Below are 72,089 nucleotides of genomic sequence, written 5' to 3'. Positions count from 1 at the left end.
TAGCCAATCTGATTGTGGATTTCTTCCCCTTGGCACTTCTTACAAGAAATCAAGATTAAAAAAAAAAAAAACTCATTAAAATAGACTACTGATAATCCTAATCCTACAAAATAAAAGATTGGTAATAATTCAGAATAAAAGTTCAAAATGAAACATGAGTTTTGTATAGGAGGAAATACGGTTACCACATGCCCTAGTCTTTTTATATAACTGCCAAAGGATATGATAAATTGACATTTTATGGTTAAATGTAACTTTACATGTATAAGCATCTCGGGGATTTTTGGCACATCTTGAAAGTATTTTTCCTGGAGTTTATTTTCCTAAACTAGTCAGTAAGATTGAAGCAACGCAATTTAACATAATAAATTATTTTTATTTTTCAACTACTAACAAGTGTTACTTTCACTTGGACTCAAAGCCTTGCCCTGGACTTTGCCATTATCTCTATTTTAAACCTTGAAATAACTTTTGTTAATAACCCAGGCTCACATAAAGCTTCTCCTTCCCTTGCTGCAAGTATAACTAGGTTTAGGTCTCACTGTCTTTTGACACTGGAATTTCCATCCAATTTTTCTGTGTCTCCTGTGTTTATATCCTTACCTCTTCAATCTGGAAGTCAGAATTCCCTCACTTTCATCATTTTCTTCTTAGAAACTTGAAACTCTCTGCCCTGTTTTCTGTATAACTCCACCAGTCCTTCGTCTGTCAATAGATTTTTGATTCTACAACTGAGTTTCTAAGTACTAATGAAGAAAATCAGTTGGCTGTGTAGATTGGTGATAATATAACATACCTTATCTTTATCCTCAATAATGCCAGTACATTATTCTGTTTCCATTATCTGTTCCTTCTCCAATTCTTTCCTGCAGTAATTTCAAATTTTACCAATGTCTTCAACTTCCTATACTTGCCTTTCTTCTTTTTTGAGAAAACTAACTTCTATTTCTCATAAAAAACAGACAGCAAGGTAATAATATCTTTTTTTGTCTTATCTGTCCCTGCCCTACCTAAACATGTATTTGTATCCACTATTCTTACATTTTTTCCTTCAATACCATTGGGAAAATATTTCTTCTCTTACCCAAGGCATAGGTGGAATATGTAGCTACTTGTGGTCTGAATGTGTTTTGCTTCTTCATCTTTCTCTATCTTTCCTTTATAATGAAATCCTACTCTCCTTTTCCTGTTTGCCCAACAGCTGTATGTGACCAAGACTCTTCTTTTATAGTCAATCAAGCTAAAACGTTCACCTCCATAAGTCTATATTCAGTGCTTTAGTGGTATTACATTTCTATTTATACTTTAACATTTTTGCTATAAATGCTTAATATATAGCAAAAAGTCTATAAAAAGATTAACACACATTGACAATTTACCTAGCTTAGGATATGGAAAATCACCAAGAAATATGGAGCATCCTGTATGGTACTACAATATCACATTACTTTATATTTCCCAAGAAATAAAAACCATCTTGTACTTTATATGCTTTTTATCGATTTTACCATATATATACACACACACATATATACATATATGTATCTGTTGTATTTTACATAAATTATTCTATATAATGTGCATTGTTACATGATTTGATTTTTTTCAAATTGTTACTTTGAGATCTTTCCCTATTGATATGTGTTGCTTTATTTCTTTTCATAATTGTATAATATTCATTTTATGAAAATGCCCTAAGGTGCAGTGGCTCATACCTGTAATCTCAGCACTTTGGGAGGCCGAGGCAGGTAGATCACCTGAGGTCAGGAGTTCAAGACCAGCCTTACCAACACTGTGAAACCCCGTCTCTTCTAAAATACAAAAAATTTGCCAGGCGTGGTGGCAGATGCCTATAATCCCAGCCACTCAGGAGGCTGAGGCAGGAGAATCGCTTGAACCTGGGAGGTAGAGGTTGCAGTGAGTCTAGATCACACCATTGCACTCCAGCCTGGGCAACAAGAGCAAAACTCCGTCACACACACACACACACACACACACACACACAAAGAAAGAAAGAAAAGAAAATGCCCTAAGGTGTTTATCTGTTCAACCGCTGCTTTTGAGAATGTGGCCTGTTTCTAAACTGTTGTTATAATAAACAATGAAGATATGTATTAATGCCCATGTATCCTGGTAACATTTTTAAGGCTTATATTATCTCTTTTTGTAGTAAATTTTAGTGGATACAATTTTAATTTTAATATGTTTGAAGTTATTACTGTTATAATGCATATTTTGGCTGTTGTCCTACTTAGAGAATTCTTCTCTGCGGAAAGTTGATAAAAATATTTTCCCATATTTTCTGCTAAAAGTTTTAAAATTTTTTTAAGCGTTGAATTTTACATGTAAGCCCTTCATGCAACAGCAATTGTTTTGATAAATGCTGTAGACAGAATTTGAAATGTATTTATTAAAAAATAGATTGCATACTGATCTAAAATGCTGGTTCTATTAAATGTCAGATTCTCAATTAAGGTCTTGGATACACTAGGTTATTTATTTGAAGTTTTTCTGCTTTTTTTTGATGTTGGCACTTATAGTTTTAAACTTCATTCTGAGTATTAATTTCATGGTATCCCATAGGTTTCGGTATGTTTTGTTTCTATTATCATTTGTTTCAATAAATTTTTAAGTTTTCCTTTTTTTAGTTTTTGAGACGGGCTCTCTCTATGTCATCCAGGCTGGAGTGTGCAGTGGCACAATCATAGCTCCCTGCAGCCTACCTCCCAGGCTCAAGCAATCCTCCTACCCCAGCCTCTCAAGTTGCTGGGACTACAGACATGTGACACCATGCCTCGCTATTTTTAAATTTTTTTTGTATAGACAGGGTCTCCCTATGTTGCCTAGGCTGGTCTCAAACTCTTGAGCTCAAGCAATCTACCTGCCTCGGACTCCCAAAGTGTTAGGATTACAGATGTGAACCACCTCACCCAGCCCCCATTTTCTTCCTAATTTACTTATTGATCCACTGGTCATTCAGGGGCATATTGTTTAACTTCCATGTGTTTGTATAGTTTTCAAAATTCCTCTTCTATTGATTTCTAGTTTTAGTTCTTTGTGGTCAAAGGAGATAATTACTGTGATTTCAATTTTTTTTGAATTTTTAAAAGATTTGTTTTTGACATAACAAATGGTCTATCCTTGAGAATAATAAATGTGCTGAGGAGAATAATGTGTGTTCTGCAGCCCTTGGATAAAATGTTCCGTAAATATTAATTAGGCCCATTTGGTATTAGTGCAGATTAAGTTCAATGTTTCTTTGTTGATTTTATTTCTGGATGAACTGTCAGTGCTGAAAGTGGGGTGTTGAAGATTTCAGCTATTATTGTATACTTTAAGTATTGATACCTCTCTCTAGGTTTGGGAAGTTCTGTGTTATTATTTCTTTGAATAAACTTTCTGCATCTCTCTCTCTACTTTCTGTTTAAGGCCAAGAACTTTTAGATTTACCCTTTTGAGGCTATTTTCTAGATATTGTAGGTGTGCTTCGTTTTTTCTTCTTTTTTCTTTTGTTTTCTCTGACTGTGCACTTTTAAATGGCCCATCTTCAAGCTCACTAATTCTTTCTTCTGCTTGATCAATTCTGCTATTATGAGACTCTGATGCATTATTCAATATGTCAGTTGCATTTTTCAACTCCAGAATTTCTGCTTGATTATTTTAATTATTTTAATGTCTTTGTTAAATTTATCTGATAGAATTCTGAATTCCTTCTCTACGTTACCTTGAATTTTGTTGACTTTCCTCAATACAGCTATTTTGAATTCCCTGTCTGAAAAGTCACAAGTTCCTGTCACTCTGAGATTGGACTCTGGTGCCTTATTTAGTTTGTTTTGTGAGGTCATGTTTTCCTAGATGGTTTTGTTACTTGTAGATGTTTGTTGGTGTATTAGTCAGTTCTCACACTGCTAATAAAGACACCCGCAAGACTGGTTGATTTATTTAAAAAAAAAAAAAAGAGATTTAATTGATTCACAGTTCAGCATGGGTGGGGAAGCCTCAGGAAACTTACACTCATGGCAGAAGGGAAAGCAAACATATCTTTCCTCACATGGTGTCAGGTAGAAGAAGAAGAAGAGCCAAGTGAAGGCGGAAGAACCTTATAAAACCCTCAGATCTTGTGAGAACTTCCTATCACGAGAATAGCATGGGGGAAACTGCTCCCATGATTCAATTACCTCCCACCAGGTATCACCCACAACACAGGGGATTATGGGAACTATAATTAAAGATGAGATTTGGATGGGGATACAGTCAAACCTTATCAGTTGGTGTCTGGACTTTGAAGAGTTAAGTATTTATTGTAGTCTTAACAATCCAGCTTTGTTTGTACCTGTCCTTCCTGGGAAGGCTTTCCAGGTATTTGTACCTGTCCTTCCTGGGAAGGCTTTCCAGGTATTCAAAGGGACTTGGGTCTTATGATTTAGACTTTTAATCACTACAGTCGTATCTTAATTAGGGGGCACTCCAATCCAAGTAACACTGTAGCTCTTGCAGACTTGCGGAGGTAGTACCTTGATGGTCGTGAATAAGATATAGAAGAATTCTCTGGAGGCAGAGACACTTGTTCTCTTCCCTTGCTTTTATCCCAAACAAATGAAATCTCTCTATCTGTGCTGAGCTGCCTGGAATTGGAGAAGGTGTACACGAGGATCATTATGGCCACCACCACTTGGACTGTGCTCTGTCTGATCTGAAGCCAGCACAGCACTTTGTCTGCCTAAAGCCTACTAGCCTACTACAACCACTAGCTGGCTACCACCTATGTTCATTAAAGGTTGTAGGTTGCCACATCAGCAGGCAGCAAAGTAAGCCAGGCATGGTTCTTCCCTTCAGGGTGGTGGGTTCTCCCAGGCCCCAAGCAAGTGCAGAGGTGCCATCTGGGAGCCAGGGACTAGAGTCAAATACCTTAGAAGTCTATCCAGTGTTCTGTTGTACTGCAGCTGAGCTGGCATCAAAACCACAAGAAGCAGAATGTTCTACTCTTCCCTCCCCTTTCCAAAGAAAGAGGAGCCTCACCCGTGGCCACCATCACCACAGGCCCATGGGGAGTTCTACCAGGCTGCTACCAAAGAGAGCCTCAGGTCTCTTCAGTCAGATTGTGGTGAGTAGTGCCTGGTGTGGGACTCACCACTTTCCAGGGCAGTAGGCTTCCCTCTGGCCCCAGGCAGGTCCAGAAATATCACCCAAGAGCCAAGGCCTAGAGTTGGGGACTGCAAGAGCCTGTTTGGTGTTCTACCCTCTTGTTGTCAAGCTTGTATCCAAAGTGCAATACAAAGTCCTCTCTACCTTTCCCTCCATTTTGCTCAAGAAAAAAGAGCCTCTCCCTGTAGCCACCAAAGCTGGGGATGTGCTGAGTCTCACCTTAAAGCAGACAGTCTCAGAGACTCAGTCAAATCCCTCAATGTAGTACCTGTGTATTGCTGCTGGTTATTCAGGGCCTAAGGGTTCTTCAGTTAGCAGCTGATGAATTCTTCCAGGACTGGTTCCTTCCCTTCAGGGCAGCTGGTTTCCTTCTGGCCCTGGGTGTGTCTAGAAATGTCATCCAGGAGCTAGGTCCTGGAAAGGGGAACTTACGACTCTGACTGGTGCCCTATCCTGCTGTGGCTGAGCTGGTAACCAAGATGCAAGAAAAAGTCCTCCCCACTCTTCCCTCTCTTCTCTTCAAGTGGAAGAGAAGAATCTGTTTTGGAGCCATGAACTATGTAGTCTGCAGCTAAGGGAGCTGCGTATCGGTGTTCCTTTACCTGCACCAGCTGGTGTATCAGTAGGTTGTGTTCCCCTCAGTCCACTGGCTCTGAGCCCAGTTCAGTACTAGAACTTGCCTAGGATTTGCAGTCCTTGTGGCTAAGATTGCTTCTCAAGTTTATTTAAGGCCCGATAGCGCTTTAGTCTACCGTGGCAAGGCTTGTGGGAACTCAGTTTCCAACCACTGGGCCGGGCAATTCCGCTCTGGCTAGGGCTGGTTTAAATGCTCCCTCCATGGGTAGGTGTCAGCTGAGTTCATTCCGATTTTGTTTTCTGCTGTAATGGGGCAGATTGGTGCTCTACCCTACTGTGGGCGACCTGATACCTAAGCTGATTTTTGGTTCTTATGAAGGTGCTTTGTGTGTGTGTGTGTGTGTGTGTGTGTGTGTGTGTGTGTACATAGTTGTTACATTTGATGTTCTTGTGGGGAGGATGATCAGTGGAGGCTTCCCTTTGGCCATCTTGCTCTGCCTCCTCCTCTGAAGAGAAGAGCTTACATCTAACATGCGGGTAAATTTGTCAAAACTCAGATACAAGGAGGATAGGTAAAAGTAAATTTAAAAAAATAAAATTCAAGTGGATATTAATACATCAAATAATTCAATGAATACTTTCAATATAGCAATCTATTTTCAATATAGCAATTTGTTTTCAATATAGCAATTTGTATTCAATATAGCAATCTATGTAAACATTGAATACCATTAGTTTTTTTTTTTTTTTTGATGGTATGGTGTCAAAATGATCTCAGTAATTATTATTTGGGATTATAAAAGACTTCAAATACGATTGAATACTTGCACATTATTTCTACTTTCAAGGAACTTATACCTATTTTCAAGCTACTTGTACACATTAACTGAATGGTTCAAGGGAAGGATGATTGATACTTTAAATATCGCTATACATAATTTTTAGTTCTTTTCTGAAGTAAATTTTTTGAAGTAAAATTATGTTTTCACTAATGAGATCTAGGGCTATTTTTCTTTAATGTAATATTTTTCTCCATTTATTTAATAGTCTGTATTCTTTCTGAAATTTTCACTTTGTCTTAAACTGTTTTACCTGTAACTCATTAGAATAAATTTACTTATGTCTCTGAAGGAACATATTAATATGATTTTTATGTGAGTTTCAATATTCTCATGAATTTACTTGACCTTGTACTTAAATTTATTGAAAAAATAAAGATAAACATAACTACAAAGCTAGTAAAGAAGCGAATAGCAAAATTTCTCCATTTCTCATGGGATTGCAGCTGTTGCTATAGCTACTGAATTACTTGCCTTCAACATAAGACTTGGCCTTCAGATTGACCTAAGGCTTCAACGTTATGTATGTATACTATAGGATATCTTTTTGTTTATTTGTTTACCAATGCAGATGGAATTCCTGTAGGATAATACACACCTGAAGAATACATACTGATAAATTCCAATTTGCATAGGCCCAACAGTAAGAAAAGCTGCGCATATATGGATTCCTCCAAAATATTTTATTTGCCATACAAGGCTATTAATATCTTTTATCTACCATTGTGTGACATAAGTTTTCACCCTGATATGCACCTTTGATTACTATAAGTTTGAAGCATCTTCAGCTTTGCCCTCTTTACTGAAATTCTTTCTAACTTAAATAAATCTTACCCTAGTAAAATTATAAAACTACCTGTTTATTCACTTCTTTTTTTTATTTGCATGATACACTATTCTTTTATGACATAAAACCCTTGGCTCAATATATCTTTTATCATTTGTTTTTAATTACAAACATTAACTTTTCAGTGACTTGAAAAATAATGTATTCAGAAATCAGTTAAGTTTTGTTACTTTACTGCATGCTACACATGTATTCTGAAGTCACAGGTGTACTGACAATGGCTAATATAAAATAAGAAGAATATTGAAGCAAAAAATTAGTTAATAAGTTTAGAAATTGGAAATAAATCAGAACAATCATATTAGATTATCTTTGAAGATTACTGTTATACAATGTAATGACATACATGTGCAAAGCACATCTCAAAGGAACACCATTTGCAAAGATCACAATAAGAATTTGTTTCCCTGGAGTTTTATGGTGTTGTAGCCTTGAAATCATTTTTATGAGAAGTTTATACAAACAAAAATTCAAAGAAGACAAGGAAAAAGGTAAATATGTAAAAAAAAATGCTTTTCATAAAATCGCATTTGTAAATATGCATTTTTACATTTTTAAAGATCATTGATTGTTATGGGATAATTGCACATGTAGATGTGAAATATATGAGAACAAAAACAGAACAAGTAGGAAAGGGGTAAATGGAATTAAACTACTATGAGATTTTTACATTGTTCATGATATAAAATAATATTATTTGAGGAATACATTAATGGTGAAGAAATTTGCTCTATTGTCTAGAAAGAAAACAGGCAAATATACCTAAGAAGTCAATATATAAGATAAAGTAAAACACTAAAAAAAAAAAATACAAGCTGGATTCACTTAAAAGAAGGCTAAAACTGAGGAATGGAGAATCACAGATCAACAGGTCATGATAAAAATAGTAGACTGTTACCCAATAATGTTAATAATCGCCTTAAATGTAAATGGATGGAATATTCTAATAAAAAGTTAAAAATGGATGCTGAATAAAAATAACAATATTGAATTGTAATTTAAAAAAATACTCACGTTGAAAACAGAGCAACTGGAAGTAAAATGTGGAATAATGGGTATCATGCAAACACATTAAGCATTAGAAGCTTACGTAGATATATTAATGTTAGAAGCTTATGTGCCACATGAAGTTTGTCCACAAACAACTCCTGATTTAGGCATTTTAGGATGCCTTTCCTTAAACAAAGCATCTATAAAAAGGACAAAATCCATTTTGTGCCTAATCAAAATGTCATGCTTCTTCTAGAAATCACTTAGTTTCCTTGGGGAAGGTGGAAGTGTGGTCACCAGATTTGGATTGTGTTTTGTCTCTTGTAAACCCACTGAAAGGTGTCCTATGTGCACTATTTTAACCTGCTTTCTTTTTACAATATTTAGCTTGACCCGTCTTAGCACAGGTGAATCTCCTCTGTTTCACATCTTGCAGTCTTTATCCAATGTTGCAAGATTTCAAGAAGCAACTGTATCATATTCAAGTATTTTGCAGTTATTTAACCATTTTTTACAATTTTCATGTTATAAAACTTCTGGTATAACAGCATAGACCTCTATGGCTTCTCTATTTCATCTCCCCAATAAAGATTTTGAGAACATATACAATGGATGGAGAAGATACAGATTATAAATATTAAAATGGTTAGTAAGGAATGGTGTAGGGAAATAAATTCTGGATTTTTGTTCACACTTCAGCCAGGTATTATTTATAATCAAACTTTAATCATTTCTAAAAGGGAGAAATAACTGGTTATATACCACCTCCTATTTGTTGTAAGAATAAAATAAGGCAACAATGTTCAGGAAAGTTTCTTCAAAAACTTCAAAACATTTTTGCCGGGCGCGGTGGCTTACTCCTTTAATCCCAGCACTTTGGGAGGCTGAGGCGGGCAGATCACGAGGTCAGTTGATCAAGACCATCCTGGCTAACACAGTGAAAACCCGTCTCTACTAAAAAATACAAAAAAATTAGCTGGGTGTGTTGGCGGGCGCCTATAGTCCCAGTTACTCAGGAGGGTGAGGCGGGAGAATGGCGTGAACCCGGGAGCCAGAGCTTGCAGTGAGCCGAGATCGTGCCAATGCACTCCAGCTTGGGCGACAGAGTGAAAATTGGACCTTAGTATCACTAGATAAACTCAGTATTTCAATTGAGTTATGCGGTTTTGATTAACAGCAAACGTATCTCAATGACTTAAATCCCAATATTTCCCTATAAGTAACAATGAAAATATCAGACATGTTATAGATTTCATTTGTTTCAAATATTGGTTAACACACACATAAATCTTTTTAGGATATTATGCATATGTCTTTCTTCAAGGTTTCACTTAATTAAACATAAGAACTCAATTCCTGGATGTAATTGAACTTTTGAAATCTTGGGCATAGGAAAAAAAATATGTTATCCTTAAAGAATGTGAATTTATTAGACATTCTGAAAGGACTCAATTTATCTTTATCTTCAATTTGTTATTATCCTTGTATAATAATATTTTATTAGAATATTGAAACTCAGGGCATATGCCTTGAGGTTGAGCACCTAATAATTAGTGAAAATGTGTATTTCTGTCTACCAGTGGAATTAACATGAATAAGGGATGAATAAATAACTTATTTCAGTCTACAGTGGATATGTTAGCCTTTGGTATTTACATTCACATTGGCATCCTAAGAACTGGAACTAGAATTCAATCTCCATCCCAGGAGCCAACAAGTGAAATTATCCTGTAGTCATTGCTCAAAGTAATGTTCTAGAGTGCATCTTCTAAGTCATATTATATATTCCACACATGCATATATAGAAATATCACTCCTTTTCTGTCTTCATTATCTCTATATTCAGTCTTCTGGTCTAATATTGGAAAATGTGGAACAAGAAACCTCAGAAAATCAGGAAAGAAGCATTCAGAGATTGCAATATCCACCATTAATATACTTAGGACCATTGAATAGGTCAGTTATAAATAGTTGACCACAATGACAAAAATTCTGAAGACCAGTATATTTATTTTTTGTAAAAGGTCAGCATACTCATAGCTTTGCTTTTTCCAAACACCCAAGGAAACAAAAGTGACACTTTCTCATACTTCCCTATTAATTTTTTTTACCAAGATTTTATTTTTCCTGACATTTTTTCTCATGCTTCCCTATTAAAAAAATTTTTTTTACCAATATCTTATTTTTCTTATGTCCATTTCTTTTTAGATTTCAGGCCTTTTAATCTCAATTACTAGCTATAGTCAGAAAGGTAACCCTTCTTCCAAGAGTCTTTGAATTTTAATAGAGATCAGAACCCAGTGATTAAAAAAAAAATTAAAAACCTCAAAATTTTAGAGCCTAGAGATAAAATGATTAATCTCAAGAACCTCCTTTGGACCTATCTGAATTAACACTAAGTATATAACTACTCTGCCTGTGCATAAACTGACTCAGGATATTAAATTTTAATGATATTCTCAGTTTGTTATATTGGCATTAAGAAAAAAAATTGTAACAATATTGATGCAAGATTTTTCTTGGCCCCTTCGCTGGACTCGCGACAGAGGTGGCCTGTTTATTTGGTCTGCCACGCTCAACTCCTAGTGGGAGGGAGCATGTGAGCAAGCCAGTGCAGGATCCAGTCAGTTGCTCTGGGCACCAGCAGGAGCAAGCTCCATGCAGGACCTGTGGCAGCACCCAGGTAGGGGTGCCTGGGACCCTGAAACCCCAGAAGGGATGTTACGATGCTCTCCTAGTTTCACTGTTCCTGGTCAATGGTGTGTTACCAAGTCAGTTGGCCCCTTGCCTAATTATGTAAGGTGGTTGCCCTCCACCAGCACAGGCAAAGGGGTGGGTCCCCAGTCTTTGTCCACCGTCCATGAAGAATGAGGTTGTGTGAACAATTGAAGGATGGTGAAGGCGGAGAATTTTGTTAAGCAAGGAAAACAGCTCTCAGCATAGAGGAGAGCTGGAGAACTGACAGGAAGTGCTGGCCATCTTCCTCTAAAGTCAGGCCTCTCTTCCATAGTCCTGCTGTCTCTTCTTCAAAGTCTCCATTTCCTCCTCGAAGTCTGGTTGTCTCCTTGGAATCCAGCCAACTCCCCTCTACCAGCTGAGTCTGGGGTCTTTGTAGGCACAAGATGGGGACTGCGTGCTGATTGGTTTGTGAGTATGCAAAATAGGTTAAAGCAAAGACACCACTCCAAGGTGGGCATGACAGTGTAGAAAACCAATTTGGAAAGGGTAGGTATATGTAAAATAGGTGAAGGGTGGGATCAATCAGAGGAAAGCGTGCGAAACAAGAAGAAAAGTTCTCAATCCGGTCTGAGGATTTAACCTGTAGCTTGGCTTTCAGGCTTTAAACTGTCTTCAGCTTGGAAGTGGGGTTTCACTAGGTACCTGCCCCTACCTGCTTTGGCATTTGGCTGGCTTCTGCTGCTATCAATATGTTATTTTATTAGTATGAATTAGTTTTATAAAACATAATAGATTTTGTCTTTTATGTATGTGTCACTGAGAAACTCCAGGTTTATTTTGGAGATTCTACAAATAATGCATGTGCAAATAGACTTTTTCAATCCTTTATATGTTATCTAAATATAGATTAGATTTTATGTCTACATGATGAATTAGAAAGATGAAAAAGTATATGTCATTGATGTTGGTTATGCTTTGTAAAACCTATGGCGGAGTTACTTAAAGTAGATTAGAACATTCACTTAAGATTCCAAGCTACAGTAACCAAAACAGCATGGGACTGGTATAAAAACAGACACACAGACAAAGGAACAGAATAGGGAATCCAAAAATAAAGTTGCACACCTACAACCATCTGATCTTCAACAAAGTCAACAAAAATAAGCAATGGAGAAAAGACTCCCTTTTCAATAAATGATGCTGGAATAGCTGGTTAGTCATATGCAGAAGAATGAAACTGGACCTCTACTTTTGACCATATATGAAAATTAACTCAGGATGGGTTAAAGATTTAAATGTAAAACCCGAAACTATAAGGCTCTTAGAAGAAAACCTAGGAAACACCATTCTGAACATTGACCTTGTGAAAGAAGTTATAACTAAGTCCTCAAAAGCAATTGCAATACAAACAAAAATTGACAAGAGAGACTTGATTAAACTAAAGAGCTTCTGCACAGCAAAAGAAACTATCAACATAGTAAACAGACAAACTGTTTCTCACGGGAGAAAATATATATGTGCAAACTTTGCATCTGATAAGGGTCTCATATCCAGAATCTATAAGGAAATTAAATAATTGAACAAGCAAGAACAAATAACCCTATCAAAAACTGGGCAAAAAACATGAACAGATACTTCTCAAAAGAAGACACACAAGCAGCCAACAAACATATACAAAAAGGCTCCACATCACTAATCATCAGAGAAATGCAAATCAAAACCACAATGAGATATCATCTCATACCAGTCAGAATGGCTAAATGGCTATTATTAAAAAGTCAAAAGCAACAAATGCTGGCAAAGATGTTGAGAAAAGGGAATGCTTATTCACTGTTGGTAGAATGCAAATTAGTTCAGCCACTGTGAAAAGCAGTTTTGAGATGTCTCAAATAACTCAGGACTGCCATTCAACCCAGCAATCCCATCATGGGTATAGATCCCAAAGAAAACAAGTCTTCCTACCCAAAAAAGTCACACGCTCTTGCATGTTCCTTGGAGCACTATGCACAATAGCAAAGACATGGAATCAACCCAGGTGCCCATCAATGGTATATTGAACAAAGAAAATGTGGTGCATATATGCCATAGAATATTACAAAGCCATCAAAAAGAAAATTATGTCCTTTCTGCAACATGAATGCAACTGGAGGCCATTATTCTAAGTGAATTAATGCAAAAACAGAAAACCAATACTACATATTCTCACTTATAAGTTGGAGCTTAACATTGAGTACACATGGACATAAAGACGGCAACAATAGAAACTGGGGACCACTGGAGTGGAGAAGGAAGGATAGGGACAGGGCTGAAAAACTTACTGTTGGGTACTACTTAGTATTGAGATCACTTGTTCCCCAAACCTCAGCATCACGGACTATATCTAGGTAACAAACTTCAACATGTATCCCCTCAAGCCAAAATAAAATTTAAAAAAATTCTTTTTTTTTTTTTTCCCCCAAAACATATTTTATTCAGTGCTCAGATGATACAGAAAACATCTAAAAATTTTTTTTCTTGACACAGTTCTTTTTTTTTTTTTAAATAATAATATTTATTTATTTATTTTTTTTTGTAACTTTTTTTTTCTTTTATTATTATTATTATTATCATTATTATACTTTAGGTTTTATGGTACATGTGCGCAATGTGCAGGTAAGTTACATATGTATACCTGTGCCATGCTGGTGCGCTGCACCCACCAACTTGTCATCTAGCATTAGGTATATCTCCCAATGCTATCCCTCCCCCCTCCCCCCACCCCACAACAGTCCCCAAAGTGTGATGTTCCCCTTCCTGTGTCCATGTGTTCTCATTGTTCAATTCCCACCTATGAGTGAGAATATGCGGTGTTTGGTTTTTTGTTCTTGCGATAGTTTACTGAGAATGATGATTTCCAGTTTCATCCATGTCCCTACAAAGGACGTGAACTCATCATTTTTTATGGCTGCATAGTATTCCATGGTGTATATGTGCCACATTTTCTTAATCCAGTCTATCATTGTTGGACATTTGGGTTGGTTCCAAGTCTTTGCTATTGTGAATAATGCGGCAATAAACATACGTGTGCATGTGTCTTTATAGCAGCATGATTTATAGTCCTTTGGGTATATACCCAGTAATGGGATGGCTGGGTCGAATGGAATTTCTAGTTCTAGATCCCTGAGGAATCGCCACACTGACTTCCACAAGGGTTGAACTAGTTTACAGTCCCACCAACAGTGTAAAAGTGTTCCTATTTCTCCACATCCTCTCCAGCACTTGTTGTTTCCTGACTTTTTCATGATTGCCATTCTAACTGGTGTGAGATGGTATCTCATTGTGGTTTTGATTTGCATTTCTCTGATGGCCAGTGATGGTGAGCATTTTTTCATGTGTTTTTTGGCTGCATAAATGTCTTCTTTTGAGAAGTGTCTGTTCATGTCCTTCGCCCACTTGTTGATGGGGTTGTTTGTTTTTTTCTTGTAAATTTGTTGGAGTTCATTGTAGATTCTGGATATTAGCCCTTTGTCAGATGAGTAGGTTGCGAAAATGTTCTCCCATTTTGTAGGTTGCCTGTTCACTCTGATGGTAGTTTCCTTTGCTGTGCAGAAGCTCTTTAGTTTAATTAGATCCCATTTGTCAATTTTGGCTTTTGTTGCCATTGCTTTTGGTGTTTTAGACATGAAGTCCTTGCCCATGCCTATGTCCTGAATGGTAATGCCTAGGTTTTCTTCTAGGGTTTTTATGGTTTTAGGTCTAACATTTAAGTCTTTAATCCATCTTGAATTGATTTTTGTATAAGGTGTAAGGAAGGGATCCAGTTTCAGCTTTCTACATATGGCTAGCCAGTTTTCCCAGCACCATTTATTAAATAGGGAATCCTTTCCCCATTTCTTGTTTTTGTCAGGTTTGTCAAAGATCAGATACTTGTAGATATGTGGCGTTATTTCTGACGGCTCTGTTCTGTTCCATTGATCTATATCTCTGTTTTGGTACCAGTACCATGCTGTTTTGGTTACTGTAGCCTTGTAGTATAGTTTGAAGTCAGGTAGCGTGATGCCTCCAGCTTTGTTCTTTTGGCTTAGGATTGACTTGGCGATGCGGGCTCTTTTTTCGTTCCATATGAACTTTAAAGTAGTTTTTTCCAATTCTGTGAAGAAAGTCATTGGTAGCTTGATGGGGATGGCATTGAATCTGTAAATTACCTTGGGAAGGATGGCCATTTTCATGATATTGATTCTTCCTACCCATGAGCATGGAATGTTCTTCCATTTGTTTGTATCCTCTTTTATTTCCTTGAGCAGTGGTTTGTAGTTCTCCTTGAAGAGGTCTTTCACATCCCTTGTAAGTTGGATTCCTAGGTATTTTATTCTCTTTGAAGCAATTGTGAATGGGAGTTCACTCATGATTTGGCTCTCTGTTTGTCTGTTATTGATGTATAAGAATGCTTGTGATTTTTGCACAGCAAGAGCAAACACATTCAAAAGCTAGCAGAAGGCAAGAAATAACTAAAATCAGAGCAGAACTGAAGGAAATAGAGACACAAAAAACCCTTCAAAAAATAAATGAATCCGGGAGCTGGTTTTTTGAAAGGATCAACAAAATTGATAGACCGCTAGCAAGATTAATAAAGAAAAAAAGAGAGAAGAATCAAATAGATGCAATAAAAAATGATAAAGGGGATATCACCACCGATCCCACAGAAATACAAACTACCATCAGAGAATATTACAAACACCTCTATGCAAATAAACTAGAAAATCTAGAAGAAATGGATAAATTCCTCAACACATACACCCTCCCAAGACTAAACCAGGAAGAAGTTGAATCTCTGAATAGACCAATAACAGGAGCTGAAATTGTGGCAATAATCAATAGCTTACCAACCAAAAAAAGTCCAGGACCAGATGGGTTCACAGCCGAATTCTACCAGAGGTACAAGGAGGAGCTGGTACCATTCCTTCTGAAACTATTCCAATCAATAGAAAAAGAGGGAATCCTCCCTAACTCATTTTATGAGGCCAGCATCATCCTGATACCAAAGCCTGGCAGAGACACAACAAAAAAAGAGAATTTTAGACCAATATCCTTGATGAACATTGATGCAAAAATCCTCAATAAGATACTGGCAAACAGAATCCAGCAGCACATCAAAAAGCTTATCCACCATGATCAAGCGGGCTTCATCCCTGGGATGCAAGGCTGGTTCAATATACGCAAATCAATAAATGTAATCCAGCATATAAACAGAACCAAAGACAAAAACCACATGATTATCTCAATAGATGCAGAAAAGGCCTTTGACAAAATTCAACAACCCTTCATGCTAAAAACTCTCAATAAATTAGGAATTGATGGGAAGTATCTCAAAATAATAAGAGCTATTTATGACAAACCCACAGCCAATATCATACTGAATGGGCAAAAACTGGAAGCATTCCCTTTGAAAACTGGCACAAGACAGGGATGCCCTCTCTCGCCACTTCTATTCAACATAGTGTTGGAAGTTCTGGCCAGGGCAATTAGGCAGGAGAAGGAAATCAAGGGTATTCAATTAGGAAAAGAGGAAGTCAAATTGTCCTTGTTTGCAGATGACATGATTGTATATCTAGAAAACCCCACTGTCTCAGCCCAAAATCTCCTTAAGCTGATAAGCAACTTCAGCAAAGTCTCAGGATACAAAAAATTCTTAATGATAGTTTTCAGCTTGCAAGATACACATTGCTATTTCTAGCCACTTAATCTACTATTCCTGTATTAAATCATCCAATCATCTTGACTTCTGCCTACATTCTCCTGCCATATGTAAAACTGTTACTTCAATATTTATACAAACATTTAGAATTGTTTAAAATCCTATTAAACTTCTTAAAGAAGATTCCAATGATATAAATTTTAAAATTTTGTAAACGATCTTCCAAGTCATGTTATTACGTTTAAAAAAAGATAACTTGAAGGCTTATTTAGGCATAGTCACTTTATAATTGAGAATTTAGAATCATAGCTATGTCTACATTTGTAAGGAGCAGTAGAAAGAATTCTTTAATTTAACTAGATTACTCCCATACACACAACTCTATGTACCCAACACAAAGGAAAGTGAAATACAGTTATAATTTAACTTAAATTAGTGAATATAATTGATGTTTAAAAATTTGTGCTCCAAAGTGTGCCGTTTATATATTCCATAAATTACAAACACGTATTGGTTTTGGTTTCTCAATTATTCAGATTTGATTCTTATACTAATCCTGATAAGCAAATATCTGCCTTGCTGAATGTAGGTGCAAATAATAAACATTTGTAACTATTGTAGGGTTTAAAGCTTTTGGGGGGAGGAAAATTAAATTAGCTTATTGATAGACTTTTATAAATTGCAAAATAGTCAATAGCTATTTCATACTCCAATCTCAGAATACTTTCAAGTAAAGGAAGATAGAGTGTAGAAAAAGGGTGAGCAACAGGAAGAGATTTCAGGTGGTCTGATGGGTGACTGGCAAAATGGAAAGGTTTTGGCCATTTGATTGTTGAAGAGTGTGATGAACATAAAGTAAAATAGCAAAATTGAAAGAATAATGAACTTCTGAAAATACTATTTCAAGTTTTTTACTGTGTTTAACCTATTCTTCAAAAGTTTTTATTCTCTTTCTCTTTTTCTTCTCCAGTTAACAAACAATATTTCTATTTATGGAAAATCTAGAATTTTCTTTGACTACTATTTTTCTGTCTCTTGAATATTCATGAAAATGTTTTCATTTTTCAGTTAAAAGTAGCTCAGGTATATAAACTGCAAATTTCACAGTGCCCTTTAACTGTATCTCTTAATTATGTTGTCTTTGGTATGTATGAATATCTATTCGTTGTATTTTGGGGATAGAGATCATGCTGTTCTTTCAGTTACAGCTATGATAATCTATCACATTTGTTTTTCTTAATAAAAAATAAAAATTTTTAGGATTTAGTCTAATTTATCCAAGCATTTCAGATTGCAGAAAGATACTAAAATATGACTCTTTTTATTCTATGACTTTCCATTTTTCTAATACTATCCTACCTGTATCAGAAATCTCATAATTTTATCACTTATATGCATTTGCTATCACATATTGGTTGGATTAGCTATTTCCACTGGAGCCCTGATTCATTGTCTTATGCTTTTGATCTCCTGAAATATAGTTTTGCAAGTATGTGAAAAAAGTAATATGAATATCTTGTTACAACGCCTTCCTATTTTAATATATTTTTCTGAAAGAGTAAGGCATGCCTAAAAGAAATGAAGATACACATTTTGCAGCATAGGAAGTAGCACAAAATGATGACTAACTCGTTAAAATATTTATTGCAAACTTTATGCCTAAAACATTGCTAGGGCTTACACAATATATATTGTGATACTGAATTAGGTCAAAGTCCCACATGTATTAAAGTATTATTATAATTATGTTAAGGAATAGAAATTGAGTCTTATAGACTTGCAATAACTTAAAAAAAATAGCTATTTTCCAGGTAAATATTAATGTCTGTTATAGATTAAATATACATAGGTTGAAGTGGCTACAGTAGCTGATCAAGAATGTTAAACAATTTTATTTTAAAAACATATATATAAACCAGCATGCCTGAATATGTATAGACTGTATTTATTCCATACACTGTTTAAAGCATCACTTGAAAGGGCAGTCTTGCTCTTTTAAATTTCTCAACCAATTAATCGTAGTACATGTTTGAAAAATATGAGTTTTATGGGGGTGAAGTGGTACATAATATTCTTCATGAAGCTTTTAGTTTTATTATTCCTTAAGATTATCAACATTGCTTAATTCACAATGAGACTTTTGAAAGTATCAGTCAAAAAAGGAAACTTTTATTCACATTTAAATTTAATATGATTTCTCTCCTTTTTTTCCTCTAAATCTTTTTCTGTAGCCATTTTTGGTGAGTTTTTAATGTAGACAATTGTACTTAGTTCTGATGAAATGTCATTCTCTGTCTACCTAGAAATAAGATGCTTCTTGACATTGAGTTTTGTCATTGATTAAATTGTCATAGTCTATTTGAAACCTAAATGCTGCCATTGGTCATTGTTCTTTTTCTTCTTTAGAAAGTGACCTTTGTGAATAATTGGATGCCCTAGATGTGTCAAAATGAAAAGAAAGAAGCATTCCCAACTATGAACATCTTATAAACTATTTGTCTCCACTGTCTTAAACAGCTTTACAGAAATGAAATATTTCAAAAATCCACTGCAGAGTCAAAGAGTTTTTAACAATCTTAGTTACGAAATGAATTTAGTGCAGAATAACATCATATATTAAACTTTTTAATTTTACCAACATAACTTTGTTAAAAATATTATACTACACCCCGAAGAAAAATTATAAAACATTGGTGCTTTAAATATATGTAAAATAAGATATTCTAAAAAGTATGGCATTTAAAAATGTGTTTATTATATCTTGTTTTGAACTCATCAGGAAATTTTAAACATTTACTGATGTCAAAGGAGGAATAAATATTGTCTTCAGGTGCTTTGGAAAAGATCTATATCACTTTTGAGTTAGAGTAATGCTTATATTAATGAAGGTAAAGATCATTGCAAATGAGGTATACATACTCATTAAATATATCAATTTTTAACTAACTAAGTTTATTTTACTACCTACATTTAGAAGTATATATCACTTTCCAACCTTAATCTTTGAAACTGTTTTAAATTTTGTGTTCTTAACGAGCTTGATAAAGAATATAAAAAGTATACATAAACAAGGTATACACAGTCAAGCAATAGTATGCGTGACACAAGATATAATGGACCATGAAATCTAAAGAAGATGCAATACAACATGAAGTAGAAGGAGAAGTAATGGAAATATTAGAGTTTATTTCTAAATAACGTATCTCATATAGGTTTAATAGAAGAGAAGAAAAATATAAGAATTCTGTAGTTGGAGTACTAACACACTGAATGATATAGAGGAGAAAATATGTTTTACTGTTGGTAAAAAAAAGTTAATTTTTAAAAAGACCCAAATTTATCAATTTTTTTAGGGCTTTAGTTTGGGGAGTGTGTGTATGCGCACGTGTGTGTGTGTGTGTGTGTCTCTCTCTCTCTGTGTTATTTAACATAGATTACTGTAAACCATCTGAGTTCTTGTACAGGAGCAAAAATGATGAAAAATGGTTTTTAAAAATATAATCCGGTAGTGGTGGATGGTAGAAAGAATCTGGAGGCAGTGAGCTGGAAAGAAAATATTTATAGTTATTTAAGAGTGAGTTAAAGGATTAGAGTGAGGGCCATGGGAAAAGAAATAGAAAGGAAAATTCTAAGAGAGTTTGTGAAGAAAATACTAAGAACAAACAAAGTGAAAGGAGACAGAACTAAAGAATACTGATTTAAAGAAGACTCCAAGATTTCCAGCCCTGGACATGTCAATAAAAGAAACAGAAAATCTGAAGGGAGAAAGAAAGTTAAGGAAGTTGATTTTTTTTTTTTTCAATCTGGCAAGACTGAGATGAAAGTCTACTATCATGCTGTTCTTCAAGGTCTTAGGATTATGCACACGCAAGTGAAATATCAAAATTAGAAGTGGTTTTCAGTATACATGCAGTAGCTGGAGACATAAGGATAGGTAAATTCACTGAGTTTAGCAAAGTGATGGTAAGAAAGATAAGAAAGAAGGATATAGGACTAGGAGATAAGTTACAATCAATAAATCCAACTGAAAAAAAAGGAAAATTTCAGAAGATAGCTAAAGAATTGAAATTGTGAAGGGATGCAGATGCTAGGGCAATATCCCTCATGCAATAATTTAAAAATCTTAATATATCAAAATATTGAGGTACACACATTTTTTCTGCTACTTCATTATGGTCAAGAGATATAAAACAACCACACTGTGTAAGTAACATTGTATCATTGTATACCTAAGTATAATATAACTAAGAAGAAAATTATATTTTAATTATGATGTAATTAAGCAGAAGCCAAATCTATCCATAATCATCCCACAATTGGATCATACACCTCACCCCTTGCCACTAGTGTATGCAACACATTCATTCAGCATTCAGCTGCATGAGTGCTAGATATCAGGTACTGTGCAGAAATAGAAAGGTGAACTAGGAAAGCAAGGGTGTTACTTCTCTGCCTATACTAGTGGTAGAAATGGACAATAAGCAAAGAAGGGATAAATACAATTATTAAAGACCATGATAAGTGTTATAAAGGAATAACTACATTCCACATTTTGCAATAAAAACTGAACTAATAAAGGCCAGTTTATTTTTTATTATTACTATTGTTTTTTGAGATAGAATCTCGCTCTGTTGCCCAGGCTGGAGTGCAGTGGCATGATCTCAGCTCACTGCAACCTCCGCCTCCCGGGTTCAAGCGATTATCCCACCTCAGCCTCCCGAGTAGCTGGGACTACAGGCACATGCCATCATGCCCGGCTAATTTTTGTATTTTTAGTAGAGATGGGGTTTTCTTCATCTTGGCCAGGCTGGTCTCAAACTCCTGACCTCAGGTGATCCACCTGCCTCCGCCTCCCAAACTGCTGGGATTACAGGCGTGAGCCACGTTGCCCATCCTATGTCTGTTTAAATAAGGAGATACAGAATAGCCTTCACAGGAAAGTAACATTTTCAGCTACATAACTGTGATTAGACACTGCATTTTCATATGAGAGAAATGGGGATACATTGGATAGGTCAAATCAAAAGATGATATTATTTTTGAAAAACATGACATTGGCTGCTGTGTAGGAAATTAATTGGACAGGACAAGAATGGAAGCAGGGAAATCAGTCAGAAGCAGTTTGCAGGAGCTCTTAGAGCAGCTTGGCTGAAATGGTGTCAATGGAAATTCACAATATATCCTTAAGGCTGAATGGATATTTGGAATCATGTGAGGGGTGAGGAAAAAGGAAGGAAACTAACTATGATAGTGTTAATTATTTTGTTTATTGGACATAACACAAATCATAGAAGAGTGAGTTTGTAAGCATATATTTTTATGTATGTATCTATTGACATTTAGACACACGCAGATTCGCACACATCTATTATTTAATTTTGTGATTTAGAACCATAAGAAGCTCAGGTTTCAGCTTTTTCTGTTATTAAGTGAACATTCATATTTATTTCAGACTTGTGGCATTTCTTACCATCCTATAAATATGGCCTAACTAACCTAAGCAAAGAAAGTTCTTTTACTCTTTTATGATTATTTTCTGAGCAAGGAACATCTTGAAACAAGTTTTCCCATACGGAATTTATAAAAGAGGTAGTAAAAAAAATTCTTGAGGATCGCCTCTCAATCTATCTTTGTGTTGTTTTAGCTATGTTTTTGAACTCCTATACAAGATTGGAAGACTGGAGGGATAGTGGATGCACGACGCAGATGTAACTCTCTGTGACCTTGAGGGGACTAGAGTCTTTGTCAGTGGCAAACATTCAGGAACACGTTCCTACTTTACGTACATTTTTGCTTAATGGGAGGTCCTAGGAGTGAAAGAGTAGAAATAAATGTGTTAAGGTTACAAATGACTCTTAATTCCCTTAACTTTTCTTAATAGGAAGGAGATGTGATTTACTCTGAATTTACTCTATGTTGCTGTTGTTATTGTCACTGTATCTCCCTTATCTTTGATTACAGTTTTGAGTTTCAAAAGGAAATTTCCAGAAATAAACGTTCAGCTTTCACCACTTACCCCAATATAGGAGACTCAAGGTGAGTGCACAATAACCATTTAGTGAATAAATGACTTAAAAAAATTAACCATTCAGATGCAAAATATCTCATGTATTGCCAAGTGGAAAAACTAGGCTTAAACTATGTAATATATAATATAAAGTTTGAATTATACACAAATAGGAAAAGCATAGTCTCAAAAATATAAGTTCAAAAACATAAGTACAAAAACCATAATAAACCCAATTATAAATAATTTTATATCATCACTCATTTTACTTTTTTTTTTTTTTTTTTTGAGTTTTGCTCTTGTTGCCAGGCTGGAGTGCAATGGCGCGATCTCAGCTCACCTCAACCTGCGCCTCCTGGGTTCAAGCGGTTCTCCTGCCTCAGCCTCCTGAGTAGCTAGGATTACAGGCATGTGCCCGAACGCCCAGCTAATTTTGTTTTTTTTTTTAGCAGAGACAGGGTTTCTCCATGTTGGTTAGGCTAGTCGCGAACTCTCGACCTCAGGTGATCCACCCGCCTGGGCCTCCTAAAGTGCTGGGATTACAAGCATGAGCCACTGTGCCCGACCCACTCATTTTACATTTTATGTGTTCCTCCTCCTTACTTCTAGTGTGTATAGAGAACATTAACTCCAGCTCTTAGTGTTCAACACTAAGACTCCTTCTATTGGGGAAAAAAAAATCTTCACATAAACTCCAGACTGTGAAAGAGTCTGAAGATTTTCAAGGCCTATGTCAGAAACTGATCATTTAGATTAAATGAGAAAAGTCAGCCAAGTAGTAAAATTTTCTGGCGTTATCAGAGAATGCTAGCAAAAGGTCACTCAGTCCAATTCAACTATGATCTATATAATCTAATTATGCTCATTTCTAAAGTAAATGTGTTATTTGCACTGCATTGGTATGCAGATTACAAAGTGTTATTATAGGATTATAAATGGAATATGCTAGTTTGCACTTTGTAGGAAAAGGACCTGTAAATACCATTTAGCTTCACTTTTATGCAGCTAGGATTTAGTGCACACTAAAAGGCTTAGCCAGTACAATATTACAGCCGCAGATAGAGAAGTCAGCTAACTGAGCACCAATGCTAAATAAAGCTGAGTGAGTGCAGTTTGGGCTTATCTCTTCATTTATTACATTTTCTTTTATCCATTAGAAATGTGAAGTTAATAAATTCCATGTTATGTCTGTCTGAAAATTAAAACAACTTTTGTTTTAGCCTTAGAATAAAATTTATTTTATGAGATATTCAAATTGTTAAAGCCTTTCTTTGAATATTTGGTGTATATGCTTTCATACTGTATTTATTCATAAAGATGGGAGTAAAATGCCTTTCCTTATTTTCTTGAAGGAGTAGTGTAAAACACAGTTTGGGGACTTTGGCAGATTTAATAATATTTGTCTCTGCAGTTAGTACTAGTGCGGTTTAACAGCGCATTAGCAATGATGCTTTAAAATGATTTTCAAGTAATTCATTACTTCCCTTTCTCATGCATTAAATTTAATATAGCTTGCAGGTTCTAATTCATCTTCACGCATACTAATAAATTGTGCACTACAAATAAATTCTACATTAGTTTTAAAGCAATTTCACTTCATCTATATATCAAATATGAAGTTGCCGGTTGATTTTCAGCTAGCTGCAAATAAGTCCAGAATCTTACCTATGTAGTTACATGATCAATGACTATAATAAACATCTTTGTGAAGATGACATATTCCTTTTAATATTTTTTAAAGAAAGACTTAAAAAAAAACTTTCTAAGATGGTGAACACTCTTGAGGACACTACTCTAGAATGTGAATGAAACCAATGGAAAGCATCTTAAAATTCACATTCCACACCACAACGATTTTCTCCTTTTATATCCAAGCTTTATAACTAGAACTGCAGAGGAAAGAAAATTGTCTGTCCTCTCCCCTCTTGGATCCTTCTATCAACTGGTTTAGTACTGGCAGTCATTGCAGCTGCTGAGTGACAGTTTCCTGAGCAGTTTTCACAGCAGCTAAAAACAGAAAGGGCACAGACTATGGCACTGATGGTGGGGAGGAGGGCAGAAAGACATCTCACTGCATAAAATAACAATGTAATGTGCCTATATAGAGCTTCGTCATACAGGAAGCACTTTCATATAGATCATCCCACCTTAATATCAGAAACATGCTTTGATGTATGCAGATTTTATAAGAGAGAAAATGTAAAGTGAGATATCTTATTTTTTCCATGTTGCATGACTTTAATGTTGGAACTTAACAGTCAAGTTTAAATTGTCCGATTCAAAATCATAGTGCTTTTCTTACTGCATCACATTTTATCCTGAGCATCTGTTTGTTTATCCCACAAGGAATGACAACATAGCATATTTTTCCACTCTATTCCCAACTGGGTTCTCCAGGAAAAAATATTTTAGTCATAGTTGTTTAAACTGGAATGTTAGGAGAGAGACTCTTAGAGCCTTCAGTGTGGCCTGTGGACTAGCAGCATTATCATCCCTGAGAGCTTTTTACAAATGCAGAACATCAGACCTCACTTCAGACCTACAATATCCAAATCTCCCTTTTCAGTAAGGTCCTACTTAATTCATACATAGCTTGAAATTTTAGAAACACTATTTTGGGGGAAACAAAAAACAGCTTATAGAAAAAAAGACCTTTCGAGTACCATAGGAAAAAATATTCCCAGTCACATCCAAGTGAAAAGAAAGCATATATGTATTCTTTCCTTTACCAACCATTTGATACATTTTATAACATTTATGATACTTCTTCCACCCACTCATTTTTAGCAGCATTTTTGCTGTCGGCATGAGCAGAGTACGTGAGTGGTGGGGAGCGGTGGAGGAGACTCTATATCTAATGAAGTTTCTGAATCATGAGAAATCGATTAGGGAAAGAAAACTTGAGTAATAGAAATTCTGCTGATGAAATTTATACAGTGAAAGGCAGACTGCTTCAGTAGTTTTAAGATTCTAATTTAAGCAATACATAATGAAACTAAGCATGTTCTTCAATGTGTTCCATGACTAACATATAAAGTGATCGATTCTCAGTGTGGTAGTGTGAACATTTCTTAATATATTAAACTAAATGAAAGTTATTTCAAAATTGATGTGTAATCAGTTTAAGGTAGCACTTTAGTTGAGCTCATAACACAGAGACATGTAACATTTTTCATTATTGCTGAATATAAGTACCAGGAACATAATTGTCATAGCCCCTACCACTAGTCTCTAATTTATCTCCACACAGGTCCAATCATTTGTAAACTTTAAAAAATTTTAAAGGAAGAGGCTTCTTACAAAGTCATTGTTCAGAATGTATGACTAGACTGTGGACTTACAACCACATTGTGTGTGTTGAAGTAACTGACTAGAGGGACAACTTTCTTAACAGAATCAATATCGAGGAATGCAGAATATTTTAGATGACTCTATAGGAGAGCATGTCATTTTCTAAAGGTCCTATTTATTGTGAATTTAAATTCACTGATCATTGTGACTAGAGCTATTTTATTTATTCTTAAAATATAAAGACAAGTTGTATAATGAAAATGAAGCTGAGATTTTTCTTTGCTTTGTATTTGCAGTGTGGGCCACAACAGTGACTCTGTCTCTGAATAATGATCTCCATGACGTCAGTATATATTCACCACACCCACACCATAGTAGGGGGAATTTGTGGGCCTGGTGCTTCTTTTAACTTGGCTCCCATTTGATGAAAAAACTTAGACCAATACGAAGTTGGAATTTTTAGAGAAATTTTTAATTATAACTTTCTGAGCTTTAAAAGTTTTTTTAAATCATATTATACAATAAAACTGAAAAATTATGAAGGATTAATAACCAGGAAAAACTGGCACGTATAAAACTTTCACATATACATTATCCGTTGTTTATAGAATTGTAATATTATCAATGATATTATCAACTAAAAAATGAGGGCAGATAATGATAGATGTACTTCAGATTTTTCAATCTGTGGAGTGACAAACTGCAAATTCAGGGATAAAACTAATTTGTAATAAATGAAGTAATGGAAGAGTATTGTGTAGCTAATAATTGCATATATTTTCCCATCCATTATTTATTTATAAAAGAAAATAACATTAGAAATTTAGGTAGAGGGACTAATTATGTTGGACAGGTGCCTAATCAATCTTGTATTATATAGAATTTCTAAAATACGAAGCAAAAATGTACTTTGTATTCATTCACTTTGGAAAAAGTTTGTAATATTTAATAACTGCTCACAAGAGTAGATATATATTTATCTCTCATGTTCACTGAATGAAACAGGTGAAATTTATTTAATAGATTAATCTTTTTAAAGTAGTTTGAAGTTAAGATGCTTTAGATAGTTGTAAAATCATACCGTACATTCATAAAGCCACAGTCTAACTTTGTCTTGTTCATTACTGTTTAATATGTCCCTGGCATGTAATGGCTAATCAATAAATATATATTGGGTGAATAAATAAATGAATAGAGCTTGAGATTCCAAAATAAAGATAACTCAAATTCAAAAGCTAAAAAACAGTTTTACACTTTAGCATGATACCTCAGCAGTTTCAAATGTAAGCAAACTGTAGTCACTACACAATTACTTTTTCACAATGCACGTGCTAACCATAACAGTTTTCTTCATTTAATTTTAATTTTAGTTGGACAAGGTGCATATTAATTATCTGAAATAAAATGGACCATAAATATATTTTCATATCTTACAAAAACAGGCAATTATATATTTACATCTTTGGATTCTTTAGGTTAATTTCCTTGTCAAATAAATGAATTCAAGGTGTCTGTGCTTTAGACCAAACTCTTTAAAATATGGACGTTGTCTTTTATGTTCAAGAGCCACACTGTTAAAATTAATCTGTGGGAAATATATTAAATATCAGAACAGTAGTGTGATGTGTTATTTTGAGCTTACATAAATATAAGCTAAAAGTCATAATGTGGTTGTTACTGAATTTCATGATTCTAAAAGGATCTTCGTGATTGAAGATTTGATATTTAATTTTGCCCAGAAGCTAAGAAATAATAATGAAAGTGGTAGCCTGGACTACTGGATTTAGAAGTTTAAATTTTAAAATATTTTTCAAGGCAAAAAACTAAATACTAATTTGAAGTTAACTTGGGGTTATTGCAGACACAATATTTTAAGTATCACAAACCTTTCAATAAAACTTATACAGGTAGAAACATATTACACACCAGAAAACTCATATAATTTTCATGTCTTTTAAACAGAACAAATGACTTACATTTGTGGTAAAAAGAGTAGTTTTAAGCTTCAGAAATAAAATGTTAGGAGAAAAACATTTTCAAGCATCCTTCAAATATGGAAATATTCTAGTCATCTCTTGTCTGTTAAAGACAAAATTACTTTGAGAGGTTGTCTCAAGATTGAATTATCCAGTTTGCAGTTTAGAAGGTTTGCAGTGCTTATTCCAGCATCTCTTTCTTCAAATTCCACCTGGGCAAAGGGTCAAGTTCAATAGGCGCAAAGAAGTACTCGGGACAATCAGATCAAGTCTGATCGACTTGCTGGTGGATGTCACTGACAACAGTGTCTTGAACGACCTTTATAATGCTAATAGAAAGCTTTTCTAATTAAATAAAAGTGTTAAAGTGATACTTTCTGGCCACACTGAAATTGTTCTTTGAGTGTCTAACATATTGAAGACTTCTTGCTCTCAGCTTCACTTGATTGGAAAATAATGTATGTGGCTCATTGACATTGATAGTCTATCTGGAGGCAGCTAGAATTCTAAAAAAAAATACTAACGTACTGTATTAAGTTCTACCTGAGGACTAGTGACTACTCTATTATTTGTGTTACTTAAATTGCTTACATGATTTACTTAAATGATATATACTTCAGCATGCTCATTCACGTAATGGGTGTATTAACAATTGTTCTCACTCACATATACCTGGCTAGCTCAAATGAAATTCATTTGTGAATGTAGGATGCATATGCTCTAAAAAAACTGACCACAGGTCATAGATAGTGAAAAAGAAGAGTAATAGATCCACAGCAGTGGTGAAAGTTATTAAGATGGACATAACAAATTCTATAGCAGGGAAAGCAAAACGGAAAAATACAAAAGACCCTGACAATAACTTAACTTTTTGCATTCTCCAGCATTTTCTAGAATTACATTGTATCTATAGCTATATAATTTTTTGCCATCAAATTAAGTTTTCTTGATTTCTCCTCTCTTTTTCTCAAGTGTTTCATAAATGGTATATACTATTGATCTTTAAACTGTTCAAGTGAACACCTGATTTAACAAAGTGTGAATATCATTCCTCTACCAGTGTAACATGAGGACATTTGGGTGACCTCATCATGTCATCACTATTATTACCCTCTTTTTATTTTAGTTGTCTTTTTCCTAACACTCTATTAGTTAATAAAATTATTTGAATTGTTCTTCTAAAAAAATACCCATTCTATTTCCTCACATTTTTACTAGTCTCTGTTAACCACTTATTCTTTTATCCCTATCTCCATTCTGTTTTAAATTCTCTATTTCCTTTGTGAAATACACTAGAATCATGGAAATGAGAAGCAGAAGCCATTTATTCAGAGCTTGCTATTGCAAGTGAGTTGGGTACCACCATTTGTATTAGGCAGAGACTCAAAGGCAGGCTGGAAAGCTTTATAATGGGGAAAAAAAAAGAGAGAGAGAGAGAGAGAGCAAAACGTTAGATGTGCTCTGTTTGGAAGTTTTTGGCATGAGAAAGATGGACATCTTATATGATAGTTTTGGGAAGCATGTTTTGCTTTCTCTGTTATGGACTGAATTAGAAGTCCGAACAAAATACAGAAAAAGATGGTAACTGGTGATTAATTTACCATTCTGGGCAAACTGCTGCAGAAGTTGGGACTGTTTCCTGGACTAGTTGTGCAAAGTTTGTGTGTCAGAGTCCTGTTGTCATATACGGTCTGACCATTGTCCATTTGTATGATCAGTCTTCCACCTTTGAAGCTAAGGATATTGTAATTATTTTCCCAAAATCTTTGAGTGGTAATCTCTCTCATTTATTTCATTTAAGTATATATTTTATGTGTCCTCAGTCTCGAGTAACAATTTTTCTGAGTCTAGAATTCCATTTTGTTGGATTTCTTCTTCACAGTAATTTAAAGATACCAGTCTTGTAAAGGCAGACTTCATTCATATAAGCAAAAAATAGATGTTTTAACAAACGTTATTTCTGATTTCCAGAATATGCTGCCCGCCTCTTTATTAGACTACTTCTCCGTTTAAATTTCAGCTAATTTCTTTCCTAGTCAGAAATTTGCTGACCATCCTGTCAAAAGTAGGTCTCTTACTTGATTACTTCAATTTCTGTTTATGTTTTATTTCTTGTATAATAGCTATTACAGCTTGAAACAATTTTTATTTACCTATTGTATTTTTCTCTAGAATGTAGATTTGATTATATGAAGTGTTATGTGCAATTGTTACTTTTTTTTGTAATTACTATCATCTTGTGTGTTTTCAGTCCTTGGAATCATGTGGTCTGTGTATATTTTCAGATCAAATGTCAGCAAATTAATTACTTGTCAATTAAGAGAATGTATATGTATGCATTATTATTCCTGCTTTTTTTCCAGCAAATATTTAAGAATTTGGTTTGAATTTGTCTATAACTACAGAATAGAAAATATGATAAAATTGTGATTCACTCTTAGAAAGAAAGAACAGCGCTTTACGATATGTAAAACATAGGAAACATTATTTTATGACGAAATGTTGCTTGAGAAAATTTTGTGAGAGAGCATGCATAATAGGATTAATATGCCTAAGTATTTTATAGACACAAACCGATTATAAAGAGACACAGTGTGGCAGTGAAGATAAGATACAGTCATTTAAAAAAAAAAACAAAACTCTCCTTTTCCCAAGTAGGATTTAAGGTAAGAAAAATGACATGAGGCATAAGTCACCTTAAGAGAGGGTTGTAATAGATCACCACGTGTCAGTTTCAGCACAAACAGGAACTTAAGAAAATAAGAATGTTTTATTCTTTGAGAACACCATCACAAAAATAGTCCAAGCCAATTTTACATTTGAGGGATGACTCTTAACGAACATGATTAGTTCTGGATACCTCATTTTAAGATGAGCATCCATAACCAAATTGAATCCAGGGGTTGTAACAGCAGAGCATAAAGATGTCATGAGAAATGAGACGAAAAACTAGAAAATGTTAGCCTGGAAGAGAAAACACTAAGGTATATCAAATTGTGAACTGCATATATATAAAAGTTTATTGAAATGGAAACTTATCTTAGTCTGCCTAAGTGCAGAATTCTTAACTAGAATCAGCAAGGGAATGTGTTTAAGGAAACAGCTATGAAACATATGTCACTAAAAAATAAAATGATGGTGATAATTTGGTGGAATAATAAATAGCTCTTGATAATTGGGTGTTGAAATACATGAAAGTTGACCACTTTCCAGAAATATTATAGCTAAAAACATGTTTTAAATTAGTATTTTAACTATATGAGTTAAGATGTCTTCAAAATGTCCATGATAATCATAGGCACCTTATTCACTAGTCATTATAAAACATATGTGAAAGTGTCTTAAATCTAATTTGCAATTTTATTATATTTGGAAGAGCAAACAAATTACATAATAAATCAAATCTTTATGCAAAAGTTCTACTCAAATCTCCAATCTCTAGATGTATAGGAATTTTTCCTTGTATCCAAGTAGTTATTATTTATAATTTTTCTAGAAAACAAGTCATCAAAACAAGATATTATTTATTAATACCACTGATTTAACTGATCACTACCTCAAATTTTCTTTTATGACCAACAATATCCATCCCAGTAAACCGAGCAGCATCTTTTTCAGTTATTTTCCTTTTGGTTTTAGGATGTTCTATACATCTAACAAAACCATGAAATATATGCAAAGAAAAATTGCAATCTTGCAATAACTACATGATTTCGTGAAGCCAATAAAGGTAAGCAGAATTACTAGAGTTTATCACTAAAAGCCTTTTACAATTGAGAGTATCATAAACTGGTTAAAAATTAAAGAAACATATTGTCAAAGATGTTGATACATTATGTGCTTCAAAAGAGAATGATTTGGATATCAAAGAATTGAAAAAGGTTCTTGGGAAAATTAATGAAGCCCTACAATATTTTGGCAAAAATGACCTTTTTTTCTGATTGTTCTTTTAAAAAATCACAATGTTATGTGCAATTATCAAGTTTTAGCAAAAAATACAAATGCATACAAAAACACAAACTTAAGTTAGTATAATGCACGCTTAAAGTTTTCAGAGAATTAATGCATATTTAAAATAACGATTTAATTCTATTGAAAATAAGGTCAATGTTATATTAAAATGTAAATACGGTCAACGTTATATAAAATGTAAATATGTAAACACTGTAATATGTAAATATGTACATGTAATATGTAAATATAATATGTTAGATGCATTTTCAAGATAAAATCATAATCACATCTTTTTAAAATTATTCTACTATAAAATTGAGGTGAATGTTTTAAGTGAACTTTAAAATAGGTTTTTTTTTAAAGTTCTTTTTAAATAAGAACAAACTATGTTTTACATAGTGGTGATTTCCCATAGGTTCTTCAGGAAGTCTCATAAAATGTCATTTTTGTGTTACTGATAATGAGTGTGATTTTAATTTGCAAATGTGTAAAATGATTGGTAAACACTAAACAGCTATACCACTTGATTGTATTAATATTTTCATTCTCAACACATCAAAATTACAACTAATTTTATAGTCTTAGTCGCATTGAACCTATCTTTTTTAGAAGCTGCAAAAATAACCAAAATATGTTATCCACATTACACATTACCCAGCAAATACTGAATTTTCCATGAAAAATATTAACTTTTTAAAAATCTGAAACAACTCACTTTTTACAATATTTTTGAGTTTGTATTAAACAGATAAGAAAAATATGAAAAATAAGTTGACTTAATAGCTTGTGAGTAAACCTTAAATTATTTAAGAACCTGTTAAATATTATAAGTTACAGAAGGAAAGTGTAATTAACAATGAATCTCTGTGCTTGGCAAGATTACATTCTCCTTGTATTAGGATTTGTGCACGTGTGATACAGCAGGTTGTTAAATTGCTCAGCTATCATAGATAGCAACTGCCATTTGTTCAGATGAGGTAGCTTGCTAGAAACTACATGAATCTGCATGAAAAAGAGCCTACTAATATTTCTTTTCCAAACTTCTGCTATCTTGAAGATGCAATCCTTATTAATAGGTATTTATTTCAAAATATAGAGGTCTTCATAAAATTTACTACGTATTTCTCAAAGTACACTATAAATTCTTGATTACGTTTTACATCTTATTTTGTTTTGCTCCATATTCTTCATATAGTTGGAAAAGTGTTTCTACTTGTAAAATTAATGAAAGATTTATGAGATTATTGAGATAATTCCAAATGGGAGGGGATAGCTCTTTTGCCCCAGTGTGATTTTACATTGTTAGTTAAGAATTTAGTGGGGCAGAAATTCTTCAGAGTTAAATTTTTTATTTTATTAACTGGATTCGTATATGCATATTAATATATATTTTTTCATTTGAAAGCCAATGTGGGTTAGGTTTGTTATTCTAAATATTTTGACCATTTTAAGGACATTCTCTAGTGTAAATGATGGAAGTGTATTAATCACTAACATACTTGAGTTTACTGTGTACTTTCCTAAGTGTTATGCATATGTTTTGCCATTACATCCACAAAAATTCTTATGAGAAAAATTTTATGTTTTTATTTTACAGATAATTGAAAAAAAAACATAAATAACTAGCCTAAGAATTTCCACATAGTAAAGGATAGTTCTAAGATTCTAACAAGAATTTCCACATAGTAAGAAATAGTTCCAAGATTCTACTTGACAGTAGCAGTCTGACTCCTGAGCTTACAAATTTATACAACAAGCTCTTTTTTTCTCCGCTATTATACCTTGTATAAAATATCACATAAGTACGTGCAAAAAATGTATTTCATGACAAAATCTGAAGAAATAATTATTTGGACAAAAATTACTATGATAAAAATATACTATGATAAAAATAATATCTATACACACATATAATCTTTTATTTAATCAGTTATAAATAGAAAATTGAGTAGCATTAGTTCTTTTAATGTTTAAATAATTGTGCTAACCATCACCACTATCAATTTCCAAAAGTTTCATCACTGCAATTAGAAACTCTGTTGCAATCAAGCAATAACTCACAGTTAACCACTACTCTCAGCCCTTGATTACCTCTAATCTACTTTCTGTACCTATGAATTTGCCTATTCTAGATATTTTATGCAAGTAGAATCATATAATATTTATTCCTTTGTGTCTGTCTTATTTCACTAAGCATAATATTTTTAGAGTTCACTCATGTTGTAGCATGTTTCATAGCTTCATTCCTTTTTATGACTGAATGATATTCCACTGTATGTATATACTACATTTTTTAACCCATTCCTTTTTTGATAGACACTTTGATTATTTTTACTTTTGGTATTGTGAATAATGCTGCAACAAATACTGGCCTAGAGGAATCTCAATGAGTTCCTGTTTTCAATTCTTGGGGTGTATACCCAGGAATAGAATTTCTGGGATACATGGCAATTTTATGTTTTGCTTTTTGAATAACACCAAACTGTTTTCCACATCTGTAACATACAATATTTTACATTCCCATCAGCAATATATGTATCCCAATTTCCACATCCTAGCCAACACTTCTTATTTTCCTTTTGTTTTTATAACCTTACTAGTAAGTATGAAGCGGTATTTCATTGTGGTTTCGATTTGCACTTTCCTAATGATTAGCGATGTTGAGCATCTTTACATGTGCTTATTGTTTATTCTTTGGTGAAGTTTGTATTCAAGTATTTTCCTATTTTTGAAATGAGTTGTTTCTTTTTTGTTGTTGGGTTATAGAAGCACTTTATATTCTGGATATAAAACATTTATTAGATATATAATCTGCAAATATTTTCTACCATTGTGTAGTTGTCTTTTCACTTCTTTGATGCATATGAGTTTTTGTTTTGATGAAGTAAAATTAGTATATTTTTTCTTTTGTTGCTGTGATTTTTTTCTTTTGTAGCATCTTTTGATGCTACTTTTGGTTATATATCTAAGTATCCATTGCCAAACCCAAGTTGATGAACATTTAATCCTGTGTTGTCGTCTTAGAGTTTTACAATTTTAGGTCTTATATATAGGTTGATCATCCATTTTGAGTCATTTTTTACATGATATAAGGTAAGAGTCCAGCTTAATTATTTTGCATGTGATAGTCCAGCTGTTCTAGCATCATTTGTTGAAGAAACTTTTATTCTCTATTGAATGGTTTGCCAAAATCCACTGGTCATAAATATATGAGTTTGTTTTTAGACTCTCAATTATATTCTGATAGTATATATGTCTATTCTTATGCCAGTGCAACAGTTTTAATTACTCTAGCTTTGCGTAGTAAGTTTTGAAATTGGGAAATGTGTCTTCCCATTTTGTTCTTATTTTTAAAAAAATATTTTTGCTATTTGAATCTCTTTTTTAAAAATATATTAAGACTCTATCCTGATATAGACATACTATAGAGACCTTGTCTCTAACTGGCCTTGAAGAACTGAGTAGTCATGTTAACAGGTCTACATGGCTAGCAGCTGAGTGTGGCCTCTAAGAGGTGAAGGCAATCCCCAGCTGACAATCAGGAAGTTGATGGGGCTCTGAGTTCTACAACTGCAAGGGAATGAATTTTTCCAGCAACCTGAAGAATCTTGGAAGTAAATTATTCCCCAGTTAAGACTCCAGATGAGCATGTGGTCTTCTGAGATTCTGAAGAGAGGACTCAGCTAAGCCATACTCAGACTCATAATTTACAGAAACTTTGAGGTTTTTTTGTTTGTTTGTTTTGAGACGGAGTCTCACTCTGTCACCCAGGCTAGAGTGCAGTGGTGCGACCTTGGCTCACTACAAGCTCTGCCTTCGGGTTTACACCATTCTCCTGCCTCAGCCTCCTGAGCAGCTGGGACTACAGGTGCCCACCACCACGCCCAGCTAATTTTGTTTTTGTATTTTTAGTAGTAATGGGGTTTCATCGTGTTAGCCAGGATGATCTTGATCTCCTGACCTTGTGATCTGCCCGCTCAGCCTCCCAAAGTGCTGGGGTTACAGGTGTGGGCCACTGTGCCTGGCTTGCTATTTGACTCTTTTAAAATTCCAAATAAGTTTGAGAATTGACTTGTCCATTAAAAAAAAAAAAAAAACCTTGGAATTTTAATATGGATTGTATTGAATCTGTATATTGCTTTGGGTAGGACAATATCAAGTGTTCCTATCCATTAACAAAGATGTCTTTACATTTATTTGCAAACCTTTCACTCTCTTGATTAAATGCACTCATATATACATATATATGTACATACATAAATGTGAGAAACAATCTGGTTATTTCACAAAAGAAAATTGTGAAATTAACTGTAAGTTATTTCATAATGGCATACTTTCAGGACAGCCTTAATATCAAGTTTTTGTAAAAGAATTAAAGTTTTGGGCTAGGTGCAGTGGCTCATGCCTATAATCCCAGCACTTTGGGAGTCTGAGGCAGGAGGAATGCTTGAACCCAGGAGTTCAAGATCAGTCTGGGCAACATAGGGATGCACCATCTCTACAAAAAAATTAATACATTAATTGGTCATGCTGGTACATGTCTGTAGTCCCAGCTGCTTGGGAGGCTGAGGTGGGAGGACAGCTTGAGCCCAGGAGGTCAAGACTATGGTGAGCCATGATCACATCACTGCACTCCAGCCTGGGCAACAGAGCAACACCCAGTCTCAAAATAAATAAATAAATAAATAAATAATAAAAATAAAGAAAGAATTAAAGTTTTAGAAAAATTCATACAATTCATACAATGTAATGTAGAGGGAAAAAAGGATACCACCCAATTAAGAGAATTTGAAAGTTTTAGAAAAATTCATACAATTCATACAATGTAATGTAGAGGGAAAAAAGGATACCACCCAATTAAGAGAATTTGAATGAATATATTTACATTGCTCTATCCTGAAAACCCACTAAGTGACTGTAAAGATTATTAATTAATTTATTTATTTTAGAATAAACACACAGGAAGAAGTACAATGGTAACTGATCCATCATCAACAAACTATTGATGCTGGAAATTAATTGAACTTGTCATAACACTTTTTAGAAAACCTACCCAAATCAAACCTGGCCAGTGGTAAATAAAGCTGATAAATGACCATGTTTGCATGTCAAAATTTTTCCAAAATGCTCAGAATGTAGCAATATAAGATGTCACTGGAAATGGAGAAGAAGAAAAGAATTGAGCCTAAAATAAAGGGAATTAATTAGTAGTTTGTAGTGAATATGTTGCGTGACCTCGTGTTCTATAATTGTTTGGAAAAGCACATAATTGCTATCTTTGAAAAATAATACTGAGAATGATTCTCTGAAGAGGATAAAAAGAGTCTTATTTTGCCTCTCTTAATTTTTTCTAAGTTCTTTTTTTATTACCTTCGTTCTGTCAAACATATTTTTTTTCTTTTTTTAAATTGTTCGTGAACAGTTTTTCTTTAGATGCCTTGTCATCTGTTGCTATATAAAAGATGACGACTAACTGACGGACCAGTTGATTGGCTATGCTGAGTACAGTTCACCATTACTAAGCAATTCTCAAAGCCAGAGTGGCAAAAGTATAAAACAAACACTTAAGAGAAATAAAGCAAGGTATTTCATTCATGAAACAAACAGAATAATGATTATATAGATATATACACACATGCATGCATATACATACGTATATACATATGTATCAGAACAAATGAACATTGTTTCACAATTAGAAATGTAAAGCTTAATAGTATGTTTGAAAGATAAAGCTGAGAAAATTTCACAGAAAGAAGAGAAAACAAACAACAAAAAGACAAACATGAAGGGAAGAATAGAGATGTGTAAGACAATAAAAGACACATCCTATTAATTCAAACATCTAAGTAACAGGAATGTATGAAACAAATCGCATAAAAAGTTAAAAAGATTAAAGTATTAAATAAAAATTTTGAAAATTTTTATATAAATTAAGGACACGCTTTTTCATATTTCAAGAATCCATTATGTGCCCATAGAAAGGGAAAAATTAGAGCAACACCAAGGCACATCATTATAATATTCCAGAATATTGGAAAATAAAAAGATCCTACAATATTACACATCAGAAAAAATGCCTACATGCTGAGATTCAGTCATTAGTATGCTTCAGGCTTTTTGTGATAAACACTAGAAGCTAAAATAAAATGGAAATGCCTTAAAAATTCTGAAGAAAACAGAAATTCATCATAAATCCATAATCAGTCAAAATGTCACTCAACTGTCAATATAATATAGACATTTTTATACATGTGTGAGGATTCAAAAAATTAAAGCATATTACTTAGCTCTCAATAGTGTGTGTATAGTAATTATGAAAGAAATATAAATCTTGATCTAACTCAAGTTATGATAAACCATAATTAGAGAATGGGGTTGTGGGCGGAAAGTGCTGAGTGTGTATTGTAGTTACAGAAAAACACAAACAAATTAAATACTTATTCTTCATTGAGGAAAGATACATAGGAAGTTACACAGAAATAGTAGCTTATTTAAAGATTTAAATCATTTCTAAAATAATTTCTAAAATATGTGAAAGTGGCTATTTCTGTTGCATAGTAAATAAAAGATGAGCTAGAGAAAGATTTTTTAAAACAAATTCTATATAATTGGTTGTTTTTTATATGCTCATATTTACTCACATACTCTTGGGATATAAAATGGAAGTAAATACATTAATATATTAAGACTTGGAGGAATTATGTGTAATGTCAATTGTATGCTTTATGTTTTTTTTCATTTTTAGAAAATGTCTTATAGTGGAACCAAAGAGAGCTGTTTCTAGAGAGGATTCTGTAAAGCCTGGTGCCCATCTAACAGTGAAGAAAATTTTTGTTGGTGGTATTAAAAAAGATACAGAAGAATACAATTTGAAAGACTACTTTGAAAAGTATGGCAAGATTGAAACCATAGAAGTTATAGAAGACAGGCAGAGCGGAAAAAAGAGAGGATTTGCTTTTGTAACTTTTGATGATCATGATATAATTGATAAAATTGTTCTTCAGAAATACCACACTATTAATGGGCATAATTGTGAAGTGAAAAAGGCCCTTTCTAAACAAGAGATGCAGTCTGCTGGATCACAGAGAGGTCGTGGAGGTGGATCTGGCAATTTTATGGGTCACAGAGGAAACTTTGGAGGTGGTGGAGGTAATTTTGGCCTTGGTGGAAACTTTGGTGGAAGAGGAGGCTATGGTGGTGGAGGTAGTGGCAGCAGAGGAAGTTATGGAGGAGGCGATGGTGGATATAATGGATTTGGAGGTGATGGTGGCAACTATGGCGGTGGTCCTGGTTATAGTAGTAGAGGGGGCTATGGTGGTGGTGGAACAGGATATGGAAACCAAGGTGGTGGATATGGTGGAGGTGGTGGAGGATATGATGGTTACAATGAAGGACGAAATTTTGGCGGTGGTAACTATGGTGGTGGTGGGAACTATAATGATTTTGGAAATTATAGTGGACAACAGCAGTCAAATTATGGACCCATGAAAGAGGGCAGTTTTGGTGGAAGAAGCTCGGACAGTCTCTATGGTGGTGGTTATGGATCTGGTGGTGGAAGTGGTGGATATGGTAGCAGAAGGTTCTAAAAACAGCAGAAAAGGGCTACAGTTCTTAGCAGGCGAGAAAGCAAGGAGTTGTCAGGAAAGCTGAAGGTTACTTTGAGAGAGTTGTCCCAAATGCATTAGAGGAACTGTAAAAATCTGCCACAGAAGGAACAATGATCCATAGTCAGAAAATTTACTGCAGCTCAAACAGGAAACCCTTCTTGTTCAGGACTGTCACAGCCACAGTTTGCAAAAAGTGCAGCTATTGAGTAATGCAATGTAGTGTCAATTAGATGTACATTCCTGAGGTCTTTTATCTGTTGTAGCTTTGTCTTTTTATTGTTCTTTTCATTACATCAGGTATATTGCCCTGTAAATTGTGGTAGTGGTACCAGGAATAAAAAATTAAGGAATTTTTAACTTTTCAAAAAAAAAAAAAAAGAAAATGTCTTCAGCTTACTTATTTTTTATAAGCTTAATTAAATGAACATTGAAGGACGAACTTACAGTGGGGTCTTCAGTGTTGGGCATCATATATAGCTAATTGAGCTAGACCAAATTACAAAGGCTTATCTAGGTTCTATGAGTGTTGACAGAAACTAACTCTGACTATAAAGTATGAATAAGCCAGGTTATTCTATGGTAACAAATAACTCTCAACCACAGTGACGTCAAAGATTAAAGATTTGCTTTTACTCACTAAATATGTCCATTTCAGATCATCAGTAGTCTCTGCTTCATGTCGCATTCATTCATGAGCCTGGAAAATTCACACAAGATGTTGTGGCAAAAATAAGAATACATGGGGGATTTATTCTGTTTCAGGAATGCTTTAACTGGAAGCAACACATACCATTTTTCCTCAGTTTTTACTGGCCAAAGTAAATCATATGACAATGATTAAAGTTGAGGAAAGTGAGGTAGCGCAATCTTCCTAAGTACTTATAATGAGAGGAGAACTGGCACCAATCCACAAGGACTCAGCTAAGGTTAATTTGGTTTTCTTTTCAGTTTGATTGTCTCACTGAGTCCGCAGGTTGAAAATCTGGTACCCCTGCTCCCTTGAAGGCCTGGGGAATATACATACTAACAGCTACTCCTATTCCCAGACAGCCGTGTGGCTTACAGTAAAACCTATGCTTTATTCAAAACAAAACAAAACAAACAACAATGAAAAGAATTCTCACACCTATTATCCCAACAATGAAGAGATACTTTATATACATAATATTTTTGACCCTACTATTTATATCTGTGAGATTTTCAGCATATTACTTAATCTTCCTCATCCAGCAAATGAAGATAATAATAGCATTTAACATGTCTAATTTTTGTAATGAAGAAATATGGTAACATATGTAAAGTACTTTTAATAGTTCTTGGAAAATTGTAAGCTTATTAAGTATGTTTTGTTATTACTACTAATAGTGATATTTTACAATTTTGTTTCAGGGTGATTAGACTAGTCAATCATACGCCCAGGGAGAAACTGTCTCTGAAGATAGGAGGGTGTGGACAGCAAATAGAGATCTTCTTGAACCCTAGTATTTGAATTTCAGGAATGACCTAGAATAATTAAAACTACAACTGATTCTTTAAGCATCCCCTCCCTGACTATGTCAAACTGGTTTACCTCTAACTCTAGCTCTCTTACAGAACAAATCACATGGAGTGGGGGTCGGGGAACTACATGAACACAACACACTTAGATGCCTGGTGATAGCATTAGAGTTTCAAAATTCATCTTTGTTAATCTGAACAGGGCACTTGGTACAAATACCTAAAACACCAGAATAAAGAGCTTCCATGAAAGTTTGGTCAATATAAATGAACAACAGAATTTGGGGACCTAAGAAAATTCTATGAAAATAGTCTTATTCGCGCTCTTGGTAGCAACATTAATGGCACAGAATCAACACACTTACACAACACATAGCTATCATATTAACACTGCTACTTCCATATTTCATTAAACCTAAGATTTATCAATTTTATAATACAGTCCAATTTCATAATATAGTCCAATTTCAGAGATGTTGACATGTGAAAAAGTGCGTTTTCATGAAATATGGTACAGCCAATGGTTAACATTGAGTATTCATTATGTATTAGAAATTATGTATAAAATATGTAATTATATATTACATTATTTCTAATATTTACCATAGTTATATCAAGTAGTTTCTGATATTTCTATTCTACATATTCAGAAGTTGATATTCAGTAATATTAAAAATGTATGTTTCTAAAGCCAGGGTTTAATCCCAATTCAATTTTTTTTATTAGTCCACTCTTTTCTCAAAAGTTTTACAAATCCTCTCCCTATAAAATAATGCAACGAGATATTCTAGTACAATATTTCCAGGTCCATTTTATAAAAGTCAGATCTTCAGAAATCGTTTCAGGTCATGGTGATGCGGGGAAACCCCCAAATGGGGTCTTTGCCAGGAAGGGTTCTTGGTTTTGCTCAGGAAAGAATTCAAGAGCAAGCCAATGGTGAAAGAAAGCAAGTTATCAGAGCAACAGTGTACAACAAAATTGTTACTCCATTGACTCAGCAGGGCTACCCCATAAGTGGAGTAGCACTTGAGGATTGCGGCTAGCTATATGTATACCTCCTCCTCATTATATGCTAAATAAGGAGGAGGTTATTCACTAAATTCCCAGAAAAGGGGTGGGGAGCTCCTGGAACCATATCAGGTAATATTCAGGTGTTGCTGTGGCAAGTGTGAACTGTCATTGTGCTGTAGTGTCTTATATGAAGCAAATATAATTCCTAGTTGTAGCTGGTTTTGGTCAGTTTTTTGCTCCTGTTTTGATAGCAGGGCCATGAAAACAGGTCCTGCTGATCTCTTACCTCAATGGTACTAAAATAACTAGTTTGTTAGCATTTTCAACTCCTTGATAAAATCAGTAGATTCAGGAAATGAGCATCAAATGATTTTTAACCTCACAAAAAGACAACTGGACATTACTTATTTGCTAGAAAGTACACAACACCAAAATATGAAGTACACAGAACAAAAACAATCAAATGAAAATCAATCCTTGATATTGAGTAGCAATAAACATTTTCTGTAAAGAGCCAGAGAATAAATATTTTAGGTTTTATAGACTGCATGATGTCTACCACAACTACTCAATTCTACCTTTTTAGGTAAACATAACCATAGAAAATACATAAATGAATAATTTTGGCTGGGTTCTACAAAAGTAGTACTAAACAAAATAAGCTTTGATGGCAGCGATGGCCCATCTGGAGCAGTCACTGAGAAGAGGCCAGCTGCAGCGGCGGAAGCACGGCAGGGACTGCACACTCCATGGAGCTAGCTGGGGCTGGGAATAGGACAGAGCCCCACCCTCTACTGAGTTAGGGTGGGGAGTCCTGCACTCCTGGGGACAGCTGAAGCAGCCCAGCCATCGCTCTGGACCTGAGCATCCCTGCACTCTCAGAGGCCTGGAATCCTCCTTCCTCCACAAGATCAGAAGTGTCTGCCCCCACTCCCTGGCCTCTCCCCATGCCCAGTGCCTGCCCTAGAGGGGAGGAATGTTTTGGCTGAGCCCTGGTGCTGTTGCAACCCAGCCAGGTGTATACCTTCAGGGTGATGCTGACACCCCAGCCCCTTGCTGCCTCGGCCCCCTCCAGACTTGGGCACTAAGGAGCGCAGGAGGGAGGCCGGGATGGAGCTGAGGTGCCTCTCAGCACGAACAGGCTGGGTGCCATAGTCCGCATGTTGATGGCGGGAGGCAGGTTCCTGGGTGAAAAGGGGTGGGTCCCCGGTGAAACCCCACCTTCAGGTCAGGAACAGCCTGAAGACTAAGGGTCGGGCTGCCAGTTCTGGTTGAAGTCCAGGGCCTGGAGTGAGGACTTCATCGATGACTGTTTGGCCTATTATATGGTGCTTTTGGGGGGCCAACCAAGGCCACCTATAAAGTAATCAGCACACTCTTCCTCCCTTCTGAGCCCATAAAAAAACCCAGACTCAGCCAGACTTGACTGATGTCAGGACGACCTACCTTTGAAAAGGAGCTCAACCTGCCTGTGAAAAGGAGCTGTCCACTGCGGGTCTCCTCTCTGCTGAAAGCTGGACACTTGTTGGAACGACCTGCTGTAACACAAACGGGGCTGAAACACAGCCCCCTGCTCTCCATGTTACAGCAACAAAAAGGACAGAAGAGCTACAGCCCTTCTGGGAGCCCAGACATAGGGGATCCCCAAGCCAGGGCTGTGACACCCTTTTGGGACTCTGCAATGCCTGGTGTCTTCAAGCTTTCAGGCACCACCATGTTCCCCTTGTCGAGACCCGGGTGCCCACAGCAGAAGATGCATGCAGTACACCTGGTTCAGCCTCACCCTCACACAGACCTGGCACCTGGGCTGGCACCTGGAGCTGCCTGCCCCAAAGCAGCAGCTGGCATGCCTGATTGTACACACTGGCTGGACCCTGTGCTCACTTGCTCACACAACACTTGCTGCTTCGTGCCTGGCTTGCCCTTGGCAGATGTGGGATCTGGGCTGATAATGCTAACTGAGCATGACCTGCCAGGTCAAGTGGACAGACGAGCCCAGAAGGTGCAAGCAATACTCACACAGAAGATGCTGCTGGCTAAAGATGTTTCCAGGTAGTGAAGCAACACCCCAAGGATCCCATGACAGCTTTAGGCTGGATGTGGTCACAGGCTGTAGTTTGACTATCCCTATTCCCATCTCTAACAACCAGCTTCAGGAAATGCAGAGGAGAGAAGAGGATGTTAAACAATGCCATGAGGAGAAAATCAGCATTATCTGGACTCTGGGGAATACTACAGGACAAATAGCATAATGCTTTTCAAAAAATTAAGTGCAAGAAAGAAAAAAATAAAGGGATGCTGGTAACTTACATATTAAAAGACTTAATAGACATAGCAACTGATCTAAATGTAGAGACTTTATTTGGATAGAAATTCAAATAAAGGAATTCTCAAAACATAAGGCAATCTAGAAAACTTTGGATAATTGGTATTTAAATGTAATAATGGTTTTCTAGTTAGTATATATGTATGTATGATTTATTGCATTTGAAGGTATAGATTTAAATAATTTTAGATGAAAAAGCCTGATGGCTGTGATATGATTCAAAAGAAGATAGGGGTGTTGAGTGTGGGAAGCAAGTTTGGATACAGAAGAAAGAAGATGGGCAAGAACTGACAATGCTTAAATTAAGTGATGTGCACGTGAGAGTTCTACTTTGTATATATTTAATATTCTACTTTGTATATTCTTAAGTGTTTCTATAATAAAATGTAAATTTTTTTGTTTAGAGTTGTATACAGCAACACATAATAGGGGTGCCCCCCACTTTGCTAAACGAATACATAGAGAAACATGTTGACTTGAAATGTTGACTTGGCAAAACATCGAAGTCAGCAGTTATGGGGGGCACTGCAATATTCTCTCCTCTTACCAGCTTTCCTACCTGTTCAATGACAATAACTTACTTATTTTTTTCCTTTCCATCTGGACACACCCTACCCGAACAATATAAACCAAACTCTTATAAACAAAACTCTCAAGCTTTTAATTATTAAATTAATCTGATTTTGGGTACCTGCCAGGAAGTTAGGAAAAATTCTGAACTAATGTCACTTGCAGATGGCAGTCTTGACCAAAAATATTTTCCTATGGCTTCTATGCATATCTTTATTAAACCCAGAACACTCTGCCTTGAAAAATATAATTTTTAAAATTTCTGCCAACATTGATATTAGGAGTGAAAGAACAGAAAACTAGTGAGAAAAAGGACTTCCTGTGACCTCTCAAATATCTTTTCCTATAAATTAGTATATGCTCCTTTGAAGACTGTTTGTCCATTCTAAGGAAATGAGTATGTCCATGCTACGGAAGTATATTTAGTATAGATTCATGTGAGTGTTTTATATTCTCACTGTCCCCAAAGGATGAGAAAATCATGAGGCTATTGGTTTGGATAAGTACTGTTCCTGGCTATGAGGATACAAAACTCCCAGAACTATAATGTAATGCTAAATAAAAAAGAAAGGGACAGGGTAGGTAATAACAAAAACTAAACACACAAAAAAATCATAATTTGAAAGAGGACTATTCATTTTGACATAAAAAGATATTGTGTTTCATTTTTGTGATTCATATACCCAGCTTTCTTTTCACTGGTCTTTGTTTTTCTTCACGTAAATGATATGTGAAAACCTAGGCTGTTAGTAAGGTTAAATTAAACTCAGAAAATCCTTGTCATTTGCATTTCTGCAAATTTAACTTAAATTTAGGATTGACTATAAATAGTTATAACTGCTTTTTTTCAGCTACATAGTTGCTAAGCTACTTACTGTTCTTTTATTGCCTCGAATTATTTGTGTACTATTTGATGTTGAACAACTCTAAAACTAGAACAATTAGATGAAGGAAAAATTAGATCTTTCAACCCTTCAAAAAAACTACTACAAATTTAATTGCTATAAGATGCCACAAAGAATCCGTTCATGCCAGAATAGTTCAGCATCTGACAAATGAAGTGGAGATATGGAATTTATTGCAAATCTACAGCTACATTGTGACTTGGTAGGTGGTATTTTTAATGGCCTTGAGAATTACAGTGAAAAACTGGATGAAACCAATATTCAATGGTGGGGCATTACTACTGCAATATGGATAGGAAATAAAAATTCCTCTAGCTCCAAATAGTTAATGAACATCAATATGTGCAAGGCACTGTAAAGAGGGAAGATCATTTTATTTCCTTGGAGCTTAGTTTGGTGCCAGAAAAGGAATTTTATGTGCTGAGTTGACTAGTACAATCTTTCAGGTACGGTACTTTCTGCATACTGTAGAAAAACATCAGAAAATTTATTTTCAGGAAGACTTCCAAATGCTGCAGCATTAGCAAAGATTGAACAAGGGGCAGTGTGATCTTAAGTAAACCTCCCATCTTTCTAAAGATGTTTGTGTTGGGAGAAGTGATCTTTGAAAGTCTTTGCTTGGAAATGTCATGAGCACAGACACAATAACCAGGCATAGTGGCACTGCACATTGGTAAAGGCTCAAAAAATGCAACTGAGCAAACTGAGAAGACAGGATGGCAAGAGTGTTCCTTAATTGTTAACAGAAAACTATTGAGCTCCAGTGAGGGTTATGCTGTCATTTGAATTGACATGATAGCAATTGCTGTTGTAAAAGAGATTAGATTAGATTTTAAGTAAAATATAACATTTGAAATAATCAGAAAAGTATTAGTATCTTAATTTTCTGTGTCAGAGTTTTAAAATGTGGATTTTTTTCCTCTGTATACTTTAGTAAGCAGCTATAGGTCTCTATGTTTCTGTTATTAAGAATTCAGAATTGAAATTTTGGAACTCATGACATATTTTAATTAGTTATTCTCTTAAAAGGGGAAAATAACTAAAGAAAGCATGACCTAAGATTGTTTCCTATTTAGTTTAAATTCTTTGATGGTATGACATGCTATTTACAGTGGTTGGTGTTATTGGATCAAATTAATATTAAATGTAGATCTTTCACAAACAATGTTTCAGTCAGAACATCTTAATAGAGGTTATATTTTTCATTTGTTACTTTACCCAGTTTATTTATTTGTATATTTTCAATTATAATTCCCAGGTTATACTTTGAGAAAAGAATTAAGATATAAGTAAGTGGAAATACTGAAATATTTCAGTAAAATCATGAGTGGCAGAACTTCGAATGAGAACCAACAGTCCTGACTTGAAGTAAGCAATTCATTTTTAAATATTCAGAAGAAAACCATTAATCATTATTACATGTATTATTTGCTGGTTTCTATATAAAAGTTTTCAGTTAGCAGAAACATGTCTTGAGTTCACCTGGCACAGTTACTATTTTGGAAAATTGCAACTCTGTCTTTCTTGTTCTAATTAGTGTTTCTGTATGTATCATTCAGCAAAAAAATTTAATAATCTGTTCTCTGAATATTTAAACACAGTTATCCTCAAAATGGAAAACTATCATTAAAACACAATTAGTGAAGGAGAATCAGGTTTAGTGTAACCATTGTCTAAAATGGTTCAGCAGGCTTTCTTCAGACAAGTAGATATATGTGATTGGTAAAACAATATTAAAGAAACCATACTGGTATTATTATAATTCTGTGCAATCAAAAGGGTTTAGTTATCTACTTACTTTAGTAGATAAGTATATTAATCCAAGCCTTTGTATAGAAATAATAGTGAAACAACTTGCATAAAAATGAAAAGATTATGTATACTTTCATATGAAGAAAAATATTTTAAAATTTTATAAAATTATGATTAAAATATTGTAGAACAACTACAATCCAAAACAGTCTGTTCAAAATATGTCATTATACTCTTTTCAGTAATTTCTTATTACCAGGTCCTTTGGTGTGGCAGCCCTTACTCTGCCACCCAGGATGTCTTGGATACTTGCAAAAGCCAGAATAAGAAGTGCTGTGTGTTAACCTCAGTTGACATGCATATTTAAGTTTAAATACTTTCTGTAACAAAGAATTGAGTTTTTGAAAAGACTGTGGTGGTTTTATGGTGGAGTTCTAGTTATTGACCCTCTTCATCTATAAAATGTCATTTTGAATGCAATGTTTCAACTATATACAAAATTTAAATCCCTTTCAAAATAAATTGCCTATTTTTAAAAAATCTGAAATGATAGTGCAATGTTCTTAAAATATATTATGTAAATGTTAAATGGTAATAGGAATGGGTATTTCTAGTATGTTTAGAGTATTTGGCACATATACACCATGGAATACTATACAGCCATAAAAAATGATGAGTTCATGTCCTTTTCAGGGACATGGATGAAGCTGGAAACCATCATTCTCATCAAACTAACAGGAACAGAAAACCAAACACCTCATCTTCTCACTCATAAGTGGGAGTTGAACAATGAGGACACATGGACACAGGGAAGGGAACGTCACACACTGGGGCTTGTCTGGGGGTAGAGGACTAGGGGAGGGTTAGCATTAGGAGAAATACCTAATGTAGATGAAATGTTGATGGGTACAGCAAACCACCATGGCACGTGTATACCTATGTAGCAAACCTGCACGTTCTGCACATGTACCCTAGAACTTAAGGTTAAAAAAAAAAAAGAAGAGGAATATTAAGAATGACTGTATTTTCCAATTTACTCAAGAAATTGTGATTCTTCACATCTTCTTTAATGACTATTAATGTGGAAAGAAAAGATTACCTATCAGATTGTGCAGATAGGTTACCCACTGAAATGTGTACTATGATATCAAAGGGGAAAACCAGGTAAACACAGTTAAAAATGTAAGTTTACACCACCCTGATTCAGAAAGTAGTTAAGTCATCATACAGAATTGATACAATATGACAAGATAACTTGAAAAAGAACTAAGTTATACAATGAAGGAAGAGCGTCAAGGATGGGTGGGAATTTTAAGTGAAATCAGAGATGAAATGAATGTATTTAATGAATGCCTCAAAATCTTGCAATGCTTCCCAAAGTTTCAGAGATAGTGGAAACTTTTTCTAGGAGCACCACTGAATTTAATCTTCACTATATGGATACAATTTATTATTTGTGGTATACCCCTCAATTTTGTCCACCTATTTGTTTTATTGAAGTAATGTATGCCTTGTGTAAATAATATTAAATAGATAGAAGGATTTTTCAATAAGAATCAAGAATCATTTGCCCTAACTTGCCCTAACTATCCTCAGCCCCATTCCCCAATAATCGGTTTTAACCTTTTTAGGGAAAGTTGAGAGGGGTTTTCTCTTGTGATTTCTTAGCATTTTAACTAACACGTTTAAGTCACTATCTTTTGATCCATCAACCTGAATATTCTGCTGTGTAACATACCATGCAAGATGAGTACTGAACTCAATTACGCATTCAAACTACTGATTTTTCACATAATTTTATTTTTTAATCCTTCAAGTAATTTTTGAAGCTTGATTAACATACTTATAACTCTGTCTCTTATTCTGTCAGATTGTTATAGTATGTCCACACAATAAAAGCTGAATCCAAATTCATTTTGTTACCACTAACAATTTGTTAGTGGCATTATGTGTACTTTTGGATGGCCAAATAAAAATATTAATAATGTAATAAAATTACAATAATGTAATAACAATAACAGTACTGTAATGGTATGGTAATAATATAATAATAATAACAATGAAGTATATAATTTTATTAACCTCTTCTGACTTTGCCTTTACTGCATTCTAAATGTCTAATTAAAAATCAATATATTACTTGAACATTATTTAAATACAATTACAGCAAAAGACAATGAAGATGCAAAAGTCATACCTCCATTCCTCCATGGATTCAATGAAAATAATTTCATGTTATTTAACGGAGAAATATCTCTTAAGGGAAGGCAATTTTATAAGAACATATTATCAGTTTTCCAAAATCACTTGTGCCAAATTTGGGTGACAATTTCTTGTATGAAAATAGTTGCTGTTATGTTTTTTGTTATTTCTTTGTCATTATGTGGTTTATTCAATCTGAAAAAAATATATACTTTATTTTAACAATATATATAAAATCTTCCAGGTTTTTACTCACTTATTTTACTAATTTTAATTTATAACATACTTCGTTTAGAACATTTGTCTTAAAATATGTACATGTTGCAAATAAAAAGTGGTTTAATTTATGGATTTTTTTTTAATATAATAGGGACATACTAATACATTCTCATTATAAAAAAGTAATAAAACAGATAAGGCAAAAACGTACCTGTGATTCCTGATTGCCACAGTTTTGGGTTTTCTCTCTGAAAGTAAACATGTGGTTATCATTAAGGCTTTTAAGTTTCTAGGCTTTTATATACAAATATAAATATATATATGTAAACACATATGTCGTTCATGTGATGGTGGCCCATCCAGAATCTCCCCGTAGGACTACGGCCTTCATAGTCCCAGTTGACTAACAGCTCTCAGCAGGATCTGTCTCCAGTAATTATCTTCTGCTGAACAGAGTCACCTCTTCTAAAGTAGTGTGCCCTTCTTGGATGCAGCCCGTATCTAATGACTATTGTGAAAATATAAAGGTCTTGGCTTGCCTCCATTTGGTACATCTCTGAAGAGCCTTCTCAGGTACAAAGGTACCTGTGGAATTGGCTGAGGCTGTTGATCGACTCCGTGGAAGTTCACTGTCTTCCTGTGCCCAATTGTGTTGTATTTCTTATAGTCATTCACTCACATTTGTTGACCCTGGAAGAACTCCCCCCAGAACTTCTTGTATCAGAGTCTGTCTCTGTGTTCATTTCTTAAGGAACAAAATCTTAAAAAGTCAAAAATAAAAGTAAGCTGAAGAAACAACTGCAAAGCCAGAATTTGGAGCTAGATCATTCAGTGGTGGGCTGGCGATGAGAGCAAAGCACTGGTAGTAGGTGGAACAATAATAATCCTTGGCTTGTGGCAGTAATTTCTAAAATGTTACTCTGTGGAACACTGGAATGGAATACCAGTTGAAAAAAAAATGTGCTAGTGGATAAAAGAAATGTAGAGTTTTTAGAGAAAAACTCTAATTATAAATATCATGGGATTAGATAATAGTTTCCAGAGAAAAGTGATTTATTGAAGAAAGACAATAAAATGTTAAGGATGACTAATCACCAATTAAAGCCTAAGAGTGAAAATGAGAAGAGCTTCTTGATAGCATAAAGAGATTATCATTTCCTACAGCTAGAGGGCAAAAAGTAGCTGATATTCAAGCCTAGGATTTAATTACAAACAGTCCCCAATTTATAATGGTTCAATTTAAGTGTTTTCAACTTTACAATGGTATGGAAGTGATAAGCATTCAGTAGAAGCAATATTTTGAGTACCCTTACAACCTCTGTTTTCCACTCTCAGTACAGTATTCAATAAATTACATGAGCAAATCAATACTTTTTCATAAAATTGGCTTTATGTTAGGTAATTTTGCCCAACTGTAGGCTAACATAAATGTTCTGAGCACATTTTAGGTAGTCTAGGCTAAGCCATGATGTTTGATAGGTTAAATGTGTTAAATGCATTTCAACTTATATTTTCAACTTACGATGGGTTTATTAGTGAGTAACCCCAATGTGAGTCAAGTCCCATCTGTATATGAATTAAGAGATCTGAAGAAATGTGAATTCTCAATCTTGACAAACACCAAGCACTCAGGTCTGATCAGGAAGAGCCAAGACCCTGAGTTTGTAGGCATTAAGAAGGATTGAGACCCTGAGATGTGGGCAATTGCAGGTGTGCATATAAAAATATTGAATCCTCAGATTTATTGTAAATGTGGTGCCTAAAGAAGAGGTTCATTTTCCTAATAGCTTGTACTCCCCTACGAGCTTGAAGACGAAGTAAGGATCTGGCTTACAAGACAACATGTGTTTTCTTCAAGATAAAACCCATCTCCTTTCCTGTCCACCATTATAATTATGTCACATAATTACTCAAGCCAGATCACATAGTATCAGTTCACATCTATAAAAAAAGAAAAGTGAAAGTAAATGTATCCTGGAGGACTTTCAAGACCTAACCACCATGTAACAGCGGGAGCCCAGGGACTATACAAAGCACTGGGTCTGAAGGTACTTGATCAAATGCTTAGAACATAGGGTAATAAGTGAATGTTTATCATTAGTAAATAATTTTCCCATGTTATAGCACTAATTTCTTGACAAGGACTTGTGGATTTAGTGCTACCATACTGTGAGAATGGCTCTTGGAATCTTGGAAAAAGCAATGTTCCACATTAGGTGAAGCAGAAATAGAACAGCCATGGTATATGGTGGTAGAAGGGATTAAGAAAACTCAGGGAAGTTGACATGCTAGATTAGTGAAATTAGAGAGCTCACCAGATAACTGCATTCCATTTGAGGACATTAAAATTAGTCTATTCACAAGAGTGATGAGAAATGCTCTGGTGACAAGGGTGTAAGCATCACTGAGACCTACAGTGGTGCCTGCTTTCTATGTAGATGACTCCAGGGATGGTAGGATGATGTAGTATTAGGCTCACCACTAGCAAAACAAATAGAGAATTACAAAATTATAGAGGTCTACACAGCAGAGCTCACCTGTCAGAAGAAATCCATTACCATAATGAATAATGGCATTGTAACTGTGGCCAGAAACACTTGACCTGAAGAATTTTAGGGAATGGTTATTGCAACATAATTGGGAATACAGATGGCTACCCAACAATGGTGTGTGTCTTAGTCCATTCCTGCAGCTGTAACAAAATACCTTAGACTAGGTAATTTATAAATAATAAAAATTTATTTCTCACAGTTCTGGAGGACAGGAACCCCAAGATCAAGGTGCCAGCATATTTGATATTTGGTGAAGCCTCATCCACTACTCCATAGATGGTACCTTGTTGCTGTGTTCTGACATGGCAGAAAAGACAAACAGCTCCCTCGCACCTCTTTATAAGTAACTAATCCCATTCATAGGGGCTCTGCCCTCATGATTTAATTGCCTCCTAAAGATCCCACCTCTTAATACTAACACACTGGTGATTAAGCTTCAACATATAAATTTTGGGGTGCCACACTCAGATCATAGCATTATAGCAAATAAATAAATAAAATAATTGATAGGTTGAGAAGTAATTACTCAAGCCAAATCATTGACTTGAACCAGCTTTTATAAAAAAAAAAAGAACAATTTAAAGAGAGGTTGGATCCTCAATCTCTAGGCACTAAGGTCCCTGCATCACAATAGTAAGTGTGTGTGATAGTGATTTATCCAATCCTTCCACCAAGAGACCCTACCAGACCATTTACTCAGAAAATGTGTACTGGGGAAAGGGAACCATCTAAATATTTTGGGGATTATTGGACAGATGTTCCAAGTTGCCATTAATATCTAGGGATCTCATTCTCCATCTTTAACTCAAACAAATGATCTCAAAGGCAAAAAAGGGGACAGGGTGGAGATACCTGCTATTAGCTCACCTTACTTCTTTTTGCTCTTTCTGGAATACTTATTCTGTATGTTTTTGTTGTTGTTATATCCACAGAAACATGATGCCTTTAAAATTATGATTTTTACACATGTATTTCATTTTTCAAATGGCTGTTAGTGGAAATTTTGACCTCCTATGACTGGTCACCTCCTAATTAGAGATAGATATTTCTCTTGGATTTATTTTGACTTTGAGCCAAATCAACTATTTTTTAAGCTGAAGGTCCGTCTAGATTTTCACTCTTATTTTACTGGGATACATTATCAAGTATTTTATTCAGAAAAGATCTATCTATCTCTCTATCTTTTTATCTATCTATACCTTTTCTAAAGAAATTACTTTATGTATATGTGAAAATATAAAGGATATATTTCTTACATATATAGTATACATATATAACTATATATGTTTTCTGAAGAAATTACCTGATACATACATATACACATATTATACACAATTTTTTTCTGAAGAAATTACCTAATATGTATATATAGGATATATAAATATAAATATATATACACATATATATATACACTCATATATATTTTCTGAACAAATTACTTGAGAATTTATATACATATAAATACATGTAAATATATTTTTACATATGATGAATCTGTGTTTTAATAAGTGTCTAAAAATGTACTTATTTTTCTATATTTTCAGTTGATATTTCAGCTTGTAAAGATACAACATTCTTCCCTTGTCTGCAGTTTTGCTTTCTATGGCTTCAGTTACATCACAAAATATGTTGAGAGAGAGACTACATTCACATAACCCTTATTATTATACTTTTTCTAGCTTATTATTAGTTGTTGTTGTGTTAATGGAAAAACCAAACTTTGTGAAATATTTTAGAGGTTTATTCTGAGCCAGTATGAGTGACCACAGCTCAGAGAAAACACAAATTCAGGAAGCCTTGAGTAAATGGTTCCAAGGCAGTCAGGTTACAGTTTGGTTTTATGTTTTAGGGAGACAAGAGTTACAGTCAAAGACAAATCAATACATGGAAAGTACACATTGGTTTGGCCTGAAAAGGTGGGATGTAGAAAGCTGGGACTTACAAGTCATAGGTCGACTTTAGGGATTCTTTAGCTGACAATTGGTTGAATGAGTTAAGCTACTGTCTAAAGACGTGAAGTCAGTAGAAAGGAATGCTCCAGTTAAAATAAGGGGGTTGTAGAGGCCAAGGCCCATGATATGTAGATGAAACCTCAGAGGTAAATTTTACAACTCTTAGAAAGAATAGATGGTAAATATCTCTTTTCAGGTTTCTTAAGGTGTCACAGTCTCCTAGATTTAGGAAAGACCTAAATAGGGAAGGGCTGGCTGCATTATTGGAGATTTTTCACAGATGAAAATTTCTCCCAGAAAACATAGCTATGCAGGATCATTTTAATGGTGACAAAGAAACATATTTGGGGATAAAACACTTTTTCTTCAGGGTCTGCTATCTGTCATATCATGTGATGCTTATAAAAGGGTCAAGACTGAAGTAAGCCACATTATACAAGATTAATAAAATACCTATTTAATGAGATTTTATGGTTTATAGGGTACAACTTATATTGGGGGAACCCACCCCCAATATTTCAACATAGGTTCTTTCTATTTTCCATAAGTGTCAGCTGGCTGAGAAATAAAGAGAAAGAGTACAAAGACAGGAATTTTACAGCTGGGCTGCCTGGGGTGACATCACATACTGGTAGGACCATGATGCCCACCTGTGCCGCAAAACCAGCGAGTTTTATTATGGATTTCAAAAGGGGAGGGGGTGCAAGAACAGGGAGTAGGTCACAAGATCACATGCTTCAAAGGGCAAAAAGGAGAATAAAGACCACATGCTTCTAAGGAAACAGGACCAGGGCAAAATCAGAAACTCCTGATAAGGGTCTATGTTCAGCGGTGCACGTATTGTCTTGATAAACATCTTAACAGAAAATAGGGTTCGAGAGCAGAGAACCAGTCTGACCAAAAGTTTACCAGGCTGGAATTTCCCAATCCTAGTAAGCCTGAGGGTACTGCAGGAGACCAGGGCATATTTCAGTCCTTATCTCAACCACATAAGACAGGTACTCCCAGAGCGCCCATTTATAGACCTCCCCCCAGGATTGCAATTCCTTTCCCAGGGTCTTAATATTAATATTCCTTGCTAGGGAAAGAATTTAGCAATATCTCTCCTACTTGCACGTCCATTTATAGGCTCTCTGCAACATGAAAAATATGGCTCTTTTTGCCCAACCCTACAGGCAGTCAGACCTTATGGTTGTCTTCCCTTGTTCCCTAAAATCACTGTTATTCTGTTCTTTTTCAAGGTACACTTATTTCATATTGTTCAAACACACATACAATCAATTTGTATAGTTAACACAATTATAGTGGTCCTGAGGTGACGTACATCCTCAGCTTATGAAGATAACAGGATTAAGACATTAAAGTAAGGCAGGCGTAAGAAATTATAAGAGTATTATTAGGGAAGAGATAAATGTCCATGAAATCTTCACAATTTATGTTCCTCTGCCGCAGCTCCAGCCAGTCCCTCCGTTCGGGGTCCCTGACTTCCCACAACAGACTTAACCATTGCCTTTCATGTCCTTAGATCGTGTTTATAATTTGGTATCTTATTGCTATAAAGAGTCTGCTTTGTCAATCTTTTGATCTTTTATTTTAACCTTAATGCTGGAAGGGAATATAACAAGGGGTGTATGAACCCCTTCCCATCATTGCCAGGAATATAGGTTTTCAGGTTTCTCTAGAGTCTGTTGGCCAAGGGGTGATCCATTCAGTCAGCTGGGAAGCTTAGGATTTTATCTGTGGTTTACAGTTGTTCATCTCTTACTCTATATAATTTATAGATTGAATTTTATAATAGTTATGTATGTATAGGAAAATACCTTGTATATACAGGGTTTGGTATCATCTACAGTTTCAGGAATCCCCTGGGAGTCTTGGAATATATCTTGCATGGATAAGGTGGGATTACTCTCTCACTCTCTCTCTCTCTCCATATATATATTATATATATATAAATAATATATATATAAACATATATATAAATAATATATATATATAAACATATATATCAATATAATTGCATGCCTGTATCTCGGTTGCTCTGGAGATAATTAATAGAATCTATCGATCTATCTATCTATCTAGTCTCAGAACTTAGAATTTATGGCTCTTTTTCTTTTTATTCTATTGTCTACGTATTTAAATCCTATTTCTCATTTATTTTGTATTTTTCATTTTGTATTATTAACTGCTCATTCCCACTGCAAAATTTTAAGACTAATTTTAGTTTTCTTTTTATTTACACTGTTTTATTTTCAATGGATCTTTTGTTTCTGAAAATGTAGGAGGATCTGAAAATGTAGAATAAACCTTTGTTTATTCTTGTCTTGATAGGTTCCACCTCCATTTTCTTTCTCATTAATTGCATTCATATTAGATGAGTGTTGTATGTCCTGAATAGTTTTTATATTTCTAAGTTTATCTCATATATTGCAACTATTTGTGATTTGCTCTGTGATTTGAGAAATATCAAATTTAATCTCCAACAGAGATTGAATTTTTGTTATTTCTAAACATTAAAACAAATTCTCAAGGGCATTTTCTTATTATTAGTTCTTCTTAATTTGATAGACAGCGATTTGCTCTTGATTTTCAGAATTACCTCAAAATTTTTCCTTTGAGATTTATTTTATTATTAATTTTATGTTATTAAATTTATTTTTTATTTCATGAATTTCCTTCATATGCATATTAATCCTGGGTTGTCTATTGTTTTATGTGGTAAAAATTTGGTCTGATTTCTCTGCTGTATAAATGGATCTTATGTACAGTCAGCATTTTAACAAAATGAGAAGAATGACAGAGACCTAAATGTGCCTGGGGCTTGTTGGTTACCTGATAAGTTTCTAACTTAGATTTTAAGAGAAGCTTTTCCTACAAGGTATACAGAGGGGCCTCTCAAAGTTCAGAAACAGGAAGTTATTTTTCTTTAGGGAGTCTACTTTCCACTGATAGTTATTTGTTTAATAGTTTGTTTGTTTTCCCCATGATACATTTTCAATTCATTTAGTGATCATTCTATTAACTTTGGTTTGATGTAAATGTTAACCTTAGATGTTTTATAATTGCCATTTCCTACTGTCCACCTTTAGTATCTCCTGACTGTAAACTTAACTTTGCAACAATTCCTTCCATAGACCATGTCAAATACTTTTCAGATACTATCTTATTTAAGCCTCAAATTAATTATCAATCTGATATTTGGGTGAAAGAACTGAGGCTTAATATGTTGACTACCTAAGTTTGGATTTGAATATAGGTATTATGATTCCAAAATCTGCACTTTTTACCACTAGAATATAGCATCATCCATTTTCCATTGTAGTGCTTTCCTGCTTTTCATGACAGCTACTTCCACACTTATTTATTTATTATTATGTTTTTCTTCCAAACAAGTTATGCTTATATTTTATTTTGATATGACTTTATTTGAAGATTGGCACTATTACTATTGGCTGAAAAAAATTATACAAAAATATTTTTGTTCATGTTACATACAGTTAAGCAATATGCATACTTAATAGCTTAGTGTGTCTACTGATAATTATTATTTTATCATTGTTATTATTAAAATATTATTATTTTGAGACATAGGGTCATCCTCTGTTACCCATGCAGTGGTGTTATCATAATGCACTGTAATCTCAAACTCCCAGGCTTAAGTGATCCTCCAGCTCAGCCTCCTAAGTAACTGGGATACAGGCATGCAATACCAGGTGATAATATTTTTTTTTAAATGCAAATCTTATGTTTACATGCAGACATTCCTTGACAACTCAGAATAGAGATAATGTGGGAAATATGCATGGTATTGTTAAAGGAGTCATTAAGCAATCATTTTAGGCTGATAGAGAGGAAAAGGGGTCCTTAGGAAGTTTGTTTCTTTTATTGGAGCTCCAGGAAGGTTTCTTGTCTAGCAGGAAAGCCTGGTTCTTAGAGTCAGGCCCGCAAGCCTTGATATGCAAATATAGGCCATTAGAGACTGGGTCCACCAAAACATGGCAATTCTCACCATCTTCTTGCCCCCACATGTGCCTGACAACATGGCCGTCCCCACATATTCCTAGGTTTGTAGAATTTCAGGGCACCCTGTATTTGCATATTAAAGGCCAAGGTGGGAGGGCCAGTTTTTTCACGGGCTACGTGAATGACATGCCTGGTCAAACCAATCCCCTGAGCCCTATGCAAATCAGACACCTCCTCCTCCAGCCTCCTCATGTGACTGGCTGTCTTCCCTGCCTTCAGGGTTTCCTCTCTCCGCTTGGAGCCCCTCTCCCTCCGTCTATGTATGGGGCAGCGACTTCCTTCTTTCTTGCCTATTAAACTCTCTGGTCCTTACAATCACTCCACGTGTGTCCATTTCGTTTTACCTAAATTGGTGCGAGACTAAGGACCCTGGTGTTCCTCCAGTCATGGGAGCCGTATCAGTGTTTTATCCTGTGCTCTTTCTAGCCTTTTCAGTTTTTATAAAAGCATCCTTAACTTTATACAACCAGCATATCTAGTCAGGAACATGAGGCAGATTTCAACAAACAGCAGAAGAGAGCTGCACTCCAGGCATTAGCCAGGGGGGATAATTTCAAGCTTACAACCATTCAGTGTTTATCAAAAGCTTAGTTCAAAGAAACAATATGTGTGGAGCATTGCCTGAAGGATGTAAAAATCATGTATTCCTCTGGTTTCTATGAAATGTACCTCTAGGTTTTCCCACCTTCAGAGTGGTGTATCATATTGTTCTTATAGCAGATAGCATTTGATCAAATTATGCTTTCATGAGATGTCATCGACCCATGTGGAGGAACTCTCTAAGAACTTGTATTAAGAAATCGTACTATATTTTTAGTAAAGATTATGTTCATTACAGCATAGAATGTTCTGTTTTTTGTATTTTTAAGATTTCTTTTTTTGAAGACCAAGAATGGTTATGTCATACCTTTGAAAGTTATACTGTGTTCAAACTTTTAAACTACTTTTCTAAATGTTGGCTGATAGAATATCAACTTTTTAAAAGAGGTACAATGTGGCTAGGAATAACAACAATATATTCAGATACTAATACCCTTGCCACACCCTGCCCCATATATTTGTTCATAATACAATACAGTAATTTACTTATGTTATTTCACTTATATCCCTAAGAGGATTATGCAAACAGAATTTTTTTTTTTTTTTTTTTTTTTTTGCGCAAAGATACTCTTTCGAAAAGATTTATTAAACTTGGTGGATAAATTCAAACCAAATAAGTAAGAAACTCTGTTTCGAGCGTAGCTAAACATTATGCTGGATATATAGCAAGCTCATTCAGTGCTCATTGATTGTTATTTAAATAATTCTTAGAGTTAATTTAAAAATATTAAAAATAGCTTGCTTTTTAAAAAAAATTTTGGTGGATAATAAGCCATTGCTAATTAATGGGCTATTTATATCATGACACTACACAATGCTATCACTAATATATATGCAATGTTTTCCAATTTATATTCTTAATAGATTTTTTATTGCTCACTTTTCCCTAATTAATAGAGCAATGCATGCAATCTTCTTTCTTGCTTCTGAATGTGCCAGTTGTGGAGCAATGGAAAGAGAAAATGAAGGTATGTACCAAAATTGGTGCCTTAATGTATCTTAGTCAAATTTAGAAAACTAGTCCTCTGTGAATAAATTAGTTTTAATATAATTTTATGCATATTTGCTAAACATGCTTAATATTAAAGCCACTTATTGAATGCTTTTCACAATTACTAATGTAGTACAATTTTATTGAACATTGCACACATTTTTCTAATGGTGCTTAGATAAGGAAAATCTGCAACTTTAATCTTAGGATAAAGCAAAGAAAGGAATAAAGAGCCAAGAATTTTTCTCATATATTTAGATTGTGTGCTTTAAAGAATTGAAGAAAAACACTGGCTGACTTTTTTTAAGCTCTACTTTTAGTGTATGACTTTATTAATATTTATAACTTGAATTAGTTCTCTTTTTAAGATAAAAAAATGAAACAGCTTTGAAAACCTACATTGAACCAACTCTTCCACAATACTTCTTTCTAAGACTAGGCAAATGTTGTAATGGCTTGAGATGTAAATATTTACGTAAATTGCATACCTTTTTTCTCTTAATATATTTGTTGACAATTAAATTATTGAATTAAAAAAGCAAACAAAACCATATAGAAGCATAAAAAATCCTATATTGACTGTTTTATGGCTTTTTGAAGATGTATGCTATATTTTTACAGGAGAAATTTTAAAAAACATTTCATCCAAATCTTGGGAAAGGAGACATGACAAAACTATTCAGCTGCATGTATAGAATCAAGTTCAAGTCTGTAGACTGAACTAATCACTATGTAGGATCAATGACTACATTCTGTACCAGAGATAAGCAACATATTATAATAATTTCATGTAAATATAGAGTCAAACCATCTAATAAATTGCTTCACTAGGCATCATATTCAGTTTTATTAGAAACCCTGGTTCAGCATAGTGCATCTGTTTTACACTAAACATATAAACTATATAACATAGTTATATATATAATTATATTATAATCAGATGTTGGTGTCAAAATATATGGTACTGTCTATATTTCAGCTAAGAATGTATTTTTTTCTTGCCATGAGATTTCTTTACATTCCCAATTAACAAAACTTCAGTTTTTCTATCTGGATGTTATGTAACAAAAGTAACAAAAGGAGGTCTCGTAACATAAGCCATGAAAACTTACATTTAAAAATAAAAAATATGTATATATTCAAAAAGGTAAAGCCAAACGTTACACAGGGAGAAGTAGCAACATTTTTTAAATGGATTAAAAAATATAGAGAAAATTCAGTAAATGGTTAAAAGAAATAACAGAAGAATTATATATAAATACAATTCATTTGTTAGAATAATACTATGTACTAATAACAACTCTCATACAATTGCTAGAAATCATTGTAGAACCCTAGCGTTAGAGCACATTGCTACAAAATAATTCCAAATTTCAGGTGAAAATGTATTAATCTCTATCTCTATGAATTATAAGATGTCTATCTGGTTTTGGAAACGTCTTTTGTGTTTATCTACAGAGGCCCAAAGAAATTACATGGAGGGTTGAATTAAATGATTATATATTACCAAGACTAAGTAAAAATATACCAAAATATGTGTAAAACTTACAGTAAATTTATTGCCTAGGCAGAAGATTAGACATACTAATGAATTATTAAGGAAAATGTGACCATCTATCTTACCACAGAGTCTTAATCTAGTGATAATTTACTTTGTTTCTGTTTTTGGAAAAAGTATTAAAAAATACTTAAGTAATAGTTACTTGTTTGTCAATTGTGTAAGCATTGAAAATTGTTACTTATGTAACTCTTCTTTAAAACCATATAAGGATGAAATCATTTTATAGGTAGCAAATAAACTCTACAATTAGCTTTGTTAAATAAATTTTACTACATTATTCAGCACTGGCAGTGTTGATTATAATTTCTCACAAAACTGTTTAATCAAATCCTGAAATTTTTGTTTTTTCTATAAAGTTCATGTTACTACTATTTGGAAGATGGTTCTGCAAATACCTCTAAGCTGGAATAATTTTATATCAGTGAACTAAATTAAAGTTAATCTATTTTCTTGTTTTCAACTAAAACTAAATTTAAGTAATTTTGGTTTTATTTGTCTAATATGTTCTATAATTTAATAGTTATGTGATTAATTTTTATTTTGTGATGACCAGAGAAAATAATATAATAGCTCCAACAATATGAAATGTTTTTAATACAAAAATAATTAAATTACATTATTCAGATTGAGACAATATGATGCATATTGGACATATATACAATATAAATTATTATATTGCCTTTTAATTTACTTTAATTTCAAGTAAATTTTATAGGAACACTTCAAATATCTCTTCTCATTTTTCAGCAGGAAAATAAGATTTTTAAAAATGAAATTGATTTGCTATTTTATGCTGTCATATTTAGTATTTTAGATAATTTTGAAGCTGCTTAGTAAATGTTCATTTCTGACAAAATTGCTGACTCAGTTGCCAGTATGCTTCATAAGATAATAAAATATAGATGGAGTAATATTTAAGTATCTGTATCTATTATGGAGAATTGCCTTCTGGAGTCATGCATTATTAAAAGTTTCTAACAAGTTATAATGGATGTAAGATAATAGAATATCATGTATAACGAGTGATTTAAAAGATAATCTCACTGTGCTTGTCAATGGTTTAAAATGTAGATAATAGAGTAGTATAAAAATATCAGGTACAAAGTTTCTTATGTATCCAAGCTGTTAAAAGGTTTTTTTTTTTTCCTTCATCTAATAGTGGCAGGGCATAGTGGCCGACACCTGTAATCCCAGCACTTTGGGAGGCTGAGGTGGGAGAATTGCATGAACCCAGGCATTTGGGACCAACCTGGACAACATGGTGAGATCTCATCTCTACAGAAAACAAACAAGCAAACAAAAAATAATACTAGAATAAAACAAAATTTATTTCTCATGTATATTTTAATGAAATGAATGGTTTTTAAGCATAATCAATTTTTGGCATTTGCCGTACTTTAATATTGCTTAGTTATGTTGGCATCACAAATATTTTCTTGAATTCAAAGCAATGTTATACAAAAATAAATATAATAAAAGAGTTTGTTTAGTCATGTAATCAAATTGTGATGATCACATGGGTTTAATATACAGGCATACCTCATTTTATTGGGCTTCACTTCATTGCACTTCACAGACACCGATTTCTTAAAAATTAATGATCTGTGGCAATCCTGCATCTAGCATGTCTGTTACAGTAGGCAGATAGCTAGACATGCGCAGGAGGTGGAGCCCCTGAGAAATGGGAAGTCTGGAAAATTTTACACCCCAGAGGCCACCTGAAACATGCATGCATTCCTGTGGGGGAGGTAATGAGCAATGCCGCCATTAAGTAGAATTTGTATGCAACACCAGACCCACACATGCACATCAACTGACAGTAAGGGAGAATGTTACAAACCTGGGGCAGGAACTAGGCAGAGAAAGGTGTGACTTAAGGCAGAAGTGGGAAATCAGATGATATGGTTTGGCTCTGTGTCTCCACCAAATCTCATCTGGAATTGCAATCCCCACATGTCAAGGAAGGGACCTGGTGGGAGGTGATAGGATCAAAAGGGCAGTTTCCCCCATGCTGATTTCATGATAGTGAGGGAGTTCTCACAAGATCTGATGGTTTTCATTTTTGCTCTTTTGTTTTTTGAGACAGAGTCTCACTCTGTCATCCAGGTTGGAGTGCAATGGCACGATCTCAGCTCATTGCAACCTCCGCTTCCCGGGTTCAAGTGATTCTCCTGCCTCAGCCTCCCAAGTAGCTGGGATTACAGGCATGCACCACCACACCCGGCTAATTTTTGTATTTTTAGTAGAGATGGGGTTTCACCACCTTGGCCAGGCTGGCCTCAAACTCCTGACCTCAGGTAATCCACCTGCCTTGGCCTCCCAAAGTGCTGGGATTACAGACAAGAGCCACTGAGCCCAGGCGATCTGAGGGTTTAAAAGTGGCAGTTTCCCCTGTGGTCTCGGTCTCTCTCTCTCTCTCTCACCTGCTGCTTCATGAAGAAGGTGCTTGCTTCCCCTTCACCTTCCATCGTGATTGTAAGTCTTCTGAGGCCTCCCTAGCCATGTGAAACAGGGAGTCAGCTAAACTTCTTTCCTTTATAAATTACTCAGTCTCAAGCAGTTCCTTATAGCAGTGTGAAAATGGACTAATACACTAGACAAAGAAAAAGGTGGAGACGTGAGACAGAGGCAAGAACTTAAAGATCAGAATCCGGCATAATAAAACTGCAATGCAGAACTCCGCAGCTGCTGGCTCATTCTCTTTTGAACAGCCCACTCTGCCTTGTCGTTCAGAGTATACTTTCTCCACTACTATTTAACTTTTGCTGCTACTACTGCTGTTTTCCAGACAGACCAGCCTGTTACTCTCTTAGCCAGGTTTTCCTTCAATAACCTCCCTGCTGTTTATTTTCCTCCCTTAAACCTTTGTTTGCATTGCTGATTGGTCTCTTGTCCGAGTTCTTTCTCACAAGAAGACTGATAACTGAGGATTCCTACATTTCCTAGTAACATATCAGCACCATTTTTTTTTTCTAATATCATGTGGTCAATTTGTGCCTCTAGCGATTGTCTCCATAGTTCCATTTTTAATTATTATTATATTTCTTATAGTGATCATAATGTATGATCTTTGATGTTACTATTGTAGTTGTTTTGGGGTGTCGTAGACCACATCTGTAAAAGATGGCAAACAATTAAAAAATGTTGTGTTCTGAGTTCTCCAACTACTGGCTATTCTCCCACCTCTCTTCTGCTTCTTGGGCCTCCTTATTCTCTGAAACACAACAATATTGAAATCAGGCCATTTAATAGCTATACAATGGCCTCTAAAGTGATCAAATTAAAGGAAGAATTGCACATCTCTCACTTTAAATCAAAAGCTATAAATGATTAAGCATCCTCAGAATGAATGTGGAAAGCCAAGAAAGGCCAAAAGCTGGGCCTCCTGTGCCAATAGCCAAGTTTTGAATGCAAGAGAAAAATCTGAAGAAAATTCAAAGTGCTATTCTAGTGAACACACATATGATAAGAAAGCAAAACAGCCTAATTGCTGATTAGGCAAAAGTTGTAGTGGTCTGAATAGAAGACAAAACCAACCATAACATTTTCTTATGCTAAAACCCAATCCAGACCAAGGCACTAGTGCTGAAGACTGACAGAGATGAGGAAGCTGCAGAAAAAAAAATATATATATATATATATATGTATATATATACATATATTTGAAAGTAGCAAATGTTAATTCATGAAGTTTAAGAAAAGAAGCTATCTAACAAAAAAGTGCAAGGTGAAGCAGTAACTGCTGATGGAGAAACTGCAGCAAGTTATCCAGAAGATCTAGCTAAAATAATTGATGATGGTAGCTACACTAAGCAATGCATTTTCTTCGTAGACAAAATGGCCTTATGATTATTATTTTTTGATGTGCTGTTGGATTCAGTTTGTTAGTATTTTGTTGAAGATTTTTCTATATGTGATGATTAGGAATTTTGGCCTGTCCTTCTCTTTTTTGTTGTATCCTTATCCGATTTTGGGTATCAGGGTAATGCTGGCCTCATAGACAGATTAGGGAGAATTTGCTCCTCTTCAATTTTTTAGAATAGATTATGGACAATTAGTTTAGTTCTTCATTATGAGTTTGTTAAAATTTGACAGTGAGTCTGTCCAGTCCTGAACTTTTCTTTACTGAGAGTGTTTACTACTGATTCAATCACATTACTCATTATTAGTCTATTCAGGTATTTTATTTATTACTGATTCAATCCTGATAGGTTGTGTGTATCCAAGATTTATCTATTTTCTCTAGATTTTGCAGTTTGTTAATTTACAGTTGTTTATACTAGTCTCTGATGAGATTTTGAATTTATGTATGTCAGTTGTAATGTCTCCTTGTTTGTTTCTGATTTTATTTGATCCTTGTCTCTTTTTTTTTGCTTTGGTTAGTCTAGATAGCAGCTTATCAATTTTGTTTATCTTTTCAAAAAAACATACTTTTTATTTTGTTGATTTTTTATTTTGTTTAGTTATGCTCTTTTTCATTTATTTCCTTCTACTAATTTTCAGTTTGCTTTTTTCTTGATTTTCTAGTTGTTTGAGGTGCATTGTTGTATTGTTTACTTGAAATCATTCTACTTTTTGATGTAGGTATTTATTGCTATAAATTTCACTTTTAGCATTTCTTTTGCTGTATCCCATAGGTTTTGATATGTTGTGCTTCCAAGTTTATTTGTTTCAAGAAATTTATTGATTTTCTTCTTACTTTATTGATCCAGTATTTGCTCAGGAGCATGTTTCTCATTTTCCATGTTCACATTTTTATTTCTGGTTTTATTCCATTGTAATCTGGGAAGAATCTTGGTATAATCCTGATTTTTAAATAATATATTGGGATTTATTTGTGTCTTACATATGGTCTATGTCGGAGAATATTCCGTGTGCTGATGAGAAAAGTATGTATTCTATAGCTGTTACATAAACTGTTCTGTAGGTATCTATCAGTCCCATTTAGTCTGAAGTGCAGTTTAAATTCAATTTTACTTTTTATTTTTATTTTTTTTTATCTAGATGATCTGTCTAATGCTGAGAATATAATGTGGAAGTCCCCAAGTATTATTGTATTCAAGTTTGTCTCTCTCTTCTAGATCTAGAAATACGTGCTTTCTATATCTGGGTACTCTAAAGGCTGGGTGTACACGTACTTAGAATTGTTATGTCCTCTTGTTGAGTTGGTCCCTCTATTATGGACTTGTCTCCTTTTACTGTTTTCGACAAAATGTCTGTTTTGACATAGCTACCCTTGTTCACTGGTGGTTTCTGTTTCTTTGGAAAATCTTGTTTCAATCCTTTACTTCCAGTCTATTTGAGTCTTTATAGATGATATGAGGTTTTTGTAAGCAGCATTTACTTGGGTCATTTTTTAAAATCCCTTCAACTAGCATATATTTTTTAAGTGAAAAATTTAATCCATTTTTATTGAAGGTATTTACCAGTATGCAAGAACTTATTCCTTTCAATTGTTAATTGTTTTCATGTCATTTTGTATATTTTTTGTTCCTTCCTTTCTCTCTTTTTGTTTATCATTGCAGTTTGTTGATTTCCTGTAATGGGAATATTTGAGTTCTTTCTTTCCATGTGTGTTTGCAATACCAGTAGTTTTATACTTTCATATGCTTTCCTGATGACAGATATCTTCCTTTTGCTTTCAGGTGTAAGACACCCTTAAGCATTTCTTGCAGGACTAGTGTAGTGCTGATACATTTCCTTAGCTTTTGCTTGCCCGGGAAATATTTTATTTCTCCTTCGTTTATGAAGGATAACTGAACTGGGTATAATATTCTTGAGTCATCATTATATTCCTTCAATACTTTGAATATCATCCCATTCTCTACTGGTCAGTAAGTTTCCTGCCAACCAATTTGTTGTTAGTCTAATGGAGGTTTCCTTATATGTTACTCAATGCTTTGCTCTTGCTGTTTTTAGAATTCTTCATCTTTGACTTTTGACACTATGGTTAAAATGTGCCATGGAGAAGATTTTCTGGGTTTTATCTGTTTGGGGATATCTGAGCTTCCTGCATCTTAATGTCTAAATCTCTTGCTAGATTTGGAAGCTTTCAATTATTATTTTATTGAATTGGTTTCCTATTCATTTGGTTTTCTCTTTGACTTCTAAGATGCCAAAATATTTGGTTGCCTTATGGTGTCCCATGTTATGCAGGGTTTTTCCACATTTACTTTTATTTTTTCTTTATTTTTGTTTCATTGGTTTTTTCCAAAAGACCTACCCAAATTCTGAAATCTTTTCTTCTGCTTGATCTAGTTTATTGTTGAAGCTGTCAAATACATTTTTATATCATTCATTGAATTCTTCAGTTTCACAGTTTCTGTTTAGTTCTTTTTATGATATCTATGTCCTTGGTGAATTTCTTATTTATATCCCTAATTTTTTTTTCTGATTTCTCTGTTCTGTTCATCTCTGTTCTCCAGTATCTCACTGAGCTTATTTAACATTATTATTTTGAATTTTTTTAGCATTTTATAAATTTCTTTTTCATTGGAATCTATTGCTAGAGAATTATTGTGTTTTTTTGGAAATGTTATCTTTCCTTGCTTTTTAATCTTTCTTCTGTTCATACATTGATATCTGCATATCTAGTTAAACAGTCCTTTCTTCCATTTTTTTGGATTGGCTTTTTTAAGGGAGGACTTTTTCCTGCATATTTATCTATTGTGTTTGTTAAATATGATAATTCATCATTTATTCTGGGTGCATGTAGTGTGTATTCTTTGTATGATTTCTTTGCCTGTAAGCAATGCTGATGATGTATGTGATTTCCACAGTGGCTTAGGCTGTGGTTGTCAGTGAAGGCTTTGGGTGAAGTTTTGCTGGGAATGGGAACACTAGGTGAGCCAGTCCTCAGGCTCTAATAGTGGCATCAGCGGGTCAAGCGTTCCTGTCCTTGGGCCCCAGGTGGCATACATGTGGACCAGTGTTGGTGGGTCTAAGTGGGCCAATTCTGAAGCCTCTAGATGGTTTTCTTGGGTGTTTTGCTGTGATAGTGCTGAGGTAGCAAGGGGTTGGGCCTTAAGCTTTGGGCAGCAAGCATGTTGCAGGCAATGGCCAAAGCAGTGGTTGGAAAACCCTAGGCTCCCATATGGCATGAGCTTGTGTTATTAGTGGCTACTGGATAGGCCAGTCTCAGGTCCTCAGGTGGCTTGTGCAGGTGCTGGCTGTGATGGTAGAAGCAGAGATGGGTCCATCCTCAGGTCCCTGGTAGGAATACATAGATATCAGCATGAGGTGCATGAGATACATGAGGTAGGGTGATACAAATGTGCCTGGGCAGTATGCTTTGGTACTGGGGCTTGGGAGGTGATGCCAAGCTAGGTGAGCCAATACTTAGGCCTCTTAGCAGTGCAAATAGATAGGGGATATGGTGGGCATTGTCGCATGATTCCTGTGGCCCCAGTAACGTGTGTGGATGGTGAAAATAACACCAACAGTGGACAGGAAGAGCCAATCTTCAGGACTTGTGCAAATGTGTGAGGGCCCTGCTGATAGTGGAAGCAGTGTTGTTCTCAGTGGCAGTGACCACAGACAGTCAGATTTCAGGATCTGGAGAGTGGGCACTCTGGTCCCCTTTGTCTCAAGGGCAGCATCCCTGGTGCATAACACTGCCCATTCTCCAGGGAGCAGGACAGTATGTCTGCTAGACTGCCGGGGACTCTACATCTAACAGGCATTATATGACTGCCAGCCTCTGGATGAATGCAGGGTGATTTTAGTGGTGTCTGGGGCCATGGAGATGCAGGGGGGTTGTTGGGCCATAGGGCAAAATGAAGTCTCGCGGGGACCAGGCCCTCAAAATGGTGCCATGCATAAGCTGCTTAGTACTTGTGGTGTTTGTGGGACCCAGCACGAGCTCCCTTTCTGGGACAATGCTGCTGTGTGGTCTCCAGGCATCTCCCTATGCTATTCTTATGGCCTGCAAGGATGGAGGGGCTCTTCCATGGCTAGAGTTGTAAGATTCTATGGTGGGAATATGAACTGCAGGGATCCTCATTCACTCTTTCCCCATACTGGGGAGCTTCCTCAGGTTCCCAGCCAATCCCAACTGAGATGGCTTTCTCACTCATTTCTCCTTTTGTGTCTCAGTTGTTTCCTTTTGCTTCTCTGTTGAATTTCAGTGTTCTGTCTTAGATGCTCTGTATTAGTCTGTTTTCATGCTGCTGATAAAGACATACCCAAGACTGGGTAATTTATAAAGAAAAAGAGGTTTAATGGACTCAGAGTTCCACGTGGCTGGGGAGGCCTCACAATCATGGTGTAAGGCAAAAGGTACCTCTTTACATGGCAGCAGGCAAGAGAAATGAGAGCCAAGTGAAAGGAGAAACCCCTTATAAAATCATCAGATCTTATGAGACTTATTCACTAGCATTAGAACAGTATGGGGGAAACCAACCCCATGATTCGATTATCTCCCACTGGGTCCCTCCTAGAACACTTGGAATTATGGGAGCTCCAATTCAAGATGGGATTTCGGTGGAGACCCAGCCAAATTTCTTATACCACATACTCTGAATCATGTCCCTCATTTTCCCTCCCATGAAATCATTCCACCACTGGCCCTTCCCAAATCTCATGTCCTCACATTTCAAAACCAATCATGCTTTCCCAACAGTCCCCCAAAGTTTTAACTCATTTCAGCATTAACTCACAAGTACACAGTCCAAAGTCTCATCTGAGACAAGGAAAGTCCCTTTCACCTACGAGCCTGTAAAATCAAAAGCAAGTTGTTACTTCCTGGATACAATGGGGATAAGGCTTTGGATAAATACACCTATTCCAAATGAGAGAAATTGGCCAAAATGAATAGGCTAAAGGCCCATGCAAGTCCAAAATCCAGCAGGGAAGTCATATCTTAAAGATCCCAAATGATCTCCTTTGACTCCATGTCTTACATGCAGTCATGCAAGATGTGGGTTCCCATGGCCTGGGGCAGCTCTGTCTCTGTGGCTTTGCAGAGTACAGCTTCCTTCTTGGTTGCTGTTGTAGAGTGCCTGTAGCTTTTCCAGGAGCATGGTGCAAGCTGTCAGTGGATCTGCCATTCTGGGTTTGGGAGGATGGTGGCCTTCTTCTCATAGCTCCACTAGGTAGTGCCCTAGTAGGGACTCTGTGTGGGCTTCAACCCCTTATTTCCCTTTCACATTGTCCTAGCAGAGGTTCTCCATGAGCTCCCCTCCCTTGCAGCAAACTTCTGCGTGGACATTTAGTCACTTCCATACATGCTCTGAAGTCTAGGCAGAGGTTTCCAAACCTCAATTCTTGACTTCTGTGCACCCAAGGCTCAACACCACGTGGAAACCGCCAAGGCTTGTGGCTTGTACTCTCTGAAGCCACAGCCTGAGCTGTACCTTGGCCCTTTATAGCTGTGGCTAGCGTGGCTGGGATGCAGGGCACCAAGTTCCTTGGCTGCATACAGCAGGGGGTCCTGGGCCTGGCCCATGAAACCATGTTTTCCTTCTAGGCCTCTGGGCCTGTGATGGAAGGGCCAGTTGCAAAGGTCTCTGACATGTGCTAAAGACATTTTCCCTGTTGTCTTTGTGATTAACATTTGGCTTCTCGTTACTCATGCAAATTTCTGCAGCTGGCTTGAATTTCTCCTCAGAAAATGGGATTTTCTTTTCTATCATATTGTCAGGCTATAAATTTTCTGACTTTCATGCTGCTTCCCTTTTAAAACTGAATGCTTTTAACAGCACCCAAGTCACTTCTTGAGTACTTTGCTCCTTAGAAATTTCTTCCACCAAATATTCTAAATCATCTCCCTCAAATTCAAAGTTGCACAAATCTCTAGCACAGGGGCAAAATGCCACCAGTCTCCTTGCTAAAACATAGCAAGAGTCACCTTTATGCCAGTTCCCAGCAAGTTCCTAATCTCCATCTGAGACAACCTTAGCCTGTATTTCATTGTCCCTATCGTTATCAGCATTTTGGTCAAAGCCATTCAACAAGTCTCTAGGGAACTCTAAACTTTCACACATTTTTCTGTCTTCTGAGCCCTCCAAATGTTTCCAGCCTCTGCTTATTACCCAGTTCCAAAGTTGCCTCCACATTTTTGGATATCTTTACAGCAGTGTCTCAAGCTAGTGGTACCAATTTACTGTATTAGTCTGTTTTCACACTGCTGATAAAAACATACCTGAGACTTGGTAATTTATAAGGAAAAAAAGGTTTAATGGACTCGCAGTTCCACATGACTGGGGAGGTCTCACAATCATGGCGGAAGGCAAAAGCCCCATCTCACATAGCAGCAGGCAAGAGAGAATGAGAGCCGAGTGAAAGAAGAATCCTGTTATAAACCACCAGATCCTGTGAGACTTATGAGGACAGTATGG

At 35.1% G+C, this 72,089-nt stretch overlaps 1 protein-coding gene across 1 annotated transcript; it reads left to right on the top strand.

Moving 5' to 3' along the window:
* The first annotated feature begins 19,870 nt into the window (after positions 1 to 19,870).
* On the top strand, positions 19,871 to 39,593 carry LOC129011341 (heterogeneous nuclear ribonucleoprotein A3-like). The gene is made up of 3 exons (XM_063650669.1): positions 19,871 to 19,915; positions 22,632 to 22,786; positions 38,727 to 39,593. The coding sequence occupies exons 1-3, from the start codon at positions 19,871 to 19,873 to the stop codon at positions 39,565 to 39,567; spliced, it is 1,041 nt and encodes a 346-aa protein (XP_063506739.1). The 3' UTR covers positions 39,568 to 39,593.
* The last annotated feature ends 32,496 nt before the right edge of the window (positions 39,594 to 72,089 follow it).

This window comes from Pongo pygmaeus, chromosome 14 (assembly GCF_028885625.2).
Source record: "Pongo pygmaeus isolate AG05252 chromosome 14, NHGRI_mPonPyg2-v2.0_pri, whole genome shotgun sequence".
NCBI classification, from domain to species: domain Eukaryota; kingdom Metazoa; phylum Chordata; class Mammalia; order Primates; family Hominidae; genus Pongo; species Pongo pygmaeus.
Note: the sequence above shows the minus strand (reverse complement) of the source record. Positions and strands in the feature narration are given on the sequence as shown.

Coding starts and splice junctions, on each gene's coding strand:
- LOC129011341 (XM_063650669.1), top strand. CDS start 19,871: ATGAAATCTAAAGAAGATGCAATACAACATGAAGTAGAAGGAGAA. Junction 19,916..22,631: donor AACATGAAGTAGAAGGAGAA/GTAATGGAAATA, acceptor TTTTCTTAATAG/GAAGGAGATGTGATTTACTC. Junction 22,787..38,726: donor CCCAATATAGGAGACTCAAG/GTGAGTGCACAA, acceptor TTTCATTTTTAG/AAAATGTCTTATAGTGGAAC.